General features: G+C 33.3%; 4 protein-coding genes and 1 long non-coding RNA gene across 7 annotated transcripts; 3 read left to right on the top strand and 2 right to left on the bottom strand.

Annotated features, from left to right (window-relative positions):
- On the top strand, nucleotides 23,256-25,200 carry LOC109330611 (transcription factor bHLH94-like). The gene is made up of 3 exons (XM_019564859.1): nucleotides 23,256-23,824; nucleotides 24,331-24,735; nucleotides 24,908-25,200. The coding sequence occupies exons 1-3, from the start codon at nucleotides 23,336-23,338 to the stop codon at nucleotides 25,001-25,003; spliced, it is 990 nt and encodes a 329-aa protein (XP_019420404.1). The 5' UTR covers nucleotides 23,256-23,335; the 3' UTR covers nucleotides 25,004-25,200.
- Nucleotides 38,337-41,502, top strand: LOC109331340 (UPF0603 protein At1g54780, chloroplastic-like). The gene is made up of 3 exons (XM_019565763.1): nucleotides 38,337-38,894; nucleotides 39,689-39,881; nucleotides 41,035-41,502. Exons 1-3 carry the CDS (start codon nucleotides 38,454-38,456, stop codon nucleotides 41,280-41,282), a joined length of 882 nt encoding a protein of 293 aa, XP_019421308.1. The 5' UTR covers nucleotides 38,337-38,453; the 3' UTR covers nucleotides 41,283-41,502.
- Nucleotides 40,559-41,025, bottom strand: LOC109331343. Its single transcript, XR_002105779.1, has 2 exons — nucleotides 40,804-41,025; nucleotides 40,559-40,661 (listed from the first exon to the last, which is right to left on the bottom strand). It is a non-coding gene; the product is annotated as an uncharacterized LOC109331343 (long non-coding RNA).
- LOC109331341 (histone chaperone RTT106-like) lies at nucleotides 44,352-45,426 on the bottom strand. Its single transcript, XM_019565764.1, has 2 exons — nucleotides 44,963-45,426; nucleotides 44,352-44,743 (listed from the first exon to the last, which is right to left on the bottom strand). The coding sequence occupies exons 1-2, from the start codon at nucleotides 45,276-45,278 to the stop codon at nucleotides 44,508-44,510; spliced, it is 552 nt and encodes a 183-aa protein (XP_019421309.1). The 5' UTR covers nucleotides 45,279-45,426; the 3' UTR covers nucleotides 44,352-44,507.
- On the top strand, nucleotides 47,421-53,914 carry LOC109331339 (autophagy-related protein 18h-like). 3 transcript variants are annotated; one of them, XM_019565761.1, is made up of 9 exons: nucleotides 47,421-47,617; nucleotides 48,542-48,985; nucleotides 49,284-49,724; nucleotides 50,033-50,278; nucleotides 50,686-51,468; nucleotides 51,566-51,741; nucleotides 52,412-52,530; nucleotides 52,739-53,065; nucleotides 53,354-53,914. In XM_019565761.1, exons 1-9 carry the CDS (start codon nucleotides 47,453-47,455, stop codon nucleotides 53,374-53,376), a joined length of 2,724 nt encoding a protein of 907 aa, XP_019421306.1. In that variant the 5' UTR covers nucleotides 47,421-47,452; the 3' UTR covers nucleotides 53,377-53,914. The 3 variants fall into 3 exon arrangements, with proteins under 3 accessions (XP_019421306.1, XP_019421305.1, XP_019421307.1); XM_019565760.1 differs by having other exon boundaries at nucleotides 52,409-52,530; XM_019565762.1 differs by having other exon boundaries at nucleotides 52,409-52,530; nucleotides 53,273-53,914.

The following is a 68,348-nucleotide window of genomic DNA, read 5'->3' as shown; positions in this document are numbered from 1 at the left end:
ATAAGGTGAAAAATCATACCTTAGGAGGAATTACTTGAACAAGGTCTACTGGCCAAGCCACAAAAGTGCCTATAGCCCCTCCAATTGTGAAGATATCCTCATCCAGAGGAATTGACAGCAACACATTATCATCGATTGTAATGTTAATCGAGACCGTTACATGATGCTGTGAGATACGTGCATTATGCAGCATAGTATCGGCCAACTTGTGCACTTTCCCAACACCCACTACTCGGCTAGTTGGGGTATCCAGGAAAAGCTTGTAAGAACTGATTCCTTGTATGTAAGTTAAAACATATAATTAGTTAACGACTAAATTAAAATAAGTTAACTAAATTAAAATAAGTTAACTAAATTACCCCAAGAAGGGGAATCAGAATGGGAATGTTGTAAGGTGCAGGTGTAGTGAAACTCTCATTGACGGTTGAAGGAACAGTATCATCATTACAAGCTAGTCGTTGCCACTCATCTTCCTTCGCCTTCATTGATTGCTCAAATTCGTTGAATCATTGCATGAGGCCATCAAGTTGATTTTGAACATGGCTCATTTAGGCTTTGGTTGCACGCTTTGGATGAGGTACAAATATCCGCTGGCTAACCCCAAATCATGCACATCGGATATAGCCAGGGTAGATTGGTAGTCCTAGTGCATTGTCAAGTATTATGCGACTATCTGGGTTTGCCTCCTTTTCTTTTAGGGCAACCTGACAAATCAAGAAAACACATAATGTTAATTAAACACATTTTGATAAATAAAGTATGTAAATTAAGTATAATTAAAAAATGAGCACTAACAACACGTCTTGTTGCTTCTTGAACTTCTTCATTAACGATGACACCATCCTTGTTCTTACGAGCACCCACCCATAGAACATCGAGTTCTACTCCATGTGGAGTCATAGGTGTATCGCTTTTATTCTCCAACTAACAAAACATAACCAATAATAATGTAATTAGATATATGCATACAAAACATAACCAATAATGTTCAAATTAACAATACATACAATTCTTTCCTCGATTCCTCTATACCCCGCTTGAGAAGCTCGGTATGAATATAAAGGCTTGGATGTCCTCTTGCGGTTTTCATTACTTAATCTCTGAAACAATAAACAAATTAATATCAACAATCATATACAAAAACATATATACAAAAGTCAATACAAAGAATATGATTTTACCAAGAAAGACTCGTCTTGTATGCATAGGGTGACAAAAGTCTTCCAATCCTCTTCATCAACGATATTTGCATATTTAGTTGGAGGTTTTAGGTTGACATTGCCATCACCATCTATGAGTAATTTTTCAGATTAGTTTGGAATTGTCGAAGAGCCTTGCCAGTCGATTTAAGGATATAATCCTTATGCTCCTCACCAATATCAAAAGTTTCCTAAAATAAAAACACATATACATTATATATTGCATGCAAACACATGCATATACGTACATTACATGAAAACACAAAAACACAAAAACTGAAAAAATAAACTTACTGTTATTTCATTCCAAATACGCTCTTTCACGACATTCCCTACATCACTCCATCTATTGAAGGTTAACTTCACATTCTGCCTAACAACAACACCAGTGTGGCTTGGCTTACCAATATGTTGCCACCCTTCGAGTTTAATGGTTGGTCTTTAGAGTTCCATTGAACTTCTATCTTCACATCCTTACTTCTTGACCAAATGACATTCTTCATGGAAGTCATTCCACGTGAAGGTCCTTTTTTGGCAACGATTTGCTTGTCTTGTGGAGTCGGTGAAGCTTCGTCACCATTGTGAGATACATGATCGCTAATTTGGGAAGCCATTGATGAAGTTTTTTTGGTTTATGAGTATGAGGATTTATGAGAGTATGTTGGTTTGCTCAGAGTGTGAGAATTTCTTTTTGAGTAAGTTGGAGAGCGCATATTAACGATAGCGCTGTTGTATTGACATCTTCAACAACGCTTATTAAAGATGGTGATGTTGTTGTGTATCCAACTGTACACTACTCATTTTATGAACACGACCTCTTCCACAACGCATATTTAACATAGCGTTGTTGTATCAACATCTTCAACAATGCATATTAATGATTGCACTGTTGTTGCATATACAGTTGTTTACTACTTATTTTCATTAACACATCAACAACGTTATCGAAATGTAGCGCTATTGAATAGAATCTAATTGACATCGCTATCTGAATTATGTGTTGTTGAATAGAATCTAATTGGCAGCGCAGTCGTAATTATGCGTTGTTAAATTGGACTCATTTCTCAAATTAATAGCGTATTCGTAGTTATGCGCTGTTAAATTAACATTTTACATAACTAGAAAATATTTATACAATATGAATTTATTAAATTAACATGAAGTTGTCATGAAGTATATTGTTACTATATAATTGTGTTTATTAATATAAAATTGGATAAAATATTAAACATTACATTTTGTTAATTTGTTTTTATATTTATTAAGTATTAATAATTTGTTTATTGTGTTTATTAATAAGGAACAATGCAAAAGTATTAAAGAGAATAATCATCTAAATAATTAACAAAAAACAAAAATTAACATTCAAAATAGTTGTTTTATTATTCATTCACAGAGGTAAAATATATTATAATGAACTAAATGATTTGGTACATGGTATAATGAACTAAATGATTTGGTAGATGAAGAATACAATAAAAATGATTTCAATGAAGGAAATAATTTTTTCTTCGACTCCTCTACACAAAAATTCATTGATCTGAGATTGTTTTGAAAAATGAAAGAGCTGAATTAAATAATTTATTGATTTGTGTCCTTTTTTCTTCTACACAAATCTTGTATAACAGTTCATTGATTTCCTTTTAAAATCTGAGTCCTTTTGCCATGAAGGAAATCAATGAACTTATGGAATTGCTGCAGACGATGAAGAAAAATAATTCATTGATTCCATTTTCCTTTTATTTTGGTTCAATTGAAAGAGATCAATGAACTAAATCTTCATCTCACCCAAATCTTGTATAATAGCCATTTTCCTTCTGAAATCTGGGACCGTTTTGAAAATTGAAAGAGCTCAATGAACTAAATAATTCATTGATTCCCCTTTTCCTTTTATTTCCTTTCAATTGCAAATGAAAGAGATCAATCAACTAAATCTTCATCTCATGCAAATATTGTATGACAGCCACATTCCTTCTGAAATCTGGGTCCTTTTGCAAAATCAAAAGTTGTTAAAGACCTCATTAACATGATTTTGAAACAGAAATACAATTTTTTTCTCGACTCCTCTATACAAATCTGAAACAGAAACATGATTCTTTTTTACTACTTTGTGTTTTCTTCCTCTTATCTTCATGAACATACTCTTGTAGAAACACATATCTTTAGGCTCTTAGCTTACTAATGAAATAGAACATTGAGTGAACCACAATATTTATAGATGAACAACAATTAATATATCAACAAACGAAGAGATGTATAACCACCCAACCATTAATATTTCAACAACCAAGAAACGCATAACCACTCAACCATTAATATTTCAATAAACGAAGAGACGCATAACTACTCCACCATTAAATTCTCGGACGCTTAAAAAGTCGTAAAACATCAACAACGCATAATTAAACAAGTGCGATTACTATGTCATCTTCAACAACGCTTCCTTAAATATGCGTTGTTGCATATATTCACATCAACAATGATTTCGATCAAATGCGCTGTTAAAAATAAATCATTCAAGTCAGCGCTAACGTTACTGATGTTCATGAACAGCGCATTGTCAAAAATGCGCTGTTGAAGTTACACAAATTGACAGCTCTGCTTTATTATGGATTGTTGATGTTTTTCGCCTCATTTTCAACAACGCTGTTCAAAATTACGCTGTTGAATAACCGTTGTTTATTATAATATCTGGCATAGTGCACCTACATACACAACAAGTGTTGAGAAGAATTTGATTGGATGTGAATGAACTTTTCACGACAAGAATCAAAATCATTTTATTCAATGGTATTTTCTTGGGCTGTGACATAAAGAAGGTAGGTGGGGGGAATAGGGAAAGGGGATTGTGGGTGGAACAAATACTTGATTACATTTATGAGGAATATTAAATTAATACTTTGCCTGTATATTAGGATATACATTTGTGGAAGAAATGTGTTTATCCCTATAAGAAAGTGTTTAACTTTTGCTATTAATTGTGATGAATTGACTTCCAAAATTGACCATTGTGGTCAGGTTCATAGAGACTGATGAACCGAATTCATGAATTTCTTTTCCGTGGTCACGGGGAGTGAGATCCCAAGAAAATTTTATTATCATGTTTTTAATTGATTAAAATTTATAAAATAATATAAAATGTTAATTTTTGTATTAATTTTTTTAATGGAATAAAACTTTTAATTGGATGAAAACACAAAGTGAAACAAGAATAAATATATAAAATTCTTCTATTAACTTACCCAAATTATATCATCTTTCATTTAATTTTCATCTTTTATTTTTAAATGTATCTATATATATATATATCTAAAAATCAATGCATAATTAAAAGTTATTAGGTTGATGGTCAAAATAACCCATAATTTCTTTTCGGTACGATCTGGCTTTTTATCAACCAAACATGAATTTTATGAAAGGATACATAAAAAATGTAACCATAAATTACTGCTTAAAATATTCTTTTATAAATGAGAAGAGTAGACAAAGAACGCCATGTTATTCCACAAGAAAACTAAGACCTGGACTGAACCCTAATCAAATCTATAGTACTAAGTTACTCTGTTTAAACAGGGTAAATTTATACAACATGTACACCTTGAATGAAATATTATAGTTTTTGTGTATTTTTTAAATTATTTACCATTTTGATATATTTTTGAGAGAATTATAAATACCGATGCCGAGTTTCTTTTTTTATTGTTGATAAAACCCTTCAGTTTACTTCCGTTGGCCATTTCAATTTTTTTTTATAGTCAGACGAGTTTCATGTTATATTTTTTTATAACTCAATTTTATTTATATGAAGTGAAGAAATTATAGTATAATATTATATTTTTAGGGTTCCTTTAAATTTCAAACATGTATATATCATAAGTTATGATGTATCATTAAGATGTAGGTTTAAATCCTCTTAGATGTGTTTTGGCCATTTCTTATTCTTTTTTTCTCTTACTTTGTACAAAACTCTCACATAAACTAAAAGAACATATAGATTACAAATAACATTCTTTTTACAATCAAAGTAGTTTATGTTGTTCTGTCTTTATGAACCAACAAGGAAAAAATATTATTGAAAAGAAATTGGAAAATCACTTTAATTGTACACCAAAAAGTAATATATTAGAAAATGAGTATTAATCTAATATAAAATGTTTAGGGAACATGTGAAACTCGTCCACTGTGTTGTTGACGAGTTTCTCCACTTTATATAAAATAAAAAGAAATTTGACATCAATATTTACGATTTTTCCAAAAAGTACACCAAAGTGATAAATAACTTAAAATGTATATTAAGACTGTAATATTTCAATCAAGATATACGTATAGTGTAAACATCATACACTTCATATGAGTATTTACTCAGCTACTATATATGATTAATTGCATATACATAACCTAACCGTAAGGCAATTACAATTTAAAACCTTGAGAATATAATGTTCCCAAATTGCTCAAAGACAATATTGTATTGAGTAGATCCTTAAATCATGGATGAGTTCATAAGTTCGGTTTAAGTTTTATCTAAAAATATAAACTAGACAAATACTAGATCTCATATATAAAATAATACAAAGTTCATTTCTTGCTTTGTTTAATTAACTTCACACGTGCTTTTTATTGTATACTGAATATTTGTTTCTTTATTACATACAGTGATTAAAACGTTGATTAATATATGATTATATCATAAACCATGACCTAATGGTGAGCTGTAATTCATCATAAATAGGATTCATGATTAAAGAAGTGATTAATTAATAAGAAAAATGTATACACTTATTGTGTAATAGTTTTATTTATATACTGTCACTTATCCACTTATTCATATTCAATCATTATTAACTTTTCAAAAAATTAATACAAATAAATGATGGATGATACATTGACTGTCTATAAATATTTACATTAACAATGTATAAATATTACACTTGTAATTAAACTATAGATGACCATGCATGCATGTAATTTTAAAATATGTAGGGTGTCTAAGGGAATTTTCGTCGTTATTGGGCAACAACAAAATCTGAATCCTTGAAAATTAAACTTCAGTATGTTTCTATCTAAACATTTATATCCAGATATAGACAAAAATTTCAGGTATCTTCAGCAAAATGCAACCAATGAACCAATTCATTAGACGCAGGATGCATGCATTTGAACTCAAAATTAATCCATCAAATATATGTATCATAGTTGAACCCTAGCTAGTTAACCAAACCAAGACTTGAGCATCGGTGCATATGGTATCTGCCCCCACATGCATGAAAAACATATGAATATCTGCATTTTTAAAACCTTAAATTTTGATTATGTCGATGTAATTACAGTTGTCAACAAGAAATTATTAATTAAATTAGAGAAGTGCCAACAATATATTAATATGAAGGTATAAGACTATGTTAAATTCCATAATGATCAAAATGTCAAAAGTTTGATTCATAATATCGATGTTTGTTGGGATGAGTAGCACGCCCCTAAAAAAGAAAGAGATTAGTTCTCTTTAATCAAAAGCTGAAAAGATACCCTTAATAGTAACAAAAATAAAATTAGAAAAGTTAATGCATGCCTAACGAGGTTTGTGTATAAACCACCACAATTGCTTCAATGCATTATTTCATATTAGTTGACTTGTGGAGAGTATTCGGGAGTGAGATCAACCGGCCTAACACCTAAATAAGCTTTCATAGCCCTAACCACATCCACTTTTAATTAACAATGGTTGTAATTTAGTGTGGATTTACCTAATCATTTTCATTTCTACTATCCTTTGTAGAATTCCTAACGGATGATTTTTGCTCACGATATCATTAGGTCATATATGTATGATTTATTAAGCATTTGAAATAACTTATTTAGAGTTTTTTTATATAAGCAAAATTAGTTAATGGAGCACAAAATATGCTTAGCCATATATAAGATCATAGACTCAAACCAATATCTGTATATGGTTTGTTTAACTCCAATGGGTTACAACACCATTGCGAGAACCCACATGAAAAATTCACTTTCCTATCACTAAACCACATCCAATATCTCATTTGGATTAAGTACGTGATTTTTATATATAACTACATTGTTTTTTTAGAAGAGAATACATTCCTCAATAACTAAATTGACTAAACAATTACACATACTAGAACTTATTTAGAGTATATCTGAACTTATGAAAATAATCTTATAATTATAACATAAAAATAAAAAGTTGATCTTCTTATAAGTTTTTATAGCTAATTTCAATAAATAATTAGATAAGATTATAAAAATAAATTATTTATATCTTAATTCGAAATAACTTATTACATATATAACTTTTTAAATAAGTTATTCACCCAAATACACTATTCATGCAATAGTAAGCCAGTTACAATTTTAAAGAAAGGACCAACATCTAAACATAGAAGATACTAATCTTTAGTTAGTCAACATCCATACTTTACTAATACTTATAAAATAACTCAACGAAAAAATTGCTTATTGAAAAATTACATCAACTATAAAATATGACATGTTTAAAATTTTTAATAAAAAGCTTATTCTATCTTTTTTTTGTTGACCCGAATAAGAATAATAAAAATATAAATGAATGAATAACAGCAGGATTTGATGAGGAAAGTAAGTAGGATTTTAATATTCAAAATGACATAGGCATTAATTTCAAATTTTCTTTCTAGACACGTTTTCTCGACTACACAAAAAAATGATTACATGTGGCATGCCATCATGAGGAGTGAGAACAAGAAAATGAATCCAGAACACATAGTCAAAAATATATATAAGGGTCTGATTTTCGAAAATTAAAACCGAATTACATGTCTTAAGATTATTGTTTAAGATAACAAAAATAACAATGTTGTAATTAAGAAATGGTCATGTTTAATGTTTTGGATTTTTAATTTTAACTTACTCGTTCTATTTTTCTTAAGCAGTACCCTTATAACAGTTACCAACATAATCCTACAAATAAAAATGCTCTGGACTATAAAAAATAAAAAAATGTTTGTAGATTTGTTTTTGTTATTCTTGCATGCTATAGCATTGCTAGACATAAATGGGTGACATTGGGACAACATCTGCTGTCATATAAATTATGCCACTACATATATCATAAGTTTATGATTATTTGAAAAAATATTTTGAAGTTAAAAAATAATAGTTATGGAATAACAGATGTTAGGGTCATTTACTCATATTACTATTTTCCTTTCAAAACCAAAAGAAAACGATATATTAGGAAATGTCAACCCAGTAACTCATATACCGTTTCATTGACACTGGAGTCACCCTCTGGAATAATATAGATCCTTCTTGAAGCCACCAATAATATTAAGTATGATTTTCTTTTTCCCTTATCCAAGTCCAAGGTATCCCATATGAGGCAATGAGTGGTAATCAACTCTAGGATCTGAAATTATGACATTGCATGAAAATTTTGTCAAAAAGCACGGTTGTTGTTGATGATATCGTAATTCACCTTATTGCGCCTTTTAGATAACCCAAGCTTTTTAAGAAATAATATTTTTTTCTTTAATTGGGAAACGTGTGAATTGATCGTTATATATTTTTTATTATAAAAGTATACATAATATATGAACTAATTTATTTGTTCTATTAATAAATGATTTTTTAATGTTTATTATATTGAGCATGATTAATTATACAAGGAAATAATTAAAATTAGAGAAAAATATATGCAAAACTATGTGAGAGTCTTTTACAATGTCATTAATCTCCTATCATTCATATATAATCATCATTATTGATTCTTAAATATAAGTAATATAAATGAGTAATAAATAACGTACTACTATATATAGACACCGACAATATGCAGATATTCTAAGAGTATGCTTCATATCTTAGTCATCAATTATAGATGAATTTAATCATTTAGATCTCTACCCACCCAGTAATTCAAACCATTGAATTTTTTAAGAATTGATGGATAAAATGTGAAGTAAATTTAAAAACTTACTCTTGAGGTGAGTGAACTATCACCTCTATTCTAATATTTTGTTTATGGACTGGGAACATCAGTGCAAAAAAGTTGTTGTCCTCATGTCCCTAACTAATAGTATTCTATAAAATAATATAAAATATTGATTTATTTTTTTATAACTTTTTTTCCAATTAAATGATGCATTTTCATTGTCTTGAGACACCATCAAGGAGGACAAGAGATCTCCATCTTTTTTTTATACCTTCTAGTGGTATCACTTAGCTAGTCAAAACTAGAGTGAAGTAGATTTCAACTAGCAGGTTTATTTATCATATTTTTGTGTATATACGTATTCATAGTACACATGCAGTTCCCCTTATATTTATGTATACATTACACATGCTCCTAGGTTGTTGTTTTTATGCATGAAAACAACCACAACAAGCCACAACGTCCTGTATTGTCTCCTAATAGTAATTTGTTATATGGATTTTTCACTAACAGTTAATAAACCTACACTTAATTAAGAGAGGCTCCCACTAAAAATGACAAAGAGGACAACATGGTTACGTAATTTCTTGTTTGCTACAGTACCCTCTGCTAGAAGCATCTTAATCACATGATGCATGTATTATGATGACAACTGACAATATGATTAGATTAATATATTTCTTTAATCTATTCATGGGAAAATAAACAAAGTGTCGACCCAATAGAACTAATTAGTCATTAGTAATAATAGTAGTCAATATGAAAATCCAAAAACACCCCTGAAACTTAGCATTAATGTGTAATTTAAACCATAAATTTTAAAAAGGTGCAAAAAGCTAAGGACCTAAATTAGGTTTGAGTACAAATTGGTTCATGATAAGCAAAGTCATTAATGAAATTTACTGAAAACTTACAACATCCATAATATGGCGGTGATTCACAATATAGATACGTTCCAATCTAATATAAAATAATATTAATATATACCATTTTAAATGTAATGATATACTGATACAATAAATTTATTTTATTTTTTGAAAACAATGAAATCATTTTATATATTATAACATAATGAAACCCAAAGGTTCATCATCATGTCTTCAGATGCAATATGATAATGCCAAATGAAACATGCTGTTTGATTTGTGTAATTCAAAACAACTATGAGTTTCCTCAATCATTTTGGTGATCATGGACCAATTATTTGCATGAACCTTATATAAGTTTAGGTATTTTTTGGACCTTTTTGAAGTTTAGGGATTAAATTCTACACATTCTTAAGTTCAGAATGTTTTTGGATATTTTCTTAATTAAATAGAAGAGTTAATTGTCAACGTATCTATCGTGTAACAATACTTTTGAATGGTTTAATATTCTGGTGCCAGTTGGCCCTATAACACTACTTATAATGGCTATAGGTTAGCCAATATTAATAATGCTAATTAATGAATGAGGCCCTAATTAATCAATTTGATGCAATGTGGCAACTTATTTTCTTTTCCATCTTAGAAATATCCCAATTGACTTTCAAAACTCTTCTGAACTAGTTAGCTAAGAATATTCTGCATTACCGAGCTTTGAGTTTGAGTCTGTCAACCTCCAACTGAATGAAAATAATGATATCTCACATATAATGTTTAAATTTGTTAGGGTTGATATATTTAAGTAGTCAAATTAAAGTAAAATAATTTGAGTAGTGTTTATGATTTGAACATAATTGTTATGAAAATAATTATGTAATACTAATTTAAAAGTTTTGTTGGTTTATTTTTATGATGAATAAAATTTAAGTTTGAATTCAAATGATATAACTCTTTGTGAAGGTGTATGAATTCAAAGGGGTATGCAAATATGTGAATTCAAATGGATATCATTCTTTAAAGTTTAAATAACATAGATTACTTAAAAATAAGGATTATTATTGTCTTTAAGGCAAATGCATCAATCAATTTATTTCCTGTTCTAACATCTCATCGTTAGAAAGGAGATAATTTTAGCCATCAATAAAATTGTGCATAATAAACCAGAAGATCAAATTAAAGAACATGCATGTCCATTATGAACATGAATTTATATATAAGACTTAGGAGAAGTAAGTTCATTTTCATATTCTATTTACATACATTTTCATTCTATATTTCTTGTTGATAATTTGACATAGATGATCTTTCTGATAGTAGTCGTCATCTTTATTGTTCATCTTTTAAGTAAATTCTCCCAAAGTTTCTCTTAACAACTTTTGGCTTCAAAAGCTTAATTAAGAAAACAACACATTCGTCACTATCTATAAAAACAAGTTTATTTGTGGTGTGGAATTAATTAAACTTGAATAATTTGTTTTTTTCTTAGGGTTAAAGATTGAATTTAACTAAACGAAAAAGCCTTTAAGGTATGTTCCCATCCCTACCCTTCCCGATTTTGGAAGCTTTGATTGTTAACCATTTGACCAAAAAATGATGCAAGGCCCCACTACTTGATTCACATAAAGATTAAAATGTCAATGATTCAATTCCTGTGAGCAACACTTGTTAGGAGGGGTAATCACGAACCGTAAAAAAATTAATCTTTTGTCCAAAAATGAGAAAATATATTTGATAGTACAAAAAATCACAGTTTATATGCAATTTTTTGAAAATGGGAGTATGCTGCTCTCTATTAATGTGTATGTTCTCAAGGTTTTTTTTTGTGTGGGTATTGTCAGCTTTGTGAGATTGTGTTATTATATATAAACGAGATGGTAACAAAAACCACAAAACGTTGGTTAGGCTGTGTCAAAAATAAAAATGTAAAAAATGCTTCACCTAATGTTGGGGGCATACCAATTATAATGTTACTAATTAACAAATATAGTTCACCCATCAATAGTATTTAGGTGTCATATTTATAACTCGTGTGCTAAGAGTTTGATTGAACTTAAATTTACATTAGTCTGTGGTAACAAATTGGCAGACATGGTTGAATTCCAATAATCTGGACTTCTAAAGTGCCCTTCCTCCATCTATAAATCCACTATTGTCCTAAAAACATGTCTATTTCTATGAAGCTGATTTTTCAGACGTTATAAAAAGATTTCTGTCAAGGGCGTTATAAAGGTTAGTGTCTAGCTAAGCTGTGCTTGGATTGATTTCTAACTTTTTCAATGGAGGAACATAATATAATTAAATATATGATCTAATATGTATAAGATACAATGTCAGTAAATTTATCTACCATTTATATGTTAATAATTTTTAACTCTTAAACAAAAGTAATATAAATTAATATAAATTAAGATTGTATAATGTATTAATAATGTAACTGTGCATAAATTATTGTGAAAAGTAACTAATTTATTAACCACATTTTTGTGTGGAAAGATGCCATATATAATTCAGATAAAAGAGTCAGTAGATGTACTTTATAGTTTTTTATTGTATATATCCACACCTTATATTAATTTAGTGTGAATGGTTGAACACTAATAAAAGGGGGAAAATCCTTCTATTAAATATCTCACTATTCTTTTAGGGAAATGGTTATTTATTTTATTGAAGGACATAATATCCATCTCACTTTTAAGACAAAACTTATTTTTTCTTCAACAATACTTTTGGAACCATCCTTAACATTCTTTAAGGTTTATTGTAAGTTATAGAATTTTACTCAGTTCAAATATATTTTTACAAGATATTAATATAATTAATTTAAACAACTTCTTTTGCTTTTAAAAAATAAAATTGTTTATTGTTATAGACTTTTTATAAAATATTATTTATATTATGCAATATAATTATGTTATTGTTATAGCATTAGATTAAAAGATTCTAAAAAATAAATTCACAAAAATGAAAGATTATTCAAATATACTGACAAGTATGGAGTTTGTATTTTATTCGACACATATCCTCAATATCTTTGCACGTACAGGAAAATTCAACTCTATGTTTTTCTATATATCATTTTCATACAAATGTCGACACGTCTGGAAGTGTTTTAAAAGTTCGAGTATGTTGTTTTAGTACAAGGTCATCTCATATACACCTATGAATATGAATTTTAGCCAATCTCTAATACTGGAAATGTCAATACATGAATAAAATTATGATAGTAACAAAAATAAAATTTTAAGGTTCCAATTTTTTATATTTTTAAAATTAAATATCTTAATAAACTTTCCTCTTCATATTCCCAGAATTAAAGAGTCTAAGAATAATCCACTTGAACACGTTCCTATCCTATATTCCTTTTCCACATCATTTTTTTGATATAATATATATATACATCATCTCATTTCAGTTATGAAAATAAAATATTTCCTAATATCAGAAAATAAAATATTTCCTTTTGGTGAAGATCTCTATGCAAAAAAGCATTGTTGACATCTAATTGTTCTAAAAACCAACCTTTGGCAGCAGCAAGGGCAAGCACAACTCTAACAATTGTGATTTTAACTACAGGGGAGAAGGTTTCAAAAAAATCAACTCCTTCTTGTTAAGTATAGCCCTTGGAAACCAATATAACTTTGTATCGTTCAATAGAACCATCACCATTGAGTTTGGTCTTGTAGACCTATTGGCAGCCTATGGGAGACTTGTTATGAGGGAGAGAAACAAGAGACCAAGTGTTGTTTTGAGCAAGAGCATCTAATTCTGTGTTCATAGCAAGCTGCCAATGTGGTATTTTGGAAGCTTGTTTGTATGTAGAGGGTTCAGAAATAGAACTTACTGTTAGGCAAAAATGTTTATATGTGGTGGAGCAGTTGTCATAAGTCAGGACAGATGACAAGGGATACAAGGGAGGAGTGGGAGGAGTGTAGTTATAGGATTTGGCTAAGTTGTAGTGATGATCTTGGAGATAAGAAGGGGCCCATCTTATTCTCTGAGATTGTCTTGGAGGGATATGGTTGGGAGTAGGACTATTGGGAGGAGATTATTCAGGAGATAGATTGGGAGGGTCATGATGGGGAAGGATAGGTTCTATGGGAGGAGCAACAGAATTAGAGGACTGAATGTTATGATCCAGGGAGAAGGGAATCTGGTGGAGGAGACTAGAAGGGGAGGAATTGGAAGTGGTAAGGGAGTTGAAAGGGAATATGGATTCATAGAATTTAACATCTCTAGAGATATATATGTTATTAGAGGATAGGTCATACATAACAAATCCTTTGGTGCCATCCTTATAACCTAAAAAGGCAGATTTTCTAGCTCTGTTATCAAACTTGCTTCTATTAACAGGAATGGTGCTAGCATAGCCTAAGCAACCAAACACTTTAAGAGTGTGTAAGGGTGGTAAGGTTCCATAGAGTAATTGATAAGGAGTTTTGGCATGTAGCAAAGGTGAGGGTAGTCTATTAATGATATGGAGAACATATTGAATGGCAAATTTCCATAGCTTAGAGGGAAGTTTAGATTGGAGATAAAGAGCTCTAGCAACACTTAAAATGTGTTGATGTTTTCTTTCAACTATCCCATTTTGTTGGGGATTATAAACACAAGTTCTTTGGTGAATGATTCCCTTTGAAGATTAGAAATCATTCATCAAGAATTCAGAACCATTATCACTCCTAATATGTTTCAATTTGGTTACAAAATGGGTTTCTATGAAAACAACAAAGTTCATAATGTGTTTCATGGTTTCTGTTTTTGATTTCATCAAAATGACCCAAGTAAAGCGGGTAAAGTCATCAACAAGAGTCAAAAAAAACTTGTGTCCAAAAATAGAGGTGATGGAGTAGGGGGGCCCACACGTCAACATGCAAAATTTCAAAAAACTTAGTAGATTTAGTGATACTATTACAGAATGGTAATCCTTTTTTGTCTTGAATAATGACATATATCATATGGTGAACTATTTTTAGTATTAAAGGATATTGAAGGATAAGGTTGTGAAATAGTATGCATAATAGGGTCAGAAACATGACCAAATCTGAGATGCCAAAGGCTTGGGATCTCAGCTTTATTTGTAGAGGTCTGATGGACAGAATTAGCAATGCCACAGGGTGATGATTGAGAGGTGTCTATCATGTAGAGACCTTGTTGCATGCTAGCTGAAACAATCATCCTCTTGGTAGCATTCTGCAAAATTGAGCAAGATTTATGGCAAAAGATCAAAGGACTGGATTAGTTTATGTACTAAAATTAAATTCCCATGAAAACCAGGCACATAGAGTACATTAGAAAGTAGTAAATTCTTAGAAACAATAACAGTTCTAGTTATATTTGTAGTTCTTTTTCACAATTAGGAAGGGTAATCGAAATAGGAGAGATGGTTCTAAAGTTTTGGAAATTCTTTGGATCAAAACTGATATGGTGTGTAGCACCGGTATCAAGGATCCATTGCTTACCTGATTTACCTATATGTGAAGAGGGAATAACAGAATTGGCAGTAGGCAAGGTGCTGATGGCAGAGTTTGTTGTAGTAAAGTTTGTAGTTCCTTTTGATTTTTCAAGGAGATCCAAGATGTCCTTGATCTGTTCACTAGTGAAAGTTTGTCCTAATGTATCTTTTAGTTCGATTGAGTCATTTCCTTCAGGTACATTATGCATAACATTGTTGGCAAATCTACCTTGCTTACCTCCTTGGTAACCATGGGGATATCCATGTTTTAAGAAACAAGTATCTATTCTGTGATTAGTTCTTTCACAATAGGTACAAAATCTATTTGAAGAACCTCTTCCATTGTCGTTGGTTCTACCTCTTCCTCTATATGAGGTGTTACCTCTGGCTCTATTTGCATTGAAAGTACTATTACCTTTAAATTTTCCACTGTTATGAGTTCTAAGAGTCAAGGCTTTGAGGTCACTATCTAATTATGGTGAGATTGAAGCATCATTTTGAGTTTCTTGTTGCATCAACAGAGAGAAAGCCTTGGTGATATCAGGTAATGGGTCAATGAGCATGATCTGAGAACGAACCTGTGAGTATTGACCACTCAATCCCTTCAAGAACCTGCTCACATATTCCTGCTCCTTATAACGCCTCACTGATTCTAAGATTCCACAAGTGCAAGCCATCCCACAATGACAAGTTTCTATTGGCCTAAAATTCTCTATTTCATCCCAAATTATTTTCAATTGGGTGAAGTATTCAGAGATAGAGAGATCACCTTGGTTCAGTCTATAGAATTCTTCTAGTAATGTTGAAATTCGAAAAACATCTCCTTGAGTGAATCTGCCATGAAGATCTTTTCAAACTTTAGAGGCATTGTCCATCCAGAGGATGGATTTGATAATGGTGTGTTCCATTGAATGTTGTAACCATGATAGAACCATGTTATTACATCTGTTCCATTGAGTATAAAGAGGATGAGTCTTAGGAGGTCGAGGCAAGCTTTCGTTAATGAATTCTTCTTTATTCTTGGATTGTATGGCCATATTCATGGCTCTGCACCAGGAATGGTAATTCTTGCCATTTAAGGGGTGTGAAACAAGAACCAAGGCTGAGTTCTCACTTGGATGCATGCAAGTAGTAGGGGTTGGATGGGTTTGAGTTAAAATCAGTATAATCTTGATTTTCCATAAGAAAAAAACGAAATCAGAGAATGGTGCGGAAGCTTTTGAGCCAGAGAAAGAGAAAAGATATAAGGAGAAATAAGAAGATGAGAAGAGGAAGAGGATGAATCAGAGCTTAGATAAGCTCTGATACCATCTTAGACTTCTTCAAGATGAACAATATGGCTATAACAAAAGCCATTAAAGAGAAAACAGAAAGAAAACTTGATGCTCTTTTATTAAAAGCTTGACTCCTTAGGTAAAGAAGAAACCAAGAATATATACAAAGCAAAGAAAACAAAAACTTACTAAAAGAGGAAGGTTGTTAACCAAAACAACCCAACTACCCTATCTGAAAACCCAAAAAATGGGAAATAAAGAAACTAACCGAAAAGAATAAAAACCTAACAAAAGAAGAAAGAAAATTAATCTGTTTTACAATTTCCTTCGTTAGTAAAAGTATGATATGTATATTATTTCATTTAGTTTTAGAAGAAATTTGTAGAAAATGATTAAATATATGATGAAAATAAATTATTTTCTCTAGCCACTAAGATCATGATATATGTCTTATCTAATCATTTTTTATATAAATATTTCTAAAAACTAAAAAATAAATATGTCATAATTTTAGTGGTGAGAATAGATAACTTATATCTTAGTATGAAGATATACTTTATTCTCTGTTTTATAACCATCCTTAAGATTTTTTTTTCCTTAAAAATAACAATACTAAATAAGAAATAAGAAATAATAAATTATGCATAAAAAGTAGTATGAGAAACAATATTACTCTTTCTTTTTACATCACTTTTCTTATGTTATATTTTTTCTTTTCAATATCACATTTCAAAATTGAGAACCTATAAGTTATTCAAATCACCTAGACACGAATTCAGTGGTATTTTAACCAAATCAAAATGAGAATGATTAAATTCAAATTTATACTTTGGGTATAAATGCAAAAATATCTTTCACATAAAGTAAATTTATTTGAGTCTTAAAATTCTTCCTTCAAATATATTTAGCACAACTAAATACACATGACTTGAATTACAAACCACTATTTAAGTTGAATAAACCTTTACAACTGATCAAAGTGGCAGTCAATTTTAATTTATATTCTCTATTCTCCCCAACTTAGAATAATGTGAAATGTCTCATTAAGTAGATACAGTCACAAATAATTGAAATATATTTATCTAGTGAACTATTTGCAGGAATCTTTACCATAAAACTTGTGACTCTCTTCAGAACCAGATAAGCTGAGAGGATACAAATCCATTATTCAAGTAACGCTTCTTCATATGACTTTGTCTGCCTGAAATAAACCCAATTTTCACAAAATGGAGACACATGCTCGATTTGTATCTTAATCTAATTAAAAAATAACACTTCATTAAAAAAAAATTTATAAAAATCACAGAGATGAAAGATTATTCAAATATAATGAGAAGTGTGGAGTTTGTATTTTATTCGACACATATCCTCAATATCTTTGCACGTACAGGAAAATTCAACTCTATGTTTTTCTATATATCATTTTCATACAAATGTCGACACGTCTGGAAGTGTTTTAAAAGTTCGAGTATGTTGTTTTAGTACAAGGTCATCTCATATACACCTATGAATATGAATTTTAGCCAATCTCTAATACTGGAAATGTCAATACATGAATAAAATTATGATAGTAACAAAAATAAAATTTTAAGGTTCCAATTTTTTATATTTTTAAAATTAAATATCTTAATAAACTTTCCTCTTCATATTCCCAGAATTAAAGAGTCTAAGAATAATCCACTTGAACACGTTCCTATCCTATATTCCTTTTCCACATCATTTTTTTGATATAATATATATATACATCATCTCATTTCAGTTATGAAAATAAAATATTTCCTAATATCAGAAAATAAAATATTTCCTTTTGGTGAAGATCTCTATGCAAAAAAGCATTGTTGACATCTAATTGTTCTAAAAACCAACCTTTGGCAGCAGCAAGGGCAAGCACAACTCTAACAATTGTGATTTTAACTACAGGGGAGAAGGTTTCAAAAAAATCAACTCCTTCTTGTTAAGTATAGCCCTTGGAAACCAATATAACTTTGTATCGTTCAATAGAACCATCACCATTGAGTTTGGTCTTGTAGACCTATTGGCAGCCTATGGGAGACTTGTTATGAGGGAGAGAAACAAGAGACCAAGTGTTGTTTTGAGCAAGAGCATCTAATTCTGTGTTCATAGCAAGCTGCCAATGTGGTATTTTGGAAGCTTGTTTGTATGTAGAGGGTTCAGAAATAGAACTTACTGTTAGGCAAAAATGTTTATATGTGGTGGAGCAGTTGTCATAAGTCAGGACAGATGACAAGGGATACAAGGGAGGAGTGGGAGGAGTGTAGTTATAGGATTTGGCTAAGTTGTAGTGATGATCTTGGAGATAAGAAGGGGCCCATCTTATTCTCTGAGATTGTCTTGGAGGGATATGGTTGGGAGTAGGACTATTGGGAGGAGATTATTCAGGAGATAGATTGGGAGGGTCATGATGGGGAAGGATAGGTTCTATGGGAGGAGCAACAGAATTAGAGGACTGAATGTTATGATCCAGGGAGAAGGGAATCTGGTGGAGGAGACTAGAAGGGGAGGAATTGGAAGTGGTAAGGGAGTTGAAAGGGAATATGGATTCATAGAATTTAACATCTCTAGAGATATATATGTTATTAGAGGATAGGTCATACATAACAAATCCTTTGGTGCCATCCTTATAACCTAAAAAGGCAGATTTTCTAGCTCTGTTATCAAACTTGCTTCTATTAACAGGAATGGTGCTAGCATAGCCTAAGCAACCAAACACTTTAAGAGTGTGTAAGGGTGGTAAGGTTCCATAGAGTAATTGATAAGGAGTTTTGGCATGTAGCAAAGGTGAGGGTAGTCTATTAATGATATGGAGAACATATTGAATGGCAAATTTCCATAGCTTAGAGGGAAGTTTAGATTGGAGATAAAGAGCTCTAGCAACACTTAAAATGTGTTGATGTTTTCTTTCAACTATCCCATTTTGTTGGGGATTATAAACACAAGTTCTTTGGTGAATGATTCCCTTTGAAGATTAGAAATCATTCATCAAGAATTCAGAACCATTATCACTCCTAATATGTTTCAATTTGGTTACAAAATGGGTTTCTATGAAAACAACAAAGTTCATAATGTGTTTCATGGTTTCTGTTTTTGATTTCATCAAAATGACCCAAGTAAAGCGGGTAAAGTCATCAACAAGAGTCAAAAAAAACTTGTGTCCAAAAATAGAGGTGATGGAGTAGGGGGGCCCACACGTCAACATGCAAAATTTCAAAAAACTTAGTAGATTTAGTGATACTATTACAGAATGGTAATCCTTTTTTGTCTTGAATAATGACATATATCATATGGTGAACTATTTTTAGTATTAAAGGATATTGAAGGATAAGGTTGTGAAATAGTATGCATAATAGGGTCAGAAACATGACCAAATCTGAGATGCCAAAGGCTTGGGATCTCAGCTTTATTTGTAGAGGTCTGATGGACAGAATTAGCAATGCCACAGGGTGATGATTGAGAGGTGTCTATCATGTAGAGACCTTGTTGCATGCTAGCTGAAACAATCATCCTCTTGGTAGCATTCTGCAAAATTGAGCAAGATTTATGGCAAAAGATCAAAGGACTGGATTAGTTTATGTACTAAAATTAAATTCCCATGAAAACCAGGCACATAGAGTACATTAGAAAGTAGTAAATTCTTAGAAACAATAACAGTTCTAGTTATATTTGTAGTTCTTTTTCACAATTAGGAAGGGTAATCGAAATAGGAGAGATGGTTCTAAAGTTTTGGAAATTCTTTGGATCAAAACTGATATGGTGTGTAGCACCGGTATCAAGGATCCATTGCTTACCTGATTTACCTATATGTGAAGAGGGAATAACAGAATTGGCAGTAGGCAAGGTGCTGATGGCAGAGTTTGTTGTAGTAAAGTTTGTAGTTCCTTTTGATTTTTCAAGGAGATCCAAGATGTCCTTGATCTGTTCACTAGTGAAAGTTTGTCCTAATGTATCTTTTAGTTCGATTGAGTCATTTCCTTCAGGTACATTATGCATAACATTGTTGGCAAATCTACCTTGCTTACCTCCTTGGTAACCATGGGGATATCCATGTTTTAAGAAACAAGTATCTATTCTGTGATTAGTTCTTTCACAATAGGTACAAAATCTATTTGAAGAACCTCTTCCATTGTCGTTGGTTCTACCTCTTCCTCTATATGAGGTGTTACCTCTGGCTCTATTTGCATTGAAAGTACTATTACCTTTAAATTTTCCACTGTTATGAGTTCTAAGAGTCAAGGCTTTGAGGTCACTATCTAATTATGGTGAGATTGAAGCATCATTTTGAGTTTCTTGTTGCATCAACAGAGAGAAAGCCTTGGTGATATCAGGTAATGGGTCAATGAGCATGATCTGAGAACGAACCTGTGAGTATTGACCACTCAATCCCTTCAAGAACCTGCTCACATATTCCTGCTCCTTATAACGCCTCACTGATTCTAAGATTCCACAAGTGCAAGCCATCCCACAATGACAAGTTTCTATTGGCCTAAAATTCTCTATTTCATCCCAAATTATTTTCAATTGGGTGAAGTATTCAGAGATAGAGAGATCACCTTGGTTCAGTCTATAGAATTCTTCTAGTAATGTTGAAATTCGAAAAACATCTCCTTGAGTGAATCTGCCATGAAGATCTTTTCAAACTTTAGAGGCATTGTCCATCCAGAGGATGGATTTGATAATGGTGTGTTCCATTGAATGTTGTAACCATGATAGAACCATGTTATTACATCTGTTCCATTGAGTATAAAGAGGATGAGTCTTAGGAGGTCGAGGCAAGCTTTCGTTAATGAATTCTTCTTTATTCTTGGATTGTATGGCCATATTCATGGCTCTGCACCAGGAATGGTAATTCTTGCCATTTAAGGGGTGTGAAACAAGAACCAAGGCTGAGTTCTCACTTGGATGCATGCAAGTAGTAGGGGTTGGATGGGTTTGAGTTAAAATCAGTATAATCTTGATTTTCCATAAGAAAAAAACGAAATCAGAGAATGGTGCGGAAGCTTTTGAGCCAGAGAAAGAGAAAAGATATAAGGAGAAATAAGAAGATGAGAAGAGGAAGAGGATGAATCAGAGCTTAGATAAGCTCTGATACCATCTTAGACTTCTTCAAGATGAACAATATGGCTATAACAAAAGCCATTAAAGAGAAAACAGAAAGAAAACTTGATGCTCTTTTATTAAAAGCTTGACTCCTTAGGTAAAGAAGAAACCAAGAATATATACAAAGCAAAGAAAACAAAAACTTACTAAAAGAGGAAGGTTGTTAACCAAAACAACCCAACTACCCTATCTGAAAACCCAAAAAATGGGAAATAAAGAAACTAACCGAAAAGAATAAAAACCTAACAAAAGAAGAAAGAAAATTAATCTGTTTTACAATTTCCTTCGTTAGTAAAAGTATGATATGTATATTATTTCATTTAGTTTTAGAAGAAATTTGTAGAAAATGATTAAATATATGATGAAAATAAATTATTTTCTCTAGCCACTAAGATCATGATATATGTCTTATCTAATCATTTTTTATATAAATATTTCTAAAAACTAAAAAATAAATATGTCATAATTTTAGTGGTGAGAATAGATAACTTATATCTTAGTATGAAGATATACTTTATTCTCTGTTTTATAACCATCCTTAAGATTTTTTTTTCCTTAAAAATAACAATACTAAATAAGAAATAAGAAATAATAAATTATGCATAAAAAGTAGTATGAGAAACAATATTACTCTTTCTTTTTACATCACTTTTCTTATGTTATATTTTTTCTTTTCAATATCACATTTCAAAATTGAGAACCTATAAGTTATTCAAATCACCTAGACACGAATTCAGTGGTATTTTAACCAAATCAAAATGAGAATGATTAAATTCAAATTTATACTTTGGGTATAAATGCAAAAATATCTTTCACATAAAGTAAATTTATTTGAGTCTTAAAATTCTTCCTTCAAATATATTTAGCACAACTAAATACACATGACTTGAATTACAAACCACTATTTAAGTTGAATAAACCTTTACAACTGATCAAAGTGGCAGTCAATTTTAATTTATATTCTCTATTCTCCCCAACTTAGAATAATGTGAAATGTCTCATTAAGTAGATACAGTCACAAATAATTGAAATATATTTATCTAGTGAACTATTTGCAGGAATCTTTACCATAAAACTTGTGACTCTCTTCAGAACCAGATAAGCTGAGAGGATACAAATCCATTATTCAAGTAACGCTTCTTCATATGACTTTGTCTGCCTGAAATAAACCCAATTTTCACAAAATGGAGACACATGCTCGATTTGTATCTTAATCTAATTAAAAAATAACACTTCATTAAAAAAAAATTTATAAAAATATAAATTAATATTTTTATATTACTTGTTATAATATGATTGGCTAAACATATATATTTTAGGGACATCTGGTCTTTGTTAAATGTTCCCACCCAATTCCATTTCACGTGCAAAGCACTGTTGAATCTGTTTTTTAATCCTCAATGTCTTTATAAGACCAAAAACTCTTCATAAAGAAAACACAACACTCATATATTTCATTCTCCACTCTATTTGTTGAAGGCCTCATTGTCAAAATTGTGTTCATGTGTTGGTCTGAGGGAGAAAGAGACATGGCACTAGAAGCAGTGGTATATCAACAAACACTACAAGACCCTTTTGGTTATGGAGTCAAAGATTTATACCACAATAACTTGCTTTCTGGTGCTACTACCTGGGGCTATGAACACCTCCTAAGCCTTGAAAATGAACAGAAGGAGAAGCAAAAAGGAGAAGGGTCTATAAGTTTTGTAGAGAACAAAACAGCACTGAGTTATGATCACTTAAATGAACTTCATAATATCTCTAATGAACCATCTTCTGAGGCCACTACTCATCATTTCAGCAACACACAGAACTTTGATACCTCAACCTGTTATCGTCCCAAAAGGCGCAGAGCAAGAAGCAGAAAGAACAGGGAAGAGATTGAGAATCAGAGAATGACTCACATTGCTGTTGAGAGAAACAGAAGGAAGCAGATGAATGAGTATCTCTCTGTTATTAAGACACTAATGCCAGAGTCTTATGTCCAAAGGGTATATTATACTTCATTTCTTATTTACTTCTTCATCTAAACTTGTATACATTGTTTTAAGTCCATGATGCTATTTTTCTCTCATGTTGAAGATGTTTTTTTTATCTCTGTGGTGGAAATAGGTACCTTACTTTCTTAACCAAGTTATAGAAATTCTTGATGTGGTTCCCAACACAAACCTTGACAAAGGTTAAAGTCACATAGATTGAATATATGAGTAAAGAACCATTTATAAAAACTTGATCCTCTAATATGAGTTACCTTTAACTTTGGAGTTAGGCCAACAATTATTTTGATATGATATCAGAATTTATCCTAAAGTTTGGTCATATGAAAGTGTCGGATCCAACAAAGTTTGTACTCCAAATTAAATGTTAAAAACCCATATAGCTAAATAATCAATTATAATAACTTGGGCAACAGTTATTTAATAAACCAAAAGTGCTTCCAACAATGCTTCTACATTTAGCTTTTGCTAAACCAACTCGTTTTTGTTGGTGAATGCAGGGTGATCAAGCTTCTATAATTGGAGGTGCTATTAACTTTGTTAAGGAACTTGAGCACAAGCTGCAATATATTGGTTCTCAAAAGGAAACAGAAGGAAAATCTGATGTGGTTGATGCAAATATTCCATTTTCTGAGTTCTTCACTTTTCCTCAGTATTCAACAAGTGCTAGTAGTTGTGATAATTCTGTGGACTCAAGTGAGCAACAAGTGTGTAAAGTTCAGTTTGGCATTGCTGATATAGAAGTAACAATGGTTGAAAACCATGCAAATCTCAAGATCAGATCCAAAAAGAAGCCAAAACAGCTCCTGAAGATTGTATCAGATTTACACAACATGCGCCTCACAATCTTGCACTTAAATGTTACAACCACTGGTGAAATTATCCTATACTCACTTAGTGTTAAGGTTTGTCTTTGTTCTCATTTCTCATATCACTTTTTCTTACGCCCCTTTTGACCCTTAGTTTATAATCAGTGATCATTTTCCTTTTCTATGCCACTAGAGGCTAGAGTATTTTTTCCTTTCCATGTCATTTTAAGCACTAAAATTGTTATTGTATTGAAAAAATTTCTTGCAGGTTGAAGATGATTGCGAGTTAGGATCAGTAGATGATATAGCTGCAGCTGTAAACCAAATACTGGATAGGATTCAACAAGAGACAATATTGAATTAAGATCTAATCTTTACCACTTTTGCCACATTTAGTTTTCTACTTATTCATGCTAGTGCTAGATGTTCTCTCTTTTTTCATTATTGCAAATGGTTGTTCATCCTTTGTTAATGTACTCATAGTGCTATTCTGTGGGTTCATTGGAGGAAGTTTTTGGTTTATTCCTTCTTATATATGTCATTTTAGCTAGCTAGCTATCTCTATATTCTCTTTTTCTATGGGGTTGAGTGTGGTATATTTGTTCTTGAGGCATTGTATTTATGTACTGTTAGTTTTGCCTAACTTTCTTTGATATTGGTAGGTAATTTCTGTCTCAACCATAAGCCAAATTGTTATGCCCAAATAATGAAAATTAGAGCCAGAGGGTTTTGGCAATTGTTACATTAATTAGTCCATATTGTTTTCTTTTAATTGGTTGTCAAATTTTAATAATTTTATGTTCATGAACAAATAAAAAATGTCTTGCGTCTTATATTCGGAATAATCTTGCATCATATAAAACAATTGCAAAGTTAATAAATTTGAATTTGGTAAATTGAGTTGAAGATTGATGAATTAAGTTTCAATATATCAAGGAGATTTTGTTTTAGTAGTGTAACACCCTGTTAGATTCTAATTGATCAAAAAGTCAATAGTTCAATTAATGTGAGCAACATTTGTTAGGAGATAGATTACTCCTGGAGTTACTCTTTGTAGTACAAAAAAATTAAGTTTCAATTAGAATCATCATAGTCACCAACCTTATCTTGAAGAAGTTATTTTTTTGGTATAACCAATAGTATTTCCTCACCATATAGTTAACGAAAATCTCTTTTGAGGTATTTAACTATATTTCCTAACAAGTATCACAAGGAATTGAACCATAGAACTTTTAGCCAATCTGAAAATCTATCATTAAATCAAAGTCTTGGTGAATGGAAGAGATATTGAGTTCTATATTTTTCCATGATTATTAGATATATGTGACTTGCAATGCTGAATTATTGCGTCTGTGACTCAAATAGTACAATATATAGAAGTTGTTTATGTGACTAAATGAAAGTGATTATGCCAAAGTTTTGCATTTATTCTGCTGTAGATGAGACACATATTGAATCACATAGCTAGAAGGAAGGGTGCATAGCACAGCTTTAGAAGAGTTAACCTTTTTTTCTTTGAATGCATCTTTATGTTTCACAATGGACAAACAAAAAAATAGGTCCAACATTATCATTATCATCATTATCAAAATTACCAAACTGTATCCAGGTCCAGGAACTTGTACATGCACGTGATCTTGGTTCAGGAACCTATACATGCACGTGTACCTACATTATATCATGAATTATTTTTGTTGAATGTGTAATATCTATGCACAAACAGAGGAAAAAATTTATATATGATCGTTGTACTATCTATTCTTTATGTGGTAAATAATGAATAAAAATGGATAATAGATGACAAATTAATAGTGTTTAAAACTCATATATGTTATTGCATACATTTTTTGTGTACAAAAAAATTTATATATGATCATTGTACTATCTATTCTTTATGTGATAAATAATGATTATAAATGGATAGTAGATGATAAATCAATAATGATTAAAACTCATATATGTCACTGTATACATTTTTTGTGTACAAAAAACATGCAATGATTAGCACATTCAATATAAAATAATGCAACGGCGCCACCAAGTTGTACTATGTTCCAGTCGAATCAAAGGTGAAAATAATAATAATCGGAGGAGTGAATATTAGTCTTTATAAATTTTCTTTGATCATTGAAAAAAATAAAAATCGAATTAGTATTTAAATAGTGCAAATATAAATTAAAATAGTACCTGTAAGAGGTTATAAAGAAAATTAATTTGATTTACATTTTGGTAATTTTAATTTTTCAAATTTCCAAGGAGCAAATAAGTATACAAAAAGTTTGAGAACTAAAATAAGATTTACTCTAATAATAGTAAGACTATAATATTTATACATTTACGGTATAAAATTAATTTAAATACAATTAATGCATCATCTACCATTAATTGCATTACATTTTTATTTAAGATTTAACGATAATTGAAAATAAATGATAGATAATACAACAACAATGTAAATATTGTCGGTTCATACATCTTTTTCTCTAATAATAATAATAATAATAATAATAAAAGATAGTTTGTGGTGGTGAGATTTTTTAATACTCTCCTACAAAAAGTTGTTAAACATAAAACCTGAGTATATAAGTTCAAATTTTGACACATGATTTTTGGCTCCCATCAAAAAATTTACCTAATAACAAGCATATCTATATTAAACTTAGTTAAAGCATGTTCCTTTTTGTGATTAAGTTGAGTATTTTGAGTCAGCAAATAGAGTATTAAAATTGTTACCCTTTTCATTATTCTGTACTCGAACTTTTTGTGTGCATTAAAGAAGTGAATTAGCATGATGATTATTCAACAACCATGGTCTCATTCTGTCATGTTTTCTCAAATTTAAAACATTATTCGGTTTGAATAAAAATTCCTCTATGGGTCAAATCCAAAACAGTAATAACATAATTCATATACTACTTTCTAATTTTATAGGGATCTTCAACACTTTAAGCATTTACAAGTAAGTACCTGAATATGTTTCCTTTTAAACTACCAGTACCACCAGCTAACAAAGATACCCAAAAGTAGTCATTTTGCATACTGAAAAGTGAGTTCTGCAACTCCTAAATTTTTGTGAAATCAAAAAGCCTATAAAAGTCTTTCCTGAAGTAACAACTCAAGGGTATTGAGGTCATCACATTCCTGAAGTAACAACTCAAGCCTATTATTGATCACTTTACTTTTTTTAAAAGTGATTTTTCACTGAGTCAAATTGATGTTCAATTTGTTTTATTTGTAGGTTAAAGACCAATAAATTGTGCCAAACAAATTAATTATCTATCATTATCATCAACAAGCAAGGCACACAAGAATTAGAAGCCAGGGATCATGATCCATACTCGATCTATGTTAATGAATCAACAATTGGAGTATCCTTTGAATTATCTATCATACCATCATCATACCTAATCCCTTCGCTTTTGAATTTGATAGATAAGATTACTAAAAGATAATAATGAATCTATAACTTTATAAGATAAGTCCTACATTGGATAAGAATATGGTCTAATCATTGTTTATAAGGTTTCTACAACTTTCACTCTATGTGCTAGTTTTTTAGATTGAGTTATATCTAACCATTATAATATAGTATTGGAGCCTAACCTTCTTGATGTACCATATGCGGATCTCCTATCTTGCAAGCTTTCACACCACTTCAGACATGTAGTCCTGTGAGTGAAGGGAATATATTAAAATAAGTCACACTTCACATGAAAATATGACTTAAAAATTCATAATAATTTTGTTATTTATTCTTTCCATTACTATACATTATGTTTATGCCTTACGGTTAGTATCAAAATGTATTTCTAATAAAAATAACTTCTCCAACTAATATAAAAACAAGTGATAGGAATAGCTGGGTAAAAAATATAATATCATAACTGTGAGATTTATGTCTTCTTTTACAGATTCAACCGACCTTTGAAATACATATTAGGCCCTTTTACCCTTTTGTTTTACCCCATATTTTATAATGTCAGATTTCACATGAATCACTACAACCCTACAAAGGACACAGCGTCCCTTTGTGCAGCTGAGCAAAATATAATAATAATAACTCATTCATTGAATATTGAATAAGTTCTAGGATTGTTTTCCATCTCTTCAACACATGTTTGTTTTCACCTTCTTGTTCTCTTGTGAGGAATGTGACATTCATAGATTCCAACCCTCTCTCTTGCATTATTTCAAACCTTGTTTGTTAAAAAGGAAGTCGGTTGAATCAAAATGTGCCATTTATAGCAAAACATGAAGATACATTAGAGTTGCATTGCAGCTAAGGGAAATAGAGAAGGTACAAAAAGAGAAGCAAGAATAGTCTTGGCAGCATATAACACAATGCAAGGGAATAGTACCAAGACTGAAGACAGTGACTTGCTTTCTTTGATCAAATATTATAAAGCAAAAAAGAGAGAGTCACTATCATAGCAATGAAAGTCACCCTAAAATAGGGAAGGATATAAAAGAGTAAGACTCTTATAATTGAAGGAAAGAAACTGAAGTAATTGTGAATAAATATAACCTTATGTTGGTTCGCCTGAGACACTGCTGAATGTTTTTTGAAATTGTCACAAAATTAATTGATATAATAAGTGAATTTGTTACGATATTTTTGGTATAAATAATTTATATAACATATATTATCAAACAATAAATATTTAATTGTTCTAATATTGATTTTCTTTAAAATAAGTATAACATATTTTTATAAATAACAAAAAGATTGGTTATTAATATTGCTCAATAGTAGAATCATCATTGCACCAGCCAGAAAACCAAACAGAATCATCACTACAAGTTAGTAACCAAACTATCAGTGCTCTTATGTTGATTTTATTTATTTTAAAATGTGGTTGAGTTTGCTATTGTGGGTATCACTTTGTACTACCAGCCATTGGGTGTAAACATATTTGTAATGAAAAAATGTTTTTGAATTTGATACACCAATTTTATGCATGTGATTTGGTATCATATTCCAATTGTTGGATGATACAGTTCACAATTTCACTATGGTTAAAAACTTTTGGTAGGGCTTGAAACAAGATGGGACTCATTTGTAAATGGTAGCAGTATGGGGCCTTGATTTCCGAAATTTGGAGAGGTTCAATTCAGCAATTCTGGCAAAGAATGCTTGGAGAATTTACCAAAATCCTCGGTCTTTGATTTGCCAAAGTCAAAATATTTCCCAACACTGACTTTTTGAAAGCCCCCGGATACCATATTACCATCCTAGCTACTCATGGACAAACATATGCAATATAGTTACACAATTCTCTCATTTATCCTAAATATAGTGTACCGAGTTCATGCACTATTCCTTATAAAGAAGGTCTCACTGTGTGAACCATGTACCTAGCCACATTGTGTGCCAAAGTAAATATGTGATGGTATATTATAAGCTATATTCTCACCACATGAGGCAACTCTTGTTTTAGCATTGGAACTACGAGAGTAGGAGCAATTCTCACATATGATCAAGGTTCAATAATTTTGTGTGCTTCAAAGTTGTTGCAGCAGTCCTATTCATCTCTCATTGCAGAGGGTTTGGCACTAAGATGGGCACTAAATTTCATGATAAATGTGGGTCACATAAGAATGGCCGTGAATACATATTCTTTGATCTTTTGCAATGCTAAAAATGGTTGTCATATGTTGTTTGATCTCAACCCGGTGGTTGCTTCACTTATTCATTTTGATATCCGACATGTTAATAGAAATTGTAATAGACCACCAGCTCTTTTACTTCCTGTGTCCATGGCTGCTATCTCAGATATTTTGATGATTCAATGATAGTTGCATTTTACCTACAAAACACATATATGAATTATTGGTAATAGATTTAGGGACTAATATGAACAATTTTTACATCACGGGGATATGAATTATTAATAAGAGTAATGTTTGTTATTATATGCATGATAATAGGGATAGCAACGAGGCAGGGTTTTAACACTAAAAACCTCATATCTGTTTAAGCCATACACAAGAAGATCATGTTTTCTTCCAAGTAAACATGTGAGTGCATAGGAAGAAAATAAGGAGTCATGAGTTTGATGTTAAAATACTCATCAAGGGGTGCAAAAGTCTTGGTTTTACCTTGTTCCCATATAGGGATAGTCCTGCATTATAATCCTATAAGAAAATAGAAGACCAGCTCTCACTCAACTGAAAATTTTATAACATGTTAAGGATTGAGCACAATGTGGAAGCACAGGATTGAATCAATTGAGAACAAAAGAGAAACAAGTAAAGGATAAAGAAAATAACACACAAAATTTAACGTGGAAAAACCCCTCAATGTGAGAGGAAAAAAACCATGGGCGATCAAGAGCAAAATTTCACTATGTAAAAAGAAGAGTACAAGAAATCCTCTTATAATTATGAGGACAAATGACAATATTTTTTCTCACAAATACTCTCTCAAATGGAACAAGAATTCTCACCAAGAATGCACTCACAATATATGTGTAAATGAAAGAGATGTTGTGTGTTGTGAAGATGATTTTGAAGCTCTCTATATGTGTCCTTTTATAGGCAAGCAAAGTCTTGGTATCTTGGATTCCAAGCATTGGATGCTTGGAAACAAAGCCATAAAAGTGACATAAAATGCCCTTAAAGAGAGCCATAAAATTGTCATAAAATTCTTTTAAGGCATAGTAATGAGAGGCATCTAACAATCTCCACCTTGGCTCGAATTTGATAAGTTGCTCATCGCCAAATAATGCCCCGAAGGGCACTCAAGTGCTGTAGAGACCAACCAAGTCCAAGCAAAGTTGGAACTTGGTATTCGGAAGTGGCTTGGTAAGTATATCTGCTGGATTCTCTGATGTGTGAATCTTTTCCACCATAATTTCACCAATAGCAACAATATCTCGGATAAAGTGACGTTTTATATCAATGTGTTTGGTCTTGTCATGATAACGATTATTCCTGGTCAAATGAATAGCACTTTGACTATCACAAAACACTGTAAGAACACCCTGTATTAGACCAAGTTCATTTACCAAACCTCGGAGCCAAATAGCCTCCTTCACACCCTCCGTTGCTGAAATATATTCTGCTTCAGTCGTAGACAATGCAGCAATGGACTGAAGAGTAGCTTTCCAGCTAATAGCACTATTACAGAGAGTAAAGATGTAACCAGAAAGAGACCTCCTTCTGTCAATATCACCACCATAATCCGAATCAACATAACCTACAACGTCATCAGTTGTAGCCTTGTTTCTGTCAAATACCAAGCCAATACCAGAAGTACCTTTTAGATACCGAAAAATCCATTTTACAGCACTCCAATGATCCTTTCCAGGATTATGCATATATCGACTTACCATGCTAACAGCATATGCTAAATCAGGTCTAGTGCACACCATAGCATACATAAGACTACCAACTGCACTAGCATAAGGAATATGTGACATACGCTCCATCTCTTCCTCTGTATGTGGGCAAAGATCTAAAGATAACTTGAAATGTGCAGCAAGTGGAGTAGAAACAGGTTTACAATTATTCATATTAAACCTTTCAAGCACTCTTTCAATATATTTCTCTTGGGATAAAAACAATTTACCAGCTTGACGATCCCTGTGAATCTCCATACCAAGAATTTTCTTGGCTGCACCTAATTCTTTCATCTCAAACTCATTATTGAGTTGAATTTTCAATTTCCGGATCAAAGACTTGTCACGTGAAGCAATTAGCATATCATCAACATACAGTAACAAGTATATGAATGATTCATTTGGAAATTTCTGGAAATAAATACAGTCATCAAATTGACTCCTGCAATAACCTTGCCCAATCATAAAAGAATCAAACCTCATGTACCATTGTCTGGGAGCTTGCTTAAGGCCATATAATGATTTCTTCAATCGACAGACAAGATGCTCCTTATCAGGAACAATAAATCCTTCAGGTTGTTCCATGTAAATTTCTTCTTCCAGCTCTCCATGTAGAAAAGCTGTCTTTACATCAAGTTGCTCCAACTCCAAATCAAATAAAGCAACAAAAGCAAGCAAAACACGTATAGAAGTATGACGAACAACAGGTGAGAATATCTCATTAAAGTCAATACCTTCCTTTTGATTAAAACCTTTAACAACTAGTCGTGCTTTGCATCTTGGATCTTCAACCCCGGGAATACCGTCTTTCTTCTTATAGATCCATTTACATCGTAATGGTCGTTTGCCTTCGGGAAGCTCTGTCAAAGCCCAAGTACCATTCTTATGAAGACTTTCAATCTCTTCATTCATAGCCACTAGCCACTGTGACGAATCAACACAAGAAACAGCTTCTGTATAGCTGGCAGGTTCAACATCATCATTTACCTCTTGTGCAACTGACAATGCATAAGCAATTAAATTATCACCATCAGTGTATCTAGCTGGCCTTTTAATTAGTCTTCTGGTTCTGTCTCGAGCAATACAATAATCATCTTCTTGCTGATGAATAGGAGAAGTTGTACTGTCATCACAATCAACATAATGATCATCAATGCTAGATTGATTTGTAGAGGAAGATGGAACATCAACATTAGGAACTGTAGGTTTCACTATCAACTCCACCTTCTCGCTAGTACCCTGTAGATTACCTGTACTAGTAGAAGAAGACACAATAGATTGTTTTCCAGAAGATAAAAATGCATCCTCATTAAAAGTCACATCTCTGCTAAGAATTAATTTCCGTGACTTTGCATCAGAATACCATAAGCGATATCCTTTAGACTCAGATGCATAACCAAGAAATATGCACTCAACAGCTCTTGGAGCTAATTTACCATCATTAACATGTGCATAAGCAGGACATCCAAAGATTCTTAAGTTAGAATAATCAACAGGATTACCTGACCAAATTTCTTCTGGGATTTTGAAATCAAGTGCTGAATGTGGAGAACGATTAACCAGGTAACAAGCAGTAGATGCTGCTTCAGCCCAAAATTCACGCCGATGCCATAACCCAGCATTTGAGAGCATACAACGAACTCTCTCAAGTAGAGTCCTGTTCATCCGTTCTGCAACACCATTTTGTTGAGGATTTCTTGGAATAGTTTTGTGTCTAGCAATACCATTTTTTGTGCAGAACTCATTAAAATCACCATTGCAGAACTCTAATCCATTGTCTGTTCTAAGCTTCTTCACTTTCTTCCCTGTCTGGGTTTCAACAAGAGTTTTCCACTTCTTGAAAGTGGAGAAAGTCTCATTTTTATGCTGCAGAAAATAAACCCAAACTTTGCGAGAAAAATCATCAATGATGGTCATCATATAGCGACATCCTCCATGAGAAGGAAATTTAGAAGGCCCCCAAAGGTCAGAATGAATATAATCAAGAATACCTTTGGTACGGTGAGTTGCAGTGGAGAAACTAACCTTTTTCTGTTTCCCAAAAACACAATGTTTACAAAAATCCAATTTACCAATGCCATGTTTACCAAGATGACCTTGTTTGCTTAGAAGGTGCATACCTTTTTCACTCATATGGCCCAGGCGCATGTGCCATAATTTGGTAATGTCATTATCATGCATTGAAGAAGATACAGCTGTTGAACCTGTCACAACAGAACCTTGCAAGACATATAAACTACCAATCCGGTTAGCTTTCAATAATACCATAGCACCTTTCAATACCTTTAGAACTCCACCTTCAGCTGAATACCTACACCCGAGAGACTCTAGGGTGCCAAGAGAAATTAAGTTCCGCTTCAAATCTGGAATATAGCGGACATTAGCCAAGGTTCTGACAACACCGTCATGAGCCTTGATCTGAATAGTACCTATTCCTGCAACTTTGCATTGGGTATCATTGCCCATCAAAACAACACCACTGTCAACATGTTCAAAAGTGGTGAATAAGTCCTTATAAGGACACATATGAAAAGTACATCCAGAATCAAGAATCCATTCTGTTTTACTCCTATTATTATAAGAGACAACAGATAAAAGAATATCACCGTCAGAATTGGCTTCAATATTAGCAGCTTCAGAGGATTGTTGAAATTTTCCCTTATCTTGTTTTTCTTGTTTTTTCTTTAAGATAAAACAATCAGGAATGTCATGCCCCGGTTTCTTGCAATAGCGACAAGTTTTGTTGGATTTGCGACCTCTGGATTTGGATCTGAACTTTTTATAATTGGTACTCCCTTTTTCTTGAGTTCTACCTCGAACACTTAAGCCCTCACCCTTGTCCACAGAATTAACTTCAAGATCAAATTTTTCTTTGGACAATAAATTAGATTTAACATCTTCAAAGGATAAGGTATCATTATTTCCATACAACATGATTTCTTTGAAGTGCTTATAGGTAGAAGGTAAAGAGACAACCAACAAAACAGCTTTGTCTTCATCTTCAATATTAATATCAATATTTTGCATATCCATAATAATAGAATTAAACTCATCAAGATGAGTTTGAATAGGAGTACCTTCAACCATACGAATGGTGTATAACCGTTCTTTGAGACGAAGCTTGTTTGCGAGGCTCTTGGTCATGTATAAAGTTTCTAACTTCAGCCACAAAGCCGCAGCGGTTTCTTCATTGGCAACCTCACGAAGAACCTCCTTCGACAAACAAAGTTGAGATGTTGAAAGCACCTTTTCATCCAACTCGTCCCATTGATCATCGGTCATGGAAACTGGTTTCTTTGACTTCCCATCTAAAGCTTTCTTTAATCCGCTCTGGATAAGAACGGCCCTCATTTGGACTCGCCAAATAGAAAAGCTAATTTTGCCATCAAACTTCTCAATGTCAAATTTTGCAGACATTTTGAAATTCTCAATTTAGTAAGAGCTCTGATTCCACTTGTGAAGGATAGAGCACAATGCGGAAGCACAGGATTGAATCAATTGAGAACAAAAGAGAAGCAAGTAAAGGATAAAGAAAATAACACACAAGATTTAATGTGGAAAAAATCCTCAGTGTGAGAGGAAAAAAACCACGGGCGATCAAGAGCAAAATTCCACTATGTAAAAAAGAAGAGTACAAGAAATCCTCTTATAATGATGAGGACAAATGACAATATTTTTTCTCACAAATACTCTCTCAAATGGAACAAGAATTCTCACCAAGAATGCACTCACAATATATGTGTAAATGAAAGAGATGTTGTGTGTTGTGAAGATGATTTTGAAGCTCTCTATATGTGTCCTTTTATAGGCAAGCAAAGTCTTGGTATCTTGGATTCCAAGCATTGGATGCTTGGAAACAAAGCCATAAAAGTGACATAAAATGCTCTTAAAGAGAGCCATAAAATAGTCATAAAATTCTTTTAAGGCATAATAATGAGAGGCATCTAACATAACAGTTCAATGTTATATTGACATTAAGTTTCTAATCACACTTTTGACTTGTAACTTTTAGTTGTAGTTTCTAAATTACATACAAACATGAATAATAGACAAATGAAAGCATGAATAACTTTTGATGAATTAGGCCAATGTAAAGCAAAGAAGTTTGGAGAATGAGATGCCTTTTGGAAGTGAGATTGAGTTGATGATTTAGTGATGCTGATAGTTGGTTGGGTTAGGATTTTGGAGATTAGCAAGAGTGGAGAAAATAATGGAATGGAAACAGTTATCATGACCGTTATTAAGGAAGGGAGGTAATGTGGACATCAAAATATAGGATCGTTTCCAGTTTAGATAAAATAGTTTTTGGATGAGAGACACTCCAAACCATAAGATTTTACATTCTTTTTTTGTTATCTCACACACATTCACAAGCACCACATTGACGCTAATTTTTTTAATAAGAAATTAATCCTTTCAAATATATTACCCGTAGAGATGGAAAAACAGGTTGCTGATTCATTTTGTGCATGCCCACAAATATTCACAATATTTAAACGGGCGTAGGCATCCCGCATTGTCTTAACGAACAAAAATTGCAAATTCTACCCGTTTTAAAATTGGCTAATTCGAACAGCCCACATACATTAATAAATAATAAAAAGAATTTAAAGTTCATACAATAAAGTAAACAAAATTAAATAAACTAGCTTACGAGATTTTTTCTAAAAATACTTTAATATTTTATATGATATTGAACAAATCGTATTTCATAAAGTTTTTTGAATGTTTCTTATTTTTTTCACTTATATCATGTCTGTGGGTCGCCCACATTGCCTAATAAAAATGTCCGCAAACATGGCGAGGAAACATGCAGAATTAAACTGGCAAATGAACAAAAATTTTACGCTCTGTCCCAAAATTTTGCTAGTTATGCGGGCGGACTCGCAAACTTTGTCCGTTTTACCATCTATAGTCACAACTTCTCCAAACAAATATCACTTAAGAATTAAACTTTTAACTTTTTAACATAAGAGATAATTACAAAAATTTTAAGCTCTGTCCCAAAATTTTGCTAGTTATGCGGGCGGACTCGCAAACTTTGTCCGTTTTACCATCTATAGTCACAACTTCTTCAAACAAATATTACTTAAGAATTAAACTTTTAACTTTTTAACATAAGAGATAATTACAAAAATGTTAAGCTCTGTCCCAAAATTTTGTTAGTTATGTGGGCGGACTCGCAAACTTTGTCCGTTCTACCATCTATAGTCACAACTTCTCCAAACAAATATCACTTAAGAATTAAACTTTTAACTTTTTAACATAAGAGATAAGTAGGGATAGCAATGGGGCACGATGGGTTCGGGTAGTGTATTACCCGGACCCACCCTGTTGTTTCATTTATGGACCCAGACTCGCCCTAGACTCGTGCAGATACTCATTGGGTCTATTATCAACGTGTCCTTGGGCACCTAACAGATCTGCAGGTACCCACAAATTAAAAAATATTAAAAATAATTATAAGTAATTTATGTAATTGTTGGTTTGTTTCCTACAATCTTATATATTATTTAAGCAATCAATAAGGAAAAAAATTATAAAAGATAATTTAAAATTTTAAACCCAATTTAAATTTCTTATTAAACAAGTCATTTTACTAAACAATCATAAAAAAACAAAGTTACTACTTCAACTTTATGATGTAAAATTGATTTAGTAAGAACTATTTAATTAACATAACATTAGATTACCAATATAAATTAACATCATATCACACTCTTTAACAATAATATAACCTCAATGTTTACCAACATTACCATTATGAATTAACTATATATATATATATATATATATATATATATATTTAGCAAGGAATAACGAGTTCGGGCACCACAAGTCTGAGTACCTCATTATCCGGAGACTCATCTAACAGTGAGTTTCAAAATTTCAGATCTCAATTACCTACGAGTCTAAAAATACAAAGTCATATACAACTTATTGCAAGTATTATCTGCAGGTACTCGTGGGTTCGAGTTCATTGCCATCTTACATATAAGTGAAACTCATATCACTATATCAAGTTTTGGTATGTTCACTTCTAATTTGTTTTATGCATTTCTAGTCATAACAATGGGAAAATGAAAATTAAGAATTTATGAAAATTAAGAATTTGTAGGGATGGAAAAGATTAGACGAGGATATGTTGTCCTCAAATTTGTTCTCAACCCTGTCCTTAACCAATTGCAATAAAATAAAAATTGATAAAGTCATAAATATTTAATTTTTTTAACTAACATAACATAATATGATTGATTTGAGACATTCTTAAGGAAATGAGATTCTTGTCCCGAAAGACCAGCATGGTTTATAGACATTATCCTGTTTCAAACACAGCCAACCAATCTACACCACCCAAAATCTGAACCACAGAATGACGTGGAAGACAAGGAAAACACTTGTACATTTGAATCCTTTCCTCACACTCACACCCTTCATCCTAAACTCCTGTCTTCCTAAACTCCCTCATCCCTCATGGGAACCATTTTTCCTACTCACACTCTTTCTCCACTCTTCAACATCAAAGCTTCAACCTCAAAATTCCTTGTCTCTCCCCAACCCAACTCAAATTCTAATTTTTACTCTAAACCCATTATTTCATGTCTCAAAAAGAACCAAACTTTATCTCTTAAACCATCTTGGCCTGCATGTACAAGCTGGTTCACTCATGCACAACATGGCCTAGCAGCTTTGGCAATTTCCTTGGCTCTCAACTTTAGTCCACTTTTGCATACTGGCAATGCACTTGCATCTGAATTTGATGTACTTAATGAGGGTCCACCTAAAGAATCATATGTGGTTGATGATGCAGGAGTGCTTAGTAGGGTAACAAAGTCTGATTTGAGGAGGTTATTGTCGGATTTGGAAACCAGGAAGAACTTCCACATCAATTTTATTACAGTGAGAAAACTCACGGTTAGTTACTTAACTATGTGCTTAAATTAACTGTTTTTAATGTTAATTCTCTTGCTTTCATATGCTTTTGTTTGGAATTACAATATTAGAAAGAGTGGACAAATTCCTGTCATAATCTGCTGTGCTTATAGCATTGAGAAATTGTTAGGTTCATGCCTTTTCTATTTCCCTGCAATTCAACTAATGGAGCATGAAATGGAAAAATTAAATGCTCTAGTACCTAAACAACAATGCAGATACAGTTATACACATACTAAGTAACATGGATACATGTATTGTTTTAAATCACAGCTGCAATATTATGGTTTTGAGAATCTCTACAACCGTAATTGCAATTTAATACCATGGATACAAGTATGAGTACTAGTACCGGGTACGGTAGTCATAAACTCATAATTGGTACAGGTAGGGTTAAATTTCTGAAAACTAAGGTACCAGTATGCCATGATGCATTATATATAAGATATAAAAATATGAAGGGGTTGAAGTGATTAATCATAAGACAAATATAATTTGTATAATGCTGTAATTACAAGGTTCCAACTTTAAACAAAAAATTCAATGAAGTATTTTAGCTATAAGGAAGTAAGGTGAGTGAAAGAAAGTAAAATAGTAGTTTGTTTCACTTAATATGCATAGCTTTTACCATCTAATGATATTAACTCTCCTCGTTCTACACATCTATATTGTGATTCTGCTGCCATATTAGTGAATGTGAGAGAGGAGTCTATGAAATTTACGTGTACGTAGCATATTTCGATGTTAAAGATTTTAGTTGTATAATGTGGTTGCAGAGCAAAGCTGATGCTTTTGAGTATGCTGACCAAGTTTTGGAGCGTTGGTATCCTTCTGTAGAAGAAGGCAATAACAAAGGTATTGTGGTACTTGTCACAAGTCAGAAAGAAGGAGCAGTCAGTGGCGGCCCGGCTTTCGTCCAAGCAGTTGGAGAAAATATCCTTGATGCCACCGTCTCAGAGAACCTTCCAGGTACTTCCTAGTTCCTACATCCTACCCTTTGATTCATCACCTGATGGTTACAAAGGAGTTCCAACACTGGTTGAAATTTTCCCACTAACCAATATGGCAAACTTGAATTGCTGATTTGTCGGAACATGTTCTGCCTACAATGAGGGTGAGCTAGGCGCAACAGTAAGGTTGTTGCTTAGTCACCATGAGATCATGGGTTCAAATCTTGAAAATAGCCTATCCACTTGTGGAGGTAAGATTGTGTATATTTACTCTCCTCAGACCCCACTAAGTGAGGGTCTCGTGTACTAGGCCACTCTTTATGTTCCTCCTACAATAGACTGATAAAGGACAAATGAAAATTGTAATTGGAAGGTCATAACATGCTTCCACTAGATGAGGATTGTGTTAAACTGTCAACAATCAATGTAAAACATTGTTGTATCTCAATGACATGTACTATTGTAAAACTTGGTCGGATATCGCTCGTGTACAATGTTGAATTAGCAAAATAGGATATTATGATGTCAATCTAGTCCTTGTAGCTAACCCCGCCAAATGGGAAAAGGTTTGATGGTTGTTGTTATAGTTGTCTTGGTCAATTTAGTTGATAGTTTGATGCTAATGCTGGTAAAGGCTATTAGCCCATTTTTCTGTTAAAGCTAGGCAACTAGTTTCCAAATTAGAAATCCTTATTCTTCTTGATAAACAACATTGCAAAATTTGAATTCACAATAGACAGAGAAGCTCATATTTCCCATTCATGTCCCCCAAGTTCTAACCTTTCTTTCATTATAAGACCTTTAGGGTCTGTTTGCGAGTTGAGTTTTGGAGGGAAATGAAGAGAAAGGGAAGGCTTCAGAGCCATCTCATAGTGTATTTAATGGCTCTCAAGCCTTCTCTTTTCCTTTTTTTCCCTCTAAAACTCAACTCACAAATAGACCCTTAGAGACTTTAAATCTAGAATTTAAATATAGGGGCATGATTCTATATCTGAAAAGGTTCACACATATTACAGGCACTTTAGATAGTTTGGGTTTTTGCATTAAGCTACCATCCACCTACATGTATATACTTTTTACTCATTTGAATGCACTCATATTATCAGATATTTTGCAAGTATTGGCTACTCATATTATCACAAAAACTACCAATAACTAGTTTTAACATGCAGTATTGGCTACTGATGAGAAGTACAATGAAGCTATTTATAGCACTGCTAAACGGTTAGTTGCTGCCATTGATGGCCTTCCTGATCCTGGTGGACCCTCATTTAAAGACAACAAACGTGAATCTAACTACAAATCTAGGGAAGAGACAGAAGAGAAGCGTGGCCAATTTTCTCTTGTAGTTGGAGGTTTATTGGTCATTGCTTTTGTTGTTCCTATGGCACAATACTTTGCTTATGTATCCAGAAAGTAAGAAAATAGTTGTATAATTAGATCTGTCTTGCAAATTCTCACCCTTCATATTCAGATGTATTATGTGCAGTTGTAAGTTGTAACCATGCAAATGTTACAATTGAGGTTGAGAATGTTGGAGAATAGTAAGATCATGGTTTTGGTTGTAAATACAATGCCAAAGTGTTGGATTGTTATATGACAGTTTTTTAGTAACAAAAAAAAGGAAAATGCTTGCTACACTTCTCTTATGAGTCACATCTCACATATGCTAAATTAACATCATATAATTTGTGGGGTGCTTGAAATATATTACTGTAAATTCACGATTCACATTTCCTACTGTTGGAATAATGTAGGTAAAAGACCAATTATATATATTAAACTTAAGTCTCATGGGCATTTGGGCTCATGGTTGTGATGGTGCTCCCGATAATATAGGCACAATTTGTTGAATTTTGTTAACAAATTCTCTTGTATTATCCTCTTCATTTCATTCTTGTGCTATTTATTTGATTGTTTGTAGCAAACATATGGCAATGATAGCTTCTGCCACACCAATATAAGGAATACCAAAAACAAAGTGAGAAGATGTAATCATCCAAGTGAAACAACATCATAATATTTTATCATAAATTTTGTTTATAGACAAGTATTTATATCTATATCACTTTTAATAATTTCTTTTAGTGTTTTTTGGTCACCCTTTACCTTTAGTCATTGAGCAAACATTCATTTCAAGTTCTAAACTAACTCTAGTTACTAAATAAAGCATCTATAGCTTCTCCACACACATAAATCTAAGTGAGATTTTTTACAATTGTTATTCATTTCTAATCTTATATTGTCTAATGTATTTATTCATTACATTATTATAAGATATGTTATCTTAAGTTAATCCTCTTAGTAATTTTTTATTATCTAGCAATCACTCTCATATTACAAATACAATACAATTCACAACAAAAAATGAGATTGATCTTAAGTATCCTATGAGATTTAACTCCATTATCCTGTTAAAATATTTAGGTGTCATGATAACTAAATCTCAATGAGTAAATATGGGAAGAGGAAAAAAAAACAAGTTAGTAGTTATAATCACAACATGGAGAGCAATTTTGTTTTGTTTTCAACAAAACATATTCAAATACAGCACGCCACCACTAAGGTTCCTTTGGTCAACCTCAGGCTGTATAACACTTATTTTGGGAATATGGTGACCCGGGAGCATCTACCATATGAGCTAAGTCCCATTGGATATTAATAATTTTCTGTTTTCTTTTTTTTTTATATGGTTGACGTACTAATCAACTAATTTCACTAATGATAATTTGGGTTTGTGCTACTATTATTCACACTAAGTCATGATTAAACCAAACAATAATGTGTAACCCATCATTTCATGATAAAGTCAAACTCACGGACAAGTTACTTTGTGAGTTAACCATCATTCTTCAACTTTATATATAAACTTATGCTTAGAAGTGATTTCCTTTATATAAGTAGAGCCAAAATATAGTGCCCAAAAAATATTAGCATTACTCACTTTGAATCCCAACTATGTTATTTCAACAACTAAGTTGTTATAACTTGTTTGACAACTTTATTGGGTAAATAAAAGGAAAAAAATATGACATCCTTATTCTTCACGTAACAAGAAGTTCTCAACCAAGTTGTTGTAGCAACTAGATTGTTTAAATAACATTTTTGGCTGAACCAATTATGAATTGTCCCGTATAACAGAATTGTTATTACAAATCACATAGATACTTGTTTTGGTTTCATACATTGGATATCAGAAGACTAGAATAAACTCATCCCTTGACTAAAGATCTCGCGATTACTGCAAAAAAAACAGACGAGGAAATAATATATAAGTTATGATAAACATTTTATTTATAATGAAATAATTTTTTTGTTATTAAAATCAAAAACAAAAACTTCATTCTTTAATATCGAAGAGGATTCTTATTTATTATGCTTAGGCGAAAACATATATACTATCAACAACAGAGGATTCTTCTTCATTATGCTTATGCTTAATTCGGTTGTCTCACCACCAAAATAGAATTTGTAATTGAATACAAAATGAAAATCTCAGTGGACATTAACATGATTTAGCTTAATCAGTGAGAGGAATTAGACAAAAAGCAATAAACTTTTTAAGACTAAATGCTAAGGGTTTGAACATGTTGCTATATAATATAAATTTCATAATTTCTCAAAGCATGGCAGAAGTAGTAAATCCATTCCAAGTGTAAAGCCTTGTTTGTCTTCCCACTCCTCTTTGTTTTTCCTGACTTGGCACAAGATATCTATTGTCTCAGTTTCTATTATACTGTTCAGCCGCACATATCACATATTCTTGGGTTTATTTAAGTTGAAGTTTCACGTAAAAAGGTTTATAAGTAGAAAATGTTAATGGAATTAATACATTTTGGTTCAAGACACCGTATCTCATTCTCCATTCTTCCCATACCTCGGTAACATTTGACTATTTGTTTAATGAAATGTCAACATGCTTGAACCAAGAGACTTGGGTCTCTAACATTTGACTATTGATACCAATAACCATTCTTAGACAAAACAAGCAAAAACATTTGGAGACTCAACTTGAACTAACTGCAATATTGTAAGACCAACTGAGCAAGCATTCTATATGCTTAATTCTTCAACAAAGAAACTTAAATTTGTTGTAATGAATCATTCAATATTTTGTATATTTGTTCTATGCTTAATCCTCCCTCACACTTGTTCTCTATGTTACTCATTAATTAAAATGACAGATAAGTTATGGGGGATCCCTCAATATCTTTGCTACGTCTTTGTCCAACAAGGAAACAACATTATGGTTTGTTATGTACACAGTGCAACACAGTCATGATTCATTGCACTTTGAGGTATAAATAAAATCTTATAACTACTCGATAAGAAGTAATTAACAAGCTGGTATGTATGGTTGTAACCATTGTTTCTTGATTCTCTTGTTAACCCTATACATTCTGTAAATGATTAACCTTTAAGAACAATTAATCTTTAAGAACAATTAATCTTTTAAAACAATAATGTATGTAGAGAGTGACAAACCATATAACAAAATGATCCACCACTAGGAATATATGGTTCACAGTTCAGACTGAACATTTACATCACAAAGTGTCACAAATCACAATCAATGTTGTATTCATGACAAGTAATATGTTCCCTGTAACAAATAAAAACCAAACCATCACATCAACCTCCATTTTCATGCAATGCCAAGTCCATACATACGTAGATTTTGATGACTACCATGATAACATGGATTCATCACTTGATGACACCTCCTAAACCCTTCATTACTCCCCATACCATAATTCCACTCTCCAACCCTATCTTCTTCTATCTCTTCCTCTTCTAAGTCTGAATCTACCATCATTTCTTCTTCCGTTTGTTCTGCTATTTCTCCTACAAGTTCTTCTTCTTCGTCGTCATCATCATCATCTGGAACGAGATACAATCTCAGACGTCCATTTTCTCTTGAAGAATAGATCATCTCATGTCTCTTCATTCTTACTTTAGTGAGAATCAACCTTCCATTCTTCCTCACTGGTCGGAGAAAGAAACTAGGCCTACAGTTCCGATTCCACGATGAAAGTGGCGGCGGAAAACAATCTCGTCTTCCTTCTGCCACCCTCGTCCTCCTTGAATCGTAACAATAACCATCATCATTATCATTATCATGATGAATCTCATGATCTACGTGATCATTAACTTGCCTCTCATCAATGCTATCAAATCCGAGGCTCTCGGTGGAACTCATGAACTCGTCCATATGTGTGGTGGCGGAGGCTGAAATGGGACGGTGGCTTTTGAGGTGAAGTTTGTGTTCATCGGTTGCAATAATATTTCTGGTAGTGTTAATGGCGGTGGCAAAACCTATCAAAGAATGAACGTGCTTCTTGATGGAGTTGATAATGGAATCAAGGAAAGAAAGGAATGAAAGAAGAAGAGGAAAATATAAAGAGAAAATCCTCATATCACATGTAATATATTCAACTCCTAATGAATTGGTTTGAAGACAGTGTTGTGTGTTATGTATTTATAGTTTTGAAAAAAGGGTAAGGGTAGTAATAAATAAATAAATAATAACATCATAACCCTAGAGATGAAAGAAGAAGAAAAAGAAGAAGGTGGAGAGAGTGGAAGAGAAAAAAGAATAGAGGGTCTGAATCTGAAAAATGAAAATAAATATAAGATGTAGTTAGTGAAAGAGATCGCACTTATATAGTTAGAAAAAGGTGCCGGGTCCTAAGTTAGATGGCCTGTAATTTCGCCCAAAATGCCAGGTTGTTATTTTTTTATTCCACATTTTCAAATCATATTCCCTATACATGTCACCTTAGGCTTATCATTTTAATGTAAGGTTGACATAATTAATTATTGACCTACACTTTTACTAAGTTGGTCCCCTTCTATATTTTATTTTATTAGAATATATGAAGTTTCTTAAAATGTTTAAAATTATCTTATATGAAATATTTAGAAGATATTTTGATATCTAAATAATATCATTATTATGTCTTAGATTTGAGATTTGTTCTTAATCAAATTATCTTGATTTGTTTTCTTATGATTGAAATTATCTTATTCCTTTTTATCATTCTATACATCAATTCTATAATTTCTAACACATTTCATGGAATTTGAAAAAGCATATCAAATGATGTCTTTCTTAAGAACATACTCCCAAGAGCTATTGGTTATGTAAGAGTAATCTCTACAAAATATATAAGATCTCAACCGAATGAAGCAGGTTGCCTTGGTTTTTTTAAGACATCATATTTAATTCTCATGCTTAAATTACTGTGAGACTGTCTCAAATATATAGTCATATTTATAATATTTCGCCATGACATATGATCCATATGAGCATATGAATTTATTAAGTGTATTATTTTTTAAACTTAAATTATTGCAATATTTTATTTTCCTTTAAGAGAGTTATAATGACTCGAACCTATGACTTCATATGTAAGTTCTTGAGTTAATGAGTTCGAATTGCAGAATAGATCACAATAAATGTGGAGATGTTACAATACCCCTTGTTAACTTATCTGGTAGAATATTAAAAATATGATTAGTTAATAGAGAGTGTGGATAGATAATTTGGAGTGCTGGTAGTTTTTTTTAATACTAGAACTAGAAGGATGTCTAAAACTACTGGTAAAGGTAGACTTTTTGAAGTATTAGGAAATCCATGAAAATGAACTCTTAAACCAAACTTTTGAAATGTTTGCATTTTAAACAATTATATCCGTTTGATTTTAAAGTGTAAAGTATTAAAGTTATCTAAATCCGCATGAAACAATATATATTATTAGTGTGATTACAATGAAAATGTTTGAAGAAGGCTTAAAATTGATTGTTAGAGAAGGAAGAAGAAATTCCTACCAAAAAAATGATTTCATAATAAAAATACTAAAATAATTTTCTTAGCCCGTTGTCCTAAAGGTTACAATTTTTTTGCATTAAAACATTAATATTTGAAAAGAATAGACTTACTTTTTTCAATACTTCTTTTATCATTTTCTAACTTAACAAAATCAATAAGATGATATAATAAACTAGAAAGATGTTGTAGTTTTTTTGTACTACCAAGTAATATTTTTTTAATCTTTTTTGGGTAAAGAATTAACCACTTTCAAATTCTTGACTACACATTCCAATAAGTATTGCTCCCAGAAATTGAATTATCAACTTTTAAAAATCCAATGCAGTCTTATACTACAATATCATTATCTCAATGTTGAAGAGTGAAGGGGTTTGATGGTAATTTGAAACGAAAATTTAAAAATAATTGAAGGGGACACATAGGGAATTAATGAAAATGTGGTGGGATGTAACTGATATTCCAGAAAATAAGCCAGCCAAGTATAATTTAAACGTAAGAAGACAGAGAAAAGACGGTAATATACGTAAGGAGAAGAAAAACGGAACCGTCTCAGTTAAGGTCAAAATTTCTCAACCACAACCACCACCACCATCAACTACAACCGAACGCCGGAGCTATCTTCCGCCGTACACGGTGAACCTAGACGGTTATAAATCTTATGCTATTTTCGATCACCTGCGTTCCGCGACTCTCGTCGGCGGGGACGGAATTCCCGGTGAATCACCGGTGGCCGGTTGAAAACCGCTTCATCGATTATTATGAAAAGGCAGGGAAAGGAAAAAGGTACTAAGAGTAATGGATTGGTTCCTTCTTCTTTGAGGTTCATATCTTATTGCATTAAAACCGCTTCCTCCGGTGTCCGTTCCGCCGGTGCCTCCGTTGCCGCCTCTATTTCCGGCGATGGAAACGAACACAAAGACCAGGTACCGTGGTTCTCGTCTTCAGTTGTTAGTTGTTGACTTATCGAGTTATTGTTTCCTTTTGAAATTGTGAATGCTTTTAAGAAATGACAAGTAAAATATACATGATATGAGTTTTGATCATAATTTATTTTTTGAAATTTAGTTCGATGCCTTTAATGAAAGGTTATTCTTATTGCTGAGATTTTGGTCCCACGTCCGAGGAAATGAACTGTTTATGTTTATTTTTTTCTGGTGTTTTGCATAAAAGATTCAACTTAAAGTTAGAGGGGATTTTTTATGTTAGATTGGACTAGTTTGTACATGCATAACACAAATCACTTTCTTCTTTATCCATTTTTTGTGTGTATGTTTGTGTGGATGAAGTAACTAGGCATGAAATGTTCTGATTAGAAATATCGGTTTTATAGAGAGGTGTTTGTATGGTTATTTATTTTTCATAATTTCAGACCAGAATTAACATGAGACTGATTTTGTTCGATGATGGAGTAGTTATACAAATGCTGATATTTATAATAATGGATTCAGTTTATCTGGAATAAGAGTATTACATATGCCAGTTTGATAAAACTTCTCTGTAGGGAACATATATGTAAAGTGAGCAAATAAGAGTGTATTCACTCTTAGATTATTAGTGGATTAATATTCCAATGCATTTTAGATCAAATTGATGGTAAATACGCCCTTAATTGCCCACTTTACTCACTGGGTCACTTTAGAGGAGTTTTTTCATGCCATTTTTAGTAAGCATGAATTGCTTCTAGAGAAACATGTGTAGTTCTGCTGAATAATTACCGATCCCGATGCAATTGACTTGTGATCAGCAGTGTGCTATGGAAAACTTCACCATTCCTTTTCAGATGTGCACTTTTTATTTGTGAACCAAGGAATCAGAATTATTCACCTCTTTTTTTGGGTGTCATGCAGGTTCTTTGGGCTGGTTTTGACCGGCTAGAACTTGGTCAGTCTTGTTTCAAGCATGTCCTCTTACTTGGTTATTCCAATGGCTTTCAAGTTCTTGATGTGGAGGATGCCTCTAATGTTGAGGAACTTGTCTCAAAGCGTGATGATCCAGTCTCATTTTTACAGATGCAGCCCATCCCTGCAAAATTGGAGGGCTGTGAAGGATTTAGAGCATCACATCCTTTACTCTTAGTTGTTGCATGTGACAAATCAAAGATCCCCGGTACAATGCAAAATGTCAAAGATGGCCATAACGAAGCTCAAGCTGAAAATATTTTCAGCTCAGCTACAGCTGTTCGATTTTACTCACTAAAGTCCCATACCTATGTTCATGCTCTAAGATTCCGTTCAACTGTCTTCATGGTTAGATGCAGTCCTCAAATTGTAGCTGTGGGGCTTGCTACTCAAGTAAGTTTAACACTCAATTATTTTTTCAATTTTCTTTTAGCTCTCATGTTTGGGAGCCTCGGAGGAAGTTGAGTTTCATAGTTTTCGGTATATTCTGCTTAGGTTTTACCAATTTCCTTTGACATTTGAAAATTGTAAGGTTGAGGGATACTGTTTTTTCTCATATCACCTTATGGATCACTTATGTAATTTTTAGATATGTATTTAATGGAATGTGCATTGACTTAGTCTGCTATTCCCAAATCCCATAAGCTAAAACCTAGCTAATTTGTTTTCTTCATTTTTATTTTGCTGGCAGATATACTGTTTTGATGCTCTTACTCTTGAGAATAAATTCAGTGTTCTCACTTACCCTGTACCTCAGTTGGGAGGCCATGGATTGGTTGGCATTAATATCGGCTATGGTCCTATGTCTGTTGGGCCCCGGTGGTTAGCTTATGCTTCCAACAACCCATTTCTGTCAAACACTGGTCGGCTAAGTCCTCAGAGTCTTACTCCTCCAGCTGTTAGCCCTTCAACATCGCCCAGCAGTGGGAACCTGGTAGCCCGATATGCCATGGAATCTAGCAAGCACTTGGCTGCTGGGCTTATCAACCTTAGTGATATGGGGTACCAAAAGTTGTCTAAATACTATCAAGATCTTATACCTGATGGATCCAGTTCTCCCGTATCACCAAATTCAAGCTGGAAAGTTGGTCGCGTTACGTCAAATTCTACAGAAACTGATATGGCTGGGGTGGTGAGTATTATATTTTCGGTGACAATTAACTTATGATAGTTAGATCTTCTTTTACAATGTGCTGGCATGCTGAGTAGATAGTTTCTTTTTTAAAGTAATATTGGCTTTTGTGTTACAATTTGCATGAGATCATCTATTGTTTCAGCTTAGCGACAGAGGAAGAATTTTCTAAGATAGTTAATAGCACTTAATATTTTGTTGAAGTCTCTTCCCTTTACTCCACCATATGCAATGGTTTTTTATGTAAGTGGAAACTGGAAAGATATCATTCTCTATGGTTGTTGACTTGTATTAATGATCTATTGCAGGTTGTTGTCAAGGATTTTATTTCTAAAGCTGTCTTGGCACAATTTAGGGCTCATACTAGTCCAATATCTGCTTTGTGTTTTGACCCAAGTGGGACACTTCTAGTTACTGCCTCAATTCATGGTAACAACATTAATATATTCCGGATTATGCCATCCTGCTCCAGAAATGGATCAGTTTCTCAAAGCAATAATTGGAGCTGTTCTCATGTGCACCTATACAAACTCCATCGTGGCATGACATCAGCTGTATGCTTCTATTCTCATTTTTTCTTTAAGGCCTTTACTTTTAGACCCTAAATTTGATCCATTGTTAAGTTTTTTAACACTATAATCCAATGGTTTGTGTGTTGACGCATCACATCATTAGTTCAACTTCCTAAGTAGCGGTGTTGATGGTCAAAATTATTTATCGATTTAGCAATATATGATTGGATGATAATGTAAAGAACAGTGGGTCACATTAAATCATTATGCTTGGATCAAAGTTTTAAATTGCGCACTTGCAAGTTGATGGGGTGGATGTGGCTGCGATCGAGTCCTAATGTGATTGTGATGACCACCACACAACACCCGCATCATTTGATGCAGTCACAATTTATATCCTTGGTTTATATACTTCAGAAGGTTTTAACTTCATTGTGTATATCATACAGGTTATACAAGATATTTGTTTTAGCAATTACAGTCAGTGGGTTGCCATTATTTCCTCCAAGGGTACTTGTCATATTTTTGTTCTTGCCCCTTTTGGTGATGAGACAGTTCTTAAGATACACAATCAAGACACTGAAGGGCCTGCTCTTCTGCCAATTTTACCTCAGCCTTGGTGGTTCACCACGCATTTCACAGTAAACCAACAACACATTTGCCCTGCACCCCCACCTCCTGTTTCTCTCTCTGTGGTTAGCAGAATAAAAAATAATAGTGCTGGATGGCTCAATACAGTTAGTAATGTGGCATCTTCTGCAGCGGGGAAAGTTTCTATTCCATCTGGTGCTGTTTCTGCTGTGTTTCATAAGTCTATACCTCGTGATTCACACAATGCATATTCTCTGGAGCATTTATTGGTCTATACCCCTTCTGGCCATTTAATTCAATACAAACTAGTACCATCACTGGTAGCAGAATCAAGTGAAACTATGCCTAGAGCAGCCCCAGTTTTTTCAGAAAATCTACAAGAAGAGGATGTGCGAGTGAAGGCTGAACCTCTTCAATGGTGGGATGCCTGTAGGGGAAATGATTGGCCGGAAAGAGAGGCACATATATTAGGGGATACTCATGTTGGACAGGAAGCTGCAAAAGTGATTTTGGAGAGTTCAGGTTATGAAGATAATGATGCTGGGAACAATAATTCTATAAAACTTCACCAGCAATGTCACTTCTCAAACGCAGAGGTACATATAAGCTCTGGGAGGGTACCAATTTGGCAGAAGTCTGAGGTATTTATTGTTGTTTCTATTATGAATATTTCTGCTTGCCACCTTTCTCGTTATGAATGTATTCTTTCAAATAAACTATTATATCCTCGATTTTTAGGTGTCTTTCCTTGTGATGAGTCCCTTGGAGGCCAGAGAGCTGAGTTTATATGAACTTAGTACCAGTGGAGAGATTGAAATAGAGAGCATTCCTGTTAATGAGGTTGAAATAAGACAGAAGGATTCGTTGCCTCTCTTTAACAATTTCCATAGAATTCAGTCTACCTGGCCTGACAGGTAAAGATCACTTATCTGCCTTTTGATTGGCCCATTAGAGAAGTCTTGTAATAATTATCCACTCAGATCATTTCAATTCTAGATATGGGGCATGTCTTCAATTTAAATACTAGGTTTTTAAGTTTCTACACTGATGAATATTTGAGCTTCATTGCTTTCTACTGCTCTGCATTTCTTTTATCCTGGCGATTTCTTGTTGATATATGCTCTCAAGTTTACACTTTCCTTCTTTTGTTTGTAATAGCTTTGTTTAATTTTGTATCTTAGACATCTCTTCAGTAAGATCCAAATGGAGACAAGTTGTTTGGGTTTAAATGAGATAATTAGGTATTAATACATGGAGTTCGAGATATCCTGTTTGCATTAAGAAACTATATTATATTATTCTTCCATTGTATGTTCATTTTCGCTTACATGATATATATATATATGGAGTCCAGATATGGATGGTTTGTAGTGAGGGTTCAGTTTTCTTTGTTTTTCTGTGTACTGCCTGATGATATTGAATGTGGTTTTAGTGGAGCAATGACTATTTTGCTTCTCATTTGTTTGAGGACAATTTGGAGGGCTGTTTAATAAACGTTTTTTTTCTTGTGTTAGAAATTGAAATATATATGTATAACTTTCCATTCGCATTCTAAGTTCTAACAATTTCTAATTTTTTTGGCAGAGGTATTGTTATGGGAAGATGCTCAAGCTCTTCATCTGATTCACACGGAGGTGAGGAGAAGTTGTCAGATGATGCTGCAAAGCTGATGGTACCTGCTTTAACTGAAAAGGCGGATGTTGGTAAGATAAGCAATTCAGTGAGATCTTATATAATACTTATGAGTGACTCGTGTTTTAGATTATTTTCTCAGGTTTATTTGCATATTTTTTCTTCATCATTTGACTTCTGTTTAGTAATAAGATTAATTGCAAGAACAGAGAGTGAGGTCTGTGTTGGCATCACCTCTTTTAAGCCTGGAATCTGTTAACGCAAATGTTGTTTCAACAGGTGCCTCACGTTTTGCTGATGTTATAACTACGAAGGTTAAATCTTCAAAACAAGGAAAAGGCAGCGACAGTTTCAATACTAGTTTTAGCGCTCCTGATTTGAATATGAATCTTACTCATGATCATGAGGAGCCAATACATGACTCACCAGACTCTGAACAATTTTTTCAAGAGGATTATTGTAAAGCATCTGTTGACTGTCATGAATCAGCAGCTGAAGTTGCTACTGATGTGGATTGTAGCAGTCCCTGTGACAGGGAGAAATCTGATGATGAGGATGGTGATAATGATGACATGCTTGGTGATGTATTTGACTTCTCTGAGGAAGGTACGAGTCTGAAACATTTAACCTTTTGATTTCACTTAGATTGAGCGTAGCTGTAGTTACTTTCTATGGGTGCATATATGTGATGTATTGCACTTGAAGATGTCTACTAAAAAACAGAAATATTGACATTAGTTTTCCTTTTCTTAGTCATAATGTTGTCTGTTTTGTTCATGTTTTCCTTAAAAGTACGCAATGCTTGCGATGCAGGTTGATGACTGCTTTTATGCTTTCCTCCCCCTCTTCAAATTGTTGTGAATTGGTGTAAAGGAATTTAATTGACTAGTGCAGCTGATTTCCATGCATTAAGCTGAATGCTACTAACAACTGATTCAAGGAATTTAATGTTCTTCAATCACAATGTTCCTTCCCAGACAAATGATTTTTCTGACATGATTTTCATGTAAATGATGTAATTGGAATGAATAACTTCAAATTATTTGTTTGGGCACTGGGTGGGTTCGAAGTTCGATAGACTTTTGTATAATATATTTTTCTTCATAGCTCATAGCATGGAGGTGAAGGGACAAAGAACAAAGAAAGAGGTGGAAGGAGCAAGGAAGAGAAATGAAGAAGAAAAGAAACTATGCTTATGAAACAGCTTAGTTCTCTGCACTTTCATGTACACATTGATGAAGGATTTCTCATATATCTCATGACGCTCTTCGTGGATGATATGATGCACCTAAATGAAGAAAGATGCTATGATGCGTTGTGAAGGCGTGACAATTAAAATATCCTTTATTTTTTTCTTGGTTTACTTTGGTTTCTTAAGGAACTTCTGGTGGTAACAACCAAGATGACAGTGAATTTGATATTGCTATTGCCAAACTTGTGGGGTTATCTTTTCAATGATTTTTATTAATATTTTCGGAGTAATTAAAAAACAAATAAGAAATTAATGTTATTCAATATTTTTTTTGCCAAGTTGGGTAATTAAGATAATTGCTAAAAAAAAATCAGTAGACTATATGTATTTTATGTTTAGATTTATTATGAAAATATGTATATTATCACTGATCATATATTCATATATTTGTATTCTTAAAAAGGTGACTTGTTAACATTATTATTGTAATAAAAACTTTTTAAATGACATTTTAATATCCGAAGTATGATTGACGAGTAACATTACATAAAAGGAACTAAAATGAAATCTATAGTTATTACTTGTTAAAACTCTCTTTCCTTTTTATTAATAAAAAAATAGAAACTCAATTCCTGCGTGCGTACCAATAAGGAAAATACCCTGAAGTTTTTAAGCCATTATTGTTAATAAAATAATTTTATTTATTTACTATTTTAGGACAAGGGCATTAATATTTAAACATTTGGGTTAATATATTTACTTTTTTCTTATACATAATTTTTGTTATTTTATTATTTTAATTTTTTTGTACCGAATTTATTTAATTCTATAAAAAATACAATAAAGACAAAATCTCATGCTTAAATTAAATCTATTGTAATTATTTAGCCGTTCACTTATATATTGTATTTATAGCCTACATATTATGCAGGGGTTCTATGGATATTACTTCAGATTTTTCCTTCCATTAAATCATATTCAGAAGAGTAAGTTCACTGATATCTTAGGAGATTTAATCTAATTATATTCATTACTCATTTTTTTTTGAAATATTACACATCTCTTTTAAAGGGAGATTGGTATAATGGCACTCTCTTACCAGATATTACATATAATGATATAATGTAAATATATATAAATTACGAGTTTTAATAAAGTAAACTATGATAAATGTTTAACTTACTTTAATTAAAAAAATGTTATGGTTACTTTTATCTGGCGCAAATATGGGTACCATGAGTAGTTATTTTTTTTACATTACACGACATAACACGAGACATGGGCAATATTTAGTTACATCTAAGGATTGATGGCTTTGGATCCTAAGAGAACCTACACATTTGTACTCTTTCGGCTTTCCACTTGTGGCAAGGTACATTAATGGCATGAAATCTACAAAGTATGGATTAATAGCTCCACAGTTTTAGTCCCCACCACCACGTTTTAGTACCAAGAGTAGTAATGATCCTTGGCTACTGTTACCGGACCCACTCCTATGCCTCCCAAATTATTGTGGGGTCGGTATCTAATTTTAGTCATGTCCTCCTTGTTTATGTATTATTCTTATAACAGTTAATAAATTAAACTAACTTTGTATTCGTTCAAAATTTGATTCTAATGTAGTATTATTCACTTATTCTTAAAGTATTCATATTTATCAATATAGACGGCCCAAGACATAGTGAGTAAAAGAACACAAATTCAAAATTTGATATAATATAATTTAATGTCAATTGGATCCGACCATGACTAGGGAACCTTTTATTTAATTTTATAAGTTTATATCTTTTTTATTGTTTACTTAAGCCGGCAGGTAATATGATAGTCCCTTATTAAATGAGCATAGCATAAAAATATATCCTATAGAGTGGAAGGGGAGAACACATTTGATTTACAGACATTATATGCAGAAAGAGACAGTATGACCCATTTTTCAATTAGTAATCAACAGCTGGTCACTCCAATACAAGAAAAGGGTGGTTCTTTCCAACTTCCAAGTGTTTCAATATCTGATTATTCACCACCACAGTTTGTCTTCTATTTCTAACCCTCATAGAAATCATTTATTTCTAAAAACAACTTTATTCCTCTATTCTTAACCAAACAAATACTATTAGGCATGCTATTGTAGAGGAAAATGGAATGTGGCTTTTAATTATTTTGTAAGCTTCGTTTTAGGTTCACATCCTAAGTTAAGATTACTAATATGTATTGATGGACCTATCCTTTCTTACCATTCAATTTATTTCTAATTTTAAATATTACATCTTCCAATGTGCTAAATACATTATTTCTTACTAAAATATTTCTACTCTAACATCTTCAATTGTTTTAACTTCATCGTTTCTATTATAACCTCGTCCTAATGAAACTAAGGCTTGTTAAAAAATTGAATGTTATATCCTATTTGAATGCTGAAATGAACATTTCCTTGTGCTGAAAGCCACATATTTTGTACTGTCCCATGAATATTCAATACCTCAGCTCAATTTGGTACCCATGCTCTATTGCCTCTGCATATTATTCATTAGTCACTGATCAGTGCAGAGATTTGCGCTCAAGGTATACTGTTAAATGAAATTGATGTGCATGGAACAAAACTATCATAATTAACTGGAAAAATAATAATCAACAAGACATTGGTCTCGAGATATAAGATTCTACTAAATTTTTATATCAAAATATTAATTGACATAAACCCAAAATGGATTAATTTTTTACCCAAAACGTGAAGGAACATCCTTAGTAGTTCCAAAAAATTAAAAAAAATAACATGACTTGAAAGGTTCATATGCAACTTATTTGTTTACATATACTTCAAAAACTTTTTTTTTGTTGTTCCATTGATGTATAATTGGATATGAAGCGAGACTTTTGAGTATTAAGTTGTTAAAAATTAAATTTTGTTTTTGATACTACAAAAATGTAATTTTAATACTTCATTTTCTATATTGTGAGTTGATTTTGTCTGTAATAGAGTGATGTTGCCCATTAAGTGCGGGCTTAACATTTATGTGGCTAAACCTTTATACTACGGAACCAAACATTTCAATTTTGAAAGACCAAATTGCTATCTTTTGTTAGCTATAGGAAAGTTGTTTGTTTTTTCCATGGTTCCTTCACAAAGATTTGAAAACATATTTACAATATGAAAGCACAGGTCAAATTTATTGTTAGATGCCTCTCATTACTATGCCTTAAAAGAATTTTATGACAATTTTATGGCTCTCTTTAAGGGCATTTTATGTCACTTTTATGGCTTTGTTTCCAAGCATCCAATGCTTGGAATCCAAGATACCAAGACTTTGCTTGCCTATAAAAGGACACATATAGAGAGCTTCAAAATCATCTTCACAACACACAACATCTCTTTCATTTACACATATATTGTGAGTGCATTCTTGGTGAGAATTCTTGTTCCATTTGAGAGAGTATTTGTGAGAAAAAATATTGTCATTTGTCCTCATCATTATAAGAGGATTTCTTGTACTCTTCTTTTTTACATAGTGGAATTTTGCTCTTGATCGCCCATGGTTTTTTTCCTCTCACACTGAGGGGTTTTTCCACGTTAAATCTTGTGTGTTATTTTCTTTATCCTTTACTTGCTTCTCTTTTGTTCTCAATTGATTCAATCCTGTGCTTCCGCATTGTGCTCTAACCTTAACAAGTGGAATCAGAGCTCTTACTAAATTGAGAATTTCAAAATGTCTGCAAAATTTGACATTGAGAAGTTTGATGGCAAAATTAGCTTTTCTATTTGGCGAGTCCAAATGAGGGCCGTTCTTATCCAGAGCGGATTAAAGAAAGCTTTAGATGGGAAGTCAAAGAAACCAGTTTCCATGACCGATGATCAATGGGACGAGTTGGATGAAAAGGCGCTTTCAACAATTCAACTTTGTTTGTCGAAGGAGGTTCTTCGTGAGGTTGCCAATGAAGAAACCGCTGCGGCTTTGTGGCTGAAGTTAGAAACTTTATACATGACCAAGAGCCTCGCAAACAAGCTTCGTCTCAAAGAACGGTTATACACCATTCGTATGGTTGAAGGTACTCCTATTCAAACTCATCTTGATGAGTTTAATTCTATTATTATGGATATGCAAAATATTGATATTAATATTGAAGATGAAGACAAAGCTGTTTTGTTGGTTGTCTCTTTACCTTCTACCTATAAGCACTTCAAAGAAATCATGTTGTATGGAAATAATGATACCTTATCCTTTGAAGATGTTAAATCTAATTTATTGTCCAAAGAAAAATTTGATCTTGAAGTTAATTCTGTGGACAAGGGTGAGGGCTTAAGTGTTCGAGGTAGAACTCAAGAAAAAGGGAGTACCAATTATAAAAAGTTCAGATCCAAATCCAGAGGTCGCAAATCCAACAAAACTTGTCGCTATTGCAAGAAACCGGGGCATGACATTCCTGATTGTTTTATCTTAAAGAAAAAACAAGAAAAACAAGATAAGGGAAAATTTCAACAATCCTCTGAAGCTGCTAATATTGAAGCCAATTCTGACGGTGATATTCTTTTATCTGTTGTCTCTTATAATAATAGGAGTAAAACAGAATGGATTCTTGATTCTGGATGTACTTTTCATATGTGTCCTTATAAGGACTTATTCACCACTTTTGAACATGTTGACAGTGGTGTTGTTTTGATGGGCAATGATACCCAATGCAAAGTTGCAGGAATAGGTACTATTCAGATCAAGGCTCATGACGGTGTTGTCAGAACCTTGGCTAATGTCCGCTATATTCCAGATTTGAAGCGGAACTTAATTTCTCTTGGCACCCTAGAGTCTCTCGGGTGTAGGTATTCAGCTGAAGGTGGAGTTCTAAAGGTATTGAAAGGTGCTATGGTATTATTGAAAGCTAACCGGATTGGTAGTTTATATGTCTTGCAAGGTTCTGTTGTGACAGGTTCAACAGCTGTATCTTCTTCAATGCATGATAATGACATTACCAAATTATGGCACATGCGCCTGGGCCATATGAGTGAAAAAGGTATGCACCTTCTAAGCAAACAAGGTCATCTTGGTAAACATGGCATTGGTAAATTGGATTTTTGTAAACATTGTGTTTTTGGGAAACAGAAAAAGGTTAGTTTCTCCACTGCAACTCACCGTACCAAAGGTATTCTTGATTATATTCATTCTGACCTTTGGGGGCCTTCTAAATTTCCTTCTCATGGAGGATGTCGCTATATGATGACCATCATTGATGATTTTTCTCGCAAAGTTTGGGTTTATTTTCTGCAGCATAAAAATGAGACTTTCTCCACTTTCAAGAAGTGGAAAACTCTTGTTGAAACCCAGACAGGGAAGAAAGTGAAGAAGCTTAGAACAGACAATGGATTAGAGTTCTGCAATGGTGATTTTAATGAGTTCTGCACAAAAAATGGTATTGCTAGACACAAAACTATTCCAAGAAATCCTCAACAAAATGGTGTTGCAGAACGGATGAACAGGACTCTACTTGAGAGAGTTCGTTGTATGCTCTCAAATGCTGGGTTATGGCATCGGCGTGAATTTTGGGCTGAAGCAGCATCTACTGCTTGTTACCTGGTTAATCGTTCTCCACATTCAGCACTTGATTTCAAAATCCCAGAAGAAATTTGGTCAGGTAATCCTGTTGATTATTCTAACTTAAGAATCTTTGGATGTCCTGCTTATGCACATGTTAATGATGGTAAATTAGCTCCAAGAGCTGTTGAGTGCATATTTCTTGGTTATGCATCTGAGTCTAAAGGATATCGCTTATGGTATTCTGATGCAAAGTCACGGAAATTAATTCTTAGCAGAGATGTGACTTTTAATGAGGATGCATTTTTATCTTCTGGAAAACAATCTATTGTGTCTTCTTCTACTAGTACAGGTAATCTACAGGGTACTAGCGAGAAGGTGGAGTTGATAGTGAAACCTACAGTTCCTAATGTTGATGTTCCATCTTCCTCTACAAATCAATCTAGCATTGATGATCATTATGTTGATTGTGATGACAGTACAACTTCTCCTATTCATCAGCAAGAAGATGATTATTGTATTGCTCGAGACAGAACCAGAAGACTAATTAAAAGGCCAGCTAGATACACTGATGGTGATAATTTAATTGCTTATGCATTGTCAGTTGCACAAGAGGTAAATGATGATGTTGAACCTGCCAGCTATACAGAAGCTGTTTCTTGTGTTGATTCGTCACAGTGGCTAGTGGCTATGAATGAAGAGATTGAAAGTCTTCATAAGAATGGTACTTGGGCTTTGACAGAGCTTCCCGAAGGCAAACGACCATTACGATGTAAATGGATCTATAAGAAGAAAGACGGTATTCCCGGGGTTGAAGATCCAAGATGCAAAGCACGACTAGTTGTTAAAGGTTTTAATCAAAAGGAAGGTATTGACTTTAATGAGATATTCTCACCTGTTGTTCGTCATACTTCTATACGTGTTTTGCTTGCTTTTGTTGCTTTATTTGATTTGGAGTTGGAGCAACTTGATGTAAAGACAGCTTTTCTACATGGAGAGCTGGAAGAAGAAATTTACATGGAACAACCTGAAGGATTTATTGTTCCTGATAAGGAGCATCTTGTCTGTCGATTGAAGAAATCATTATATGGCCTTAAGCAAGCTCCCAGACAATGGTACATGAGGTTTGATTCTTTTATGATTGGGCAAGGTTATTGCAGGAGTCAATTTGATGACTGTATTTATTTCCAGAAATTTCCAAATGAATCATTCATATACTTGTTACTGTATGTTGATGATATGCTAATTGCTTCACGTGACAAGTCTTTGATCCGGAAATTGAAAATTCAACTCAATAATGAGTTTGAGATGAAAGAATTAGGTGCAGCCAAGAAAATTCTTGGTATGGAGATTCACAGGGATCGTCAAGCTGGTAAATTGTTTTTATCCCAAGAGAAATATATTGAAAGAGTGCTTGAAAGGTTTAATATGAATAATTGTAAACCTGTTTCTACTCCACTTGCTGCACATTTCAAGTTATCTTTAGATCTTTGCCCACATACAGAGGAAGAGATGGAGCGTATGTCACATATTCCTTATGCTAGTGCAGTTGGTAGTCTTATGTATGCTATGGTGTGCACTAGACCTGATTTAGCATATGCTGTTAGCATGGTAAGTCGATATATGCATAATCCTGGAAAGGATCATTGGAGTGCTGTAAAATGGATTTTTCGGTATCTAAAAGGTACTTCTGGTATTGGCTTGGTATTTGACAGAAACAAGGCTACAACTGATGACGTTGTAGGTTATGTTGATTCGGATTATGGTGGTGATATTGACAGAAGGAGGTCTCTTTCTGGTTACATCTTTACTCTCTGTAATAGTGCTATTAGCTGGAAAGCTACTCTTCAGTCCATTGCTGCATTGTCTACGACTGAAGCAGAATATATTTCAGCAACGGAGGGTGTGAAGGAGGCTATTTGGCTCCGAGGTTTGGTAAATGAACTTGGTCTAATACAGGGTGTTCTTACAGTGTTTTGTGATAGTCAAAGTGCTATTCATTTGACCAGGAATAATCGTTATCATGACAAGACCAAACACATTGATATAAAACGTCACTTTATCCGAGATATTGTTGCTATTGGTGAAATTATGGTGGAAAAGATTCACACATCAGAGAATCCAGCAGATATACTTACCAAGCCACTTCCGAATACCAAGTTCCAACTTTGCTTGGACTTGGTTGGTCTCTACAGCACTTGAGTGCCCTTCGGGGCATTATTTGGCGATGAGCAACTTATCAAATTCGAGCCAAGGTGGAGATTGTTAGATGCCTCTCATTACTATGCCTTAAAAGAATTTTATGACAATTTTATGGCTCTCTTTAAGGGCATTTTATGTCACTTTTATGGCTTTGTTTCCAAGCATCCAATGCTTGGAATCCAAGATACCAAGACTTTGCTTGCCTATAAAAGGACACATATAGAGAGCTTCAAAATCATCTTCACAACACACAACATCTCTTTCATTTACACATATATTGTGAGTGCATTCTTGGTGAGAATTCTTGTTCCATTTGAGAGAGTATTTGTGAGAAAAAATATTGTCATTTGTCCTCATCATTATAAGAGGATTTCTTGTACTCTTCTTTTTTACATAGTGGAATTTTGCTCTTGATCGCCCGTGGTTTTTTTCCTCTCACACTGAGGGGTTTTTCCACGTTAAATCTTGTGTGTTATTTTCTTTATCCTTTACTTGCTTCTCTTTTGTTCTCAATTGATTCAATCCTGTGCTTCCGCATTGTGCTCTAACCTTAACAAGTGGAATCAGAGCTCTTACTAAATTGAGAATTTCAAAATGTCTGCAAAATTTGACATTGAGAAGTTTGATGGCAAAATTAGCTTTTCTATTTGGCGAGTCCAAATGAGGGCCGTTCTTATCCAGAGCGGATTAAAGAAAGCTTTAGATGGGAAGTCAAAGAAACCAGTTTCCATGACCGATGATCAATGGGACGAGTTGGATGAAAAGGCGCTTTCAACAATTCAACTTTGTTTGTCGAAGGAGGTTCTTCGTGAGGTTGCCAATGAAGAAACCGCCGCGGCTTTGTGGCTGAAGTTAGAAACTTTATACATGACCAAGAGCCTCGCAAACAAGCTTCGTCTCAAAGAACGGTTATACACCATTCGTATGGTTGAAGGTACTCCTATTCAAACTCATCTTGATGAGTTTAATTCTATTATTATGGATATGCAAAATATTGATATTAATATTGAAGATGAAGACAAAGCTGTTTTGTTGGTTGTCTCTTTACCTTCTACCTATAAGCACTTCAAAGAAATCATGTTGTATGGAAATAATGATACCTTATCCTTTGAAGATGTTAAATCTAATTTATTGTCCAAAGAAAAATTTGATCTTGAAGTTAATTCTGTGGACAAGGGTGAGGGCTTAAGTGTTCGAGGTAGAACTCAAGAAAAAGGGAGTACCAATTATAAAAAGTTCAGATCCAAATCCAGAGGTCGCAAATCCAACAAAACTTGTCGCTATTGCAAGAAACCGGGGCATGACATTCCTGATTGTTTTATCTTAAAGAAAAAACAAGAAAAACAAGATAAGGGAAAATTTCAACAATCCTCTGAAGCTGCTAATATTGAAGCCAATTCTGACGGTGATATTCTTTTATCTGTTGTCTCTTATAATAATAGGAGTAAAACAGAATGGATTCTTGATTCTGGATGTACTTTTCATATGTGTCCTTATAAGGACTTATTCACCACTTTTGAACATGTTGACAGTGGTGTTGTTTTGATGGGCAATGATACCCAATGCAAAGTTGCAGGAATAGGTACTATTCAGATCAAGGCTCATGACGGTGTTGTCAGAACCTTGGCTAATGTCCGCTATATTCCAGATTTGAAGCGGAACTTAATTTCTCTTGGCACCCTAGAGTCTCTCGGGTGTAGGTATTCAGCTGAAGGTGGAGTTCTAAAGGTATTGAAAGGTGCTATGGTATTATTGAAAGCTAACCGGATTGGTAGTTTATATGTCTTGCAAGGTTCTGTTGTGACAGGTTCAACAGCTGTATCTTCTTCAATGCATGATAATGACATTACCAAATTATGGCACATGCGCCTGGGCCATATGAGTGAAAAAGGTATGCACCTTCTAAGCAAACAAGGTCATCTTGGTAAACATGGCATTGGTAAATTGGATTTTTGTAAACATTGTGTTTTTGGGAAACAGAAAAAGGTTAGTTTCTCCACTGCAACTCACCGTACCAAAGGTATTCTTGATTATATTCATTCTGACCTTTGGGGGCCTTCTAAATTTCCTTCTCATGGAGGATGTCGCTATATGATGACCATCATTGATGATTTTTCTCGCAAAGTTTGGGTTTATTTTCTGCAGCATAAAAATGAGACTTTCTCCACTTTCAAGAAGTGGAAAACTCTTGTTGAAACCCAGACAGGGAAGAAAGTGAAGAAGCTTAGAACAGACAATGGATTAGAGTTCTGCAATGGTGATTTTAATGAGTTCTGCACAAAAAATGGTATTGCTAGACACAAAACTATTCCAAGAAATCCTCAACAAAATGGTGTTGCAGAACGGATGAACAGGACTCTACTTGAGAGAGTTCGTTGTATGCTCTCAAATGCTGGGTTATGGCATCGGCGTGAATTTTGGGCTGAAGCAGCATCTACTGCTTGTTACCTGGTTAATCGTTCTCCACATTCAGCACTTGATTTCAAAATCCCAGAAGAAATTTGGTCAGGTAATCCTGTTGATTATTCTAACTTAAGAATCTTTGGATGTCCTGCTTATGCACATGTTAATGATGGTAAATTAGCTCCAAGAGCTGTTGAGTGCATATTTCTTGGTTATGCATCTGAGTCTAAAGGATATCGCTTATGGTATTCTGATGCAAAGTCACGGAAATTAATTCTTAGCAGAGATGTGACTTTTAATGAGGATGCATTTTTATCTTCTGGAAAACAATCTATTGTGTCTTCTTCTACTAGTACAGGTAATCTACAGGGTACTAGCGAGAAGGTGGAGTTGATAGTGAAACCTACAGTTCCTAATGTTGATGTTCCATCTTCCTCTACAAATCAATCTAGCATTGATGATCATTATGTTGATTGTGATGACAGTACAACTTCTCCTATTCATCAGCAAGAAGATGATTATTGTATTGCTCGAGACAGAACCAGAAGACTAATTAAAAGGCCAGCTAGATACACTGATGGTGATAATTTAATTGCTTATGCATTGTCAGTTGCACAAGAGGTAAATGATGATGTTGAACCTGCCAGCTATACAGAAGCTGTTTCTTGTGTTGATTCGTCACAGTGGCTAGTGGCTATGAATGAAGAGATTGAAAGTCTTCATAAGAATGGTACTTGGGCTTTGACAGAGCTTCCCGAAGGCAAACGACCATTACGATGTAAATGGATCTATAAGAAGAAAGACGGTATTCCCGGGGTTGAAGATCCAAGATGCAAAGCACGACTAGTTGTTAAAGGTTTTAATCAAAAGGAAGGTATTGACTTTAATGAGATATTCTCACCTGTTGTTCGTCATACTTCTATACGTGTTTTGCTTGCTTTTGTTGCTTTATTTGATTTGGAGTTGGAGCAACTTGATGTAAAGACAGCTTTTCTACATGGAGAGCTGGAAGAAGAAATTTACATGGAACAACCTGAAGGATTTATTGTTCCTGATAAGGAGCATCTTGTCTGTCGATTGAAGAAATCATTATATGGCCTTAAGCAAGCTCCCAGACAATGGTACATGAGGTTTGATTCTTTTATGATTGGGCAAGGTTATTGCAGGAGTCAATTTGATGACTGTATTTATTTCCAGAAATTTCCAAATGAATCATTCATATACTTGTTACTGTATGTTGATGATATGCTAATTGCTTCACGTGACAAGTCTTTGATCCGGAAATTGAAAATTCAACTCAATAATGAGTTTGAGATGAAAGAATTAGGTGCAGCCAAGAAAATTCTTGGTATGGAGATTCACAGGGATCGTCAAGCTGGTAAATTGTTTTTATCCCAAGAGAAATATATTGAAAGAGTGCTTGAAAGGTTTAATATGAATAATTGTAAACCTGTTTCTACTCCACTTGCTGCACATTTCAAGTTATCTTTAGATCTTTGCCCACATACAGAGGAAGAGATGGAGCGTATGTCACATATTCCTTATGCTAGTGCAGTTGGTAGTCTTATGTATGCTATGGTGTGCACTAGACCTGATTTAGCATATGCTGTTAGCATGGTAAGTCGATATATGCATAATCCTGGAAAGGATCATTGGAGTGCTGTAAAATGGATTTTTCGGTATCTAAAAGGTACTTCTGGTATTGGCTTGGTATTTGACAGAAACAAGGCTACAACTGATGACGTTGTAGGTTATGTTGATTCGGATTATGGTGGTGATATTGACAGAAGGAGGTCTCTTTCTGGTTACATCTTTACTCTCTGTAATAGTGCTATTAGCTGGAAAGCTACTCTTCAGTCCATTGCTGCATTGTCTACGACTGAAGCAGAATATATTTCAGCAACGGAGGGTGTGAAGGAGGCTATTTGGCTCCGAGGTTTGGTAAATGAACTTGGTCTAATACAGGGTGTTCTTACAGTGTTTTGTGATAGTCAAAGTGCTATTCATTTGACCAGGAATAATCGTTATCATGACAAGACCAAACACATTGATATAAAACGTCACTTTATCCGAGATATTGTTGCTATTGGTGAAATTATGGTGGAAAAGATTCACACATCAGAGAATCCAGCAGATATACTTACCAAGCCACTTCCGAATACCAAGTTCCAACTTTGCTTGGACTTGGTTGGTCTCTACAGCACTTGAGTGCCCTTCGGGGCATTATTTGGCGATGAGCAACTTATCAAATTCGAGCCAAGGTGGAGATTGTTAGATGCCTCTCATTACTATGCCTTAAAAGAATTTTATGACAATTTTATGGCTCTCTTTAAGGGCATTTTATGTCACTTTTATGGCTTTGTTTCCAAGCATCCAATGCTTGGAATCCAAGATACCAAGACTTTGCTTGCCTATAAAAGGACACATATAGAGAGCTTCAAAATCATCTTCACAACACACAACATCTCTTTCATTTACACATATATTGTGAGTGCATTCTTGGTGAGAATTCTTGTTCCATTTGAGAGAGTATTTGTGAGAAAAAATATTGTCATTTGTCCTCATCATTATAAGAGGATTTCTTGTACTCTTCTTTTTTACATAGTGGAATTTTGCTCTTGATCGCCCGTGGTTTTTTTCCTCTCACACTGAGGGGTTTTTCCACGTTAAATCTTGTGTGTTATTTTCTTTATCCTTTACTTGCTTCTCTTTTGTTCTCAATTGATTCAATCCTGTGCTTCCGCATTGTGCTCTAACCTTAACAAGTGGAATCAGAGCTCTTACTAAATTGAGAATTTCAAAATGTCTGCAAAATTTGACATTGAGAAGTTTGATGGCAAAATTAGCTTTTCTATTTGGCGAGTCCAAATGAGGGCCGTTCTTATCCAGAGCGGATTAAAGAAAGCTTTAGATGGGAAGTCAAAGAAACCAGTTTCCATGACCGATGATCAATGGGACGAGTTGGATGAAAAGGCGCTTTCAACAATTCAACTTTGTTTGTCGAAGGAGGTTCTTCGTGAGGTTGCCAATGAAGAAACCGCCGCGGCTTTGTGGCTGAAGTTAGAAACTTTATACATGACCAAGAGCCTCGCAAACAAGCTTCGTCTCAAAGAACGGTTATACACCATTCGTATGGTTGAAGGTACTCCTATTCAAACTCATCTTGATGAGTTTAATTCTATTATTATGGATATGCAAAATATTGATATTAATATTGAAGATGAAGACAAAGCTGTTTTGTTGGTTGTCTCTTTACCTTCTACCTATAAGCACTTCAAAGAAATCATGTTGTATGGAAATAATGATACCTTATCCTTTGAAGATGTTAAATCTAATTTATTGTCCAAAGAAAAATTTGATCTTGAAGTTAATTCTGTGGACAAGGGTGAGGGCTTAAGTGTTCGAGGTAGAACTCAAGAAAAAGGGAGTACCAATTATAAAAAGTTCAGATCCAAATCCAGAGGTCGCAAATCCAACAAAACTTGTCGCTATTGCAAGAAACCGGGGCATGACATTCCTGATTGTTTTATCTTAAAGAAAAAACAAGAAAAACAAGATAAGGGAAAATTTCAACAATCCTCTGAAGCTGCTAATATTGAAGCCAATTCTGACGGTGATATTCTTTTATCTGTTGTCTCTTATAATAATAGGAGTAAAACAGAATGGATTCTTGATTCTGGATGTACTTTTCATATGTGTCCTTATAAGGACTTATTCACCACTTTTGAACATGTTGACAGTGGTGTTGTTTTGATGGGCAATGATACCCAATGCAAAGTTGCAGGAATAGGTACTATTCAGATCAAGGCTCATGACGGTGTTGTCAGAACCTTGGCTAATGTCCGCTATATTCCAGATTTGAAGCGGAACTTAATTTCTCTTGGCACCCTAGAGTCTCTCGGGTGTAGGTATTCAGCTGAAGGTGGAGTTCTAAAGGTATTGAAAGGTGCTATGGTATTATTGAAAGCTAACCGGATTGGTAGTTTATATGTCTTGCAAGGTTCTGTTGTGACAGGTTCAACAGCTGTATCTTCTTCAATGCATGATAATGACATTACCAAATTATGGCACATGCGCCTGGGCCATATGAGTGAAAAAGGTATGCACCTTCTAAGCAAACAAGGTCATCTTGGTAAACATGGCATTGGTAAATTGGATTTTTGTAAACATTGTGTTTTTGGGAAACAGAAAAAGGTTAGTTTCTCCACTGCAACTCACCGTACCAAAGGTATTCTTGATTATATTCATTCTGACCTTTGGGGGCCTTCTAAATTTCCTTCTCATGGAGGATGTCGCTATATGATGACCATCATTGATGATTTTTCTCGCAAAGTTTGGGTTTATTTTCTGCAGCATAAAAATGAGACTTTCTCCACTTTCAAGAAGTGCTTCTCCAAAAGAGAAGAGAAAGGTCGTTTCTGATGATGTTGCAGGTGCTTTGGAAGAAGCATACTCAAAGGACATGGATAATGAAAAAGGAACAAATGAAGAATGTCAAACTAAACCTCAGGAGCATTCAGATATGCCGGTCGTGTGGAAAACCAAGAAAGCTCACCCGATCGACAAAGTAATA

Source organism: Lupinus angustifolius, chromosome LG17, assembly GCF_001865875.1.
Source record: "Lupinus angustifolius cultivar Tanjil chromosome LG17, LupAngTanjil_v1.0, whole genome shotgun sequence".
Classification (NCBI taxonomy): domain Eukaryota; kingdom Viridiplantae; phylum Streptophyta; class Magnoliopsida; order Fabales; family Fabaceae; genus Lupinus; species Lupinus angustifolius.
This window is presented reverse-complemented; position numbering and strand designations above follow the sequence as displayed.

Excerpts from the sequence above, each read along its gene's own strand:
- LOC109331340 (XM_019565763.1), top strand. The coding sequence starts at position 38,454 with ATGGGAACCATTTTTCCTACTCACACTCTTTCTCCACTCTTCAACATC. Across the intron at positions 38,895-39,688 it reads TTACAGTGAGAAAACTCACG|AGCAAAGCTGATGCTTTTGA; the intron begins GTTAGTTACTTA and ends ATGTGGTTGCAG. Across the intron at positions 39,882-41,034 it reads CGTCTCAGAGAACCTTCCAG|TATTGGCTACTGATGAGAAG; the intron begins GTACTTCCTAGT and ends TTTAACATGCAG.
- LOC109331341 (XM_019565764.1), bottom strand. The coding sequence starts at position 45,278 with ATGAGGATTTTCTCTTTATATTTTCCTCTTCTTCTTTCATTCCTTTCT. Across the intron at positions 44,744-44,962 it reads TGATAATGATAATGATGATG|ATGATGATGATGACGACGAA; the intron begins GTTATTGTTACG and ends ATCTCGTTCCAG.
- LOC109330611 (XM_019564859.1), top strand. The coding sequence starts at position 23,336 with ATGTGTTGGTCTGAGGGAGAAAGAGACATGGCACTAGAAGCAGTGGTA. Across the intron at positions 23,825-24,330 it reads CAGAGTCTTATGTCCAAAGG|GGTGATCAAGCTTCTATAAT; the intron begins GTATATTATACT and ends TGGTGAATGCAG. Across the intron at positions 24,736-24,907 it reads TATACTCACTTAGTGTTAAG|GTTGAAGATGATTGCGAGTT; the intron begins GTTTGTCTTTGT and ends AATTTCTTGCAG.
- LOC109331339 (XM_019565760.1), top strand. The coding sequence starts at position 47,453 with ATGAAAAGGCAGGGAAAGGAAAAAGGTACTAAGAGTAATGGATTGGTT. Across the intron at positions 47,618-48,541 it reads GAAACGAACACAAAGACCAG|GTTCTTTGGGCTGGTTTTGA; the intron begins GTACCGTGGTTC and ends GGTGTCATGCAG. Across the intron at positions 49,725-50,032 it reads AAACTGATATGGCTGGGGTG|GTTGTTGTCAAGGATTTTAT; the intron begins GTGAGTATTATA and ends GATCTATTGCAG.